The 71,635-nt window shown below is 41.1% G+C and overlaps 4 protein-coding genes and 2 pseudogenes across 6 annotated transcripts; all 6 read right to left on the bottom strand.

Annotated features, from left to right (window-relative positions):
- Positions 1-10,299: 10,299 nt before the first annotated feature.
- LOC109994505 (tripartite motif-containing protein 16-like) lies at positions 10,300-12,955 on the bottom strand. The gene has a single exon (XM_065962990.1). It carries the CDS (start codon positions 12,906-12,908, stop codon positions 11,238-11,240), a length of 1,671 nt encoding a protein of 556 aa, XP_065819062.1. The 5' UTR covers positions 12,909-12,955; the 3' UTR covers positions 10,300-11,237.
- Positions 12,956-22,916: 9,961 nt separating this feature from the next.
- LOC109994514 (tripartite motif-containing protein 16-like) lies at positions 22,917-25,202 on the bottom strand (annotated as a pseudogene).
- Positions 25,203-28,703: 3,501 nt separating this feature from the next.
- Positions 28,704-33,173, bottom strand: LOC114919472 (tripartite motif-containing protein 16-like). Of its 2 annotated transcripts, none has more exons than XM_065962983.1 (2): positions 29,291-33,173; positions 28,704-29,202 (listed from the first exon to the last, which is right to left on the bottom strand). In XM_065962983.1, the coding sequence occupies exon 1, from the start codon at positions 33,111-33,113 to the stop codon at positions 31,446-31,448; it is 1,668 nt and encodes a 555-aa protein (XP_065819055.1). In that variant the 5' UTR covers positions 33,114-33,173; the 3' UTR covers positions 28,704-29,202; positions 29,291-31,445. The 2 variants fall into 2 exon arrangements, with proteins under 2 accessions (XP_065819055.1, XP_065819051.1); XM_065962979.1 differs by having other exon boundaries at positions 29,296-33,173.
- Positions 33,174-40,041: 6,868 nt separating this feature from the next.
- Positions 40,042-42,219, bottom strand: LOC110006027 (tripartite motif-containing protein 16-like; annotated as a pseudogene).
- A 2,715-nt stretch (positions 42,220-44,934) lies between these two features.
- LOC109995213 (leukocyte surface antigen CD53) lies at positions 44,935-55,210 on the bottom strand. The gene is made up of 8 exons (XM_020648865.3): positions 55,054-55,210; positions 53,684-53,774; positions 52,241-52,429; positions 50,447-50,521; positions 49,168-49,278; positions 48,977-49,084; positions 47,673-47,756; positions 44,935-46,957 (listed from the first exon to the last, which is right to left on the bottom strand). Exons 2-8 carry the CDS (start codon positions 53,744-53,746, stop codon positions 46,889-46,891), a joined length of 699 nt encoding a protein of 232 aa, XP_020504521.1. The 5' UTR covers positions 53,747-53,774; positions 55,054-55,210; the 3' UTR covers positions 44,935-46,888.
- Positions 55,211-56,319: 1,109 nt separating this feature from the next.
- lman2lb (lectin, mannose-binding 2-like b) lies at positions 56,320-67,152 on the bottom strand. 2 transcript variants are annotated; one of them, XM_065962965.1, is made up of 9 exons: positions 66,924-67,152; positions 65,448-65,566; positions 65,164-65,281; positions 62,068-62,150; positions 61,331-61,351; positions 60,743-60,904; positions 60,457-60,571; positions 59,560-59,676; positions 56,320-58,823 (listed from the first exon to the last, which is right to left on the bottom strand). In XM_065962965.1, the coding sequence occupies exons 1-9, from the start codon at positions 67,126-67,128 to the stop codon at positions 58,681-58,683; spliced, it is 1,083 nt and encodes a 360-aa protein (XP_065819037.1). In that variant the 5' UTR covers positions 67,129-67,152; the 3' UTR covers positions 56,320-58,680. The 2 variants fall into 2 exon arrangements, with proteins under 2 accessions (XP_065819037.1, XP_065819038.1); XM_065962966.1 differs by lacking the exon at positions 61,331-61,351.
- Positions 67,153-71,635: the final 4,483 nt, after the last annotated feature.

Below are 71,635 nucleotides of genomic sequence, written 5' to 3'. Positions count from 1 at the left end.
TGTTTTGTAGTTATTAAAAGAATAATCAACTACAATGCTAAAATTGAATCAAAATCAGGGCAACAACTAGTTTGGAGCTTGTACCAGCGTTAAAGATTCACCCCGCCACCCATCACACTGCGGGTCCTGCCCGCTCACCTCATAGACTGTAAATATTACGTTCGCCTGCCTGGGAGCTGGAGTCTGACGTCACTTTCCTGCGCCGTCCACTTTGCCATTTCGTTTTCGAGTTGGTTTGAATTATGATCACTTTTTAGCACGGCAAGTCTGAAAACGAAAAGCCAAAGACCTTCTAGTTTTCATTTGAATGATGTCATACAATATGCATACATAGAGAGTAAAAGTATAATGCAAACTGGATGACTGAATATTCATTTTAAATATAGGTCAAATAATGCACAGGTATATTCTGAAAATTAAAACGTGTTTCTGTTACAAGTATTTTCATTTTAAAATTAGCTTTTTCATACAGATTTTTTGAAAATGATAAAGCAAATGTAATTTTCTTCCTCATTTTAGTTTAGTCAAAGAATGTGCATTTTTGAAGTTGAAAACTAAAATTCAAATTAGATAAATTATCATCATTTTATTTTTGAGTCAAATAATACACTCATTCTGAAAATTAAAAAGCATTTCTGTTAATGCATTTGAATTTTCAAATTAGCTTTACCATTTGAATTCTGATCACTAATTGCTTCCATAATGTTCTGTATAAATCGAGATAGGACTTTAATCATCCCAAAGGAAAATCCTGCAGCATCCTGCGCCAACATTACGGTACAAATTGAGTAAAATAAGGGTAACACAAGAGTAACTTAAGCTAGGATTCAGACACAGAAATATATTACTATTTGCCCATAAGTGACAAATGAAAGTTATTCGTCATGTGTGAGTATGTCTGAGTTAAGATGGATTTTTAGCCTTTGACCTTTTAGGTATATACACCCTTGAGTGAATGATTGCACCCATCACCAGTGTGACCCCAGGCTTCTTCTTCTTCAGCTTTACAAAAAAAATCGATGACACTGGAACACCGCTGACGTTGTTTAGTATTTATAAGGCGTTCAGTCTTATTGCCCTTCACTGATTTAAAAGGGAAGTTCCAACCTTGGATCCTCTTCTCCTAATGAATGTATATATATCATCTGTGATGTAATTCTTGGTGTATGTCCAGAATGACTGCAATTAAGAGGTGAAATTTATGCTTTTGATGGTTATCCTTGAGCTTCCTTCTAAATATCTTCGTTTTTACAGTGACACGAGTTTTACAGTTTTACAGGCTTAAAAACAACCTTCAAAGAATGGTGTGAAGTTGTTCTTTTAAGCAGTTAGGTCCCTGCATTAGTGTGAGCTAATAAATTTCAAGGTCTGGTCGGGCGTTCGATTCAGTCGAACAGGGTGAGCTGACATGCCACCCGACTTTTATACAATCGGGGAAAAATTGCATAGTGTGAGCCAGCCTCAAGAATCAAAGCTTTCATCCATATTCATGGATTGATGGATCACAGTTAAACAAGTTAAATGGCAAAGATACATCCTAATGTTAGTCCAGCTACTACAGGTCATATATTTTGGTATTGTTAATCTTTGAGAAGTTACTGGAAACACCTTCTCCATACATTTCCAAGTGAAGCCAATAGCTTTGCTTCATTAATGGCCCGAAGACTTTTTATTCTCCAGTGGCAATCAGATAAACCTCCCTCTTCTCGTGCCAAGATGGCACCGAGATGGTTGCCACGGTACTGCGCACTCTAGTACTCTCTAGAACTACTTAGCATCGGACTGTCCTCTGCCGAACTTTTTTTCGCCGGTTTTCACTGAACCAGTAAGTTTTGCGGAGATTCTTGCCGGAGGAGGTGCAGCTCTCTATGGACTTTGCCGGAGACGCCGCCGACGCCGCCGACAGGGTAAGCGAGCAGAAGCGCTCGTTAATCTGAGGCAGCGGGGATTATGCACTGCACTGCCGTCCATTCGCCTGGCGAATGTCCGCTCTCTTGATAACAAGATAGACAAACTGCTGCTCCTAAACACAAGAAACTCTGACTTTTGCAGATCCGCCGCCCTGTGTTTCACTGAAACCTGGCTCAGTGAACACATCCTGGATGGCTCCCTTCACCTGCCGGACTTCCAGCTCTTCAGAGCAGACCGCGTAAAGGAACTTTCTGGGAAGTTGCGGGGATGCGGAATATGCTTCTACATAAACGACGGTAGTTGTACAGATGTCACAGTGTTGAAGAAGTTGCGCAGCCCTAATCTGGAGACTCTCTTCATAAACTGTAAACCTTTTCATTCTCCTCCTTTGTTCTGGTCAGTGTCTATGTCCCACCTCAGGCCTGTGTAACAGAGGCGTTACAGCACCTGGCTGACCAGATTACAGAAGTGGAGAAAAAACATCCTGACTCCCTGCTCATCATTCTGGGGATTTTAAAAGAGCAAATCTGACCCACAAACTTCCGAAATACAGACAACATATTAAGTGTCCCACCAGAGGCGTTAACACACTGGACCACTGCTACACAGTAATAAAGGACTCATATCGCTCTGTTCCCTGTGCAGCTTTGGGACTCTCTGGTCACTGCCTAATTCACCTCATCCCGACCTACAGGCAGAAGTTAAAAACTGCTAAGCCTGTAGTGAGGACTGTAAAGAAATGGACAGAGGAGTCAAAACAGGAGTTACAGGCTTGTTTTGATTGCACTGATTGGAGTGTTTTAGTAGCTGCATCAGCAAACCTTGACGAACTCACTGACACTGTGACATCATACATCAGCTTCTGTGAGGCCATGTGTGCAGACCAGGACCTTCTGCACCTACAACAACAACAACAAGTGGTTTACATCTAATCTCAGGAAGCTGTGTCAGGTCAAGGAGGAGGCCTACAGAAATGGGGACTGGGACCTGTACAAGCAGGCCAGGAACAAGCTGATGTGGGAGATCAGGGTAGCTAAGAAGAGCTACACTGAGAGGTTAAAAGAAAGTTTCTCAGCTCATGAACACTCAGCAGTTTGGAAATGAAAAACTGTCCTGTTTGAATGTCACCAATGCCCAGGGGATCTTCTGTGTTTATTGGTTAAACATAAACCGCACATTACTGCCACTCCAGGTATGTTGGTTTGTCAGTGTAGCCGGTAAGCATCAAATGAATTCCAGTCAAGAATTATTTTTCTGTGTGCTTCGTCGTTTACCGTTCAATTAGCATTAGCTAGCTTTATGTTCAGCTCAAAGGTGAATTCACCCCTCCACTCCAGATATGCCTGAAAGTAAATGTCATCATTTCTTGGTGCATTTTATCATCCGGATCAGGTTTTTGGTAAGTCTCAGGGACACTGTAAATATTAAGTTACACACAGGCCTCACTTTGGCTTTTTCCAGTGGTATAAACCAATAAAAAACAGATTTTCTTGTGATTTACTTGCTATTAAAAGGTCTTCAGTTTGCTGCAAAACCATCATGATGCAGATTTGTAAAAGTAAAAATGCTAGCTTTGCCAAGCCTTGTCCTTGAGAGGAGAAGAATACAACTTTACAATACACGTTTGGTAAATGGATCGGCTTTCGGGACAGTGTCGAGCAGTTTGCTGAAATTGTTCAATCGAGTTGAACAGATCGTTAGCTTCACTTACATCCTGATCTGTTTATAGACATAAATAAGTGATCGTCAGCTTACTGCAGCTGGGAGCCGGCGTTGCCATTATCGCATTTTGTGTTCAGCCTGATTTTGCTCTCTAAAAAGTTTTTCCAGCATACACAAGTCTGACGATTTAACAGAAGTCTGCGGATACAGAGTGGCTCAGTAAATAAAAACGGAATCATTTCACATTCTGAAATTCCACCTTGAGTACCAGATGTATATTTCTATTATGTATTGTATTTGTAAAATGAGAACAAGTTTAACTGAAGGGAAATCAATCGTCATAGAATAACCCAAGGACGCTTTACATCAGCACACAAACAAAACAACTCACTTAACTAAGTCCATAAGCTGAGGTGAACACGTGGGCTAGGTAAAGTTTTTTGAACATGTCAAAGGATGTAGCATTGTGGATAACTTCTGGGAGAGACTTTCAGAAGGTGGGGGCTGCCACACTGAAGGCCCTTACCCCTGAAGGCTCTGCAGGTTGGTGTGGCTGAGTGGAGAGCAAAACCAGTGTCAGAGGATGAGAGGTTCAGGGTCAGAGTGTAGGGGTGGAGGAGGTCAGAAAGGTACTGAGGGGGGGAGAGGCTGCGCTGAGATGTGTAGGTGAGGAGGAGGATTTTGGATGTGATGCAGGACTTGACCGGGAGCTAGTGAAGGTGGATGAGGGTGTAGGTGATGTGCTGCCAGGGCTTAGTGCGGGTGAGAACCCTGGCATCTGAGTTCTGCATACTGGAGCCCGTGTTACCCCTGGCACGGACTCCATTGCAATTATTCAGACGAGAAGTGATGAAGGCAAGTTGAGAGATTCTGCCACACGGTCTGTGAGTGATGGCCCAAGTCTGGAGATGTTTTTTGAGATGGTAGATTCATCGTTGTCCTCTTGATGTTTGTCTACAGTGTAAAGTCATAATTCATCTACGTTTTTTTAAAGACCTCGTCCCTGGTTCTGCACTTTGTTTATTAGCTACAGTGTTTGCTTATTTGTCTTCTCTGTGAAGGACAGGACCTGGAAATCTGTTGTCCCAGATAAATAAATACATATTTAAATTAGAATTCCATTCAAACCGGGATTGGTGATTGAGTATTTACATTATTTGAATCATTACTGTCACATTGTGCCATGGACTAATTATGGGTAGTTGTTGGTGTTTTGGTGTGAACACAACTCTTCATTGAGATTCTTCATGGATTCCTGTCACACCATTGACTTTGCATGTAAACTCAATCCAGCTCTGACACTGGTAAGTGAGAACTTCTTGCTAACATTGCTAAAGCCTGGCTCAGACTGCAGGATAATCTTGCAGTGTGAGCGGTTTAAAGATCCAAACTTAACGTCACCGATCATCGGGGAAGCCCTGATTTATTTCACACATGTTTGATATTTCAAATTTCAAATGAAACGGTCTGGCAGAAGACACGTGTGACTACAATCCCCGAGAGAGACGAGGGGGGACAGTAATAAGTGACCTCCAGTTCTCACTGACAAATATACAACCCATGTTGTCCATGTCTCCCCAGACATTTATTCACTCAAAACCTTTTTAAAAAATGTTTTCTATGTGTTTTCCTCCCTGCACAAATCATTATAATCTCAAATTTAACCGCCTGCTCCATTGTTTATGTGAGGTCACGTGAGGTGGTGCAATCCTCCATTGGGCACGATAATCTTAGTAAAATACTGTAGTCTGTGATTTTTTTTTATCTTGTAGTGTGAACATGTTTGAGATTATGGAGAAGCATAACTGTTAAGACCCTTCTAAAGTGTGTGATACTGCCTACATTTCATTTTCTATTTAAGGGGCAGGTATTATAAGTTTTCTTCTTCCTGCTCCGGTTTATTTATTGACAGTGTTATCATGAGAAAATATTTCATGTTGTGTTATATTTTGTGGGAACCAAACACTGAAATGAGCAAATAAATCAAACATGAAATGAAATTAATTAAAAATTGGGAAGGATTTTAAAGCTCCCACAGTGTGAGCGAGGCCTCACATGGTGGTATTAAGCAAATATTTGTCATATTCTTGTAGCTGCTCTACAGAAGGTTGTGTTACGAGTTAAACAGCATTTCTCTTCATGGTTTCCTGTGATGCTCTCTTTCTTTGGTAATCAATCACGTCATCTTGACTTTAATGGTTTCTTAACCCTCTGAATGCATGATGTATTTATTTTATAGCATTTTTAAATTTATCATTCCACCATGAAACATTTTCTTTTTCCCATTAACTGTGCTCTTAGGAGTACATGTTGATGCAGCACTAATAATCAAGGAGGTCACAGCTGCTGCTGCACAGCGATCTATGTCACCCTCCGCTGATATTCCTTCTACAGACTCAATCCAACATGTGCTACGTTTCCCCAGTCCGCTTTAGCAAAACACCATTTATCTATTGTGTAACCTTCCTGAACATGCGTATCAGAATTAATAGAAAACCAAACCCGAACATGTTTACCTCTTGAGAGTAAGATTTAAACATGAAGCTGTATTTCTTATAATGTCACCCTTGTGCCTCTTACATCATTGAGACAGACACTGAGAAGCGCTCTGTTCTTAATTAATTCTTCCTCTGCTCTCCATTAGAATCTGCATGATCCCTTCCCCATTATTGTGAGCATTAAAGGTCCAATCAATGAGATGTGTAGTGACTGAAACGATAAAGTGAACTTACTATATGATCAGACATTAAGGAAACATGCTATGTTGAAGTGCTGGCTTCTCTGACAACAATGCAGCAGCCAGTATGTCCTCTTTCTAACTTTAGATTCTGCTCCTGAATGCTCTGGATTTGTTTGGACCAGAGAAGGTAGACAGTTTTAAGGCACCCCCACACGGCCGTTTTGGACGCCCCTCAGTTTACCAGATATGAGAGCAGTTATCAGGTCAAACCAACAGGTGTTGCAGCGATGGAAGCAGACAAGAGAAGTGGTTCAGATAGAAGTGATTGTACCCGACCTAAAAAGCCTCTGCATGTTTCTAATAAGCTCCACGAGCAGAAACGTGCTCAAACTAGGCTCAATATTGGAGATGTTTTTGAAAAATGGAGCGAGGTTAGAACACAGAAAGGTTTACAGACCCATGCAGAGCTGGATAAACACTGAAGCTTCAGTGTCCACCACATGGTGACCTAGAGCATCCACTCTAGAGAGGAGGAGGCGGGGGGGAGACAGCTTTCTACAATGTTTTGAATTTGGACTGCAATACCCATTTTAAACACTAGGTGTCAGAGTTATATTGCTCATTTAAAGCTGCCACACCAATTTCTCTTCTGCTTACACTTCCTGAGATCTCTCTATCTGCATTGTTAAGTTTTTACAAGGGTATTACAAATTGACGACTGTAATACCTCCTCTCAGACGACATAATTCTGTCACTATACATTCATACTCAGCTGATACATTGATTCTTCTACACACTAGATTATCCTTAATACATGTCACACACTCTCAATTTGTATTCTAATTCAATCATATCGAACAGAACAAAAGGCAGCCATGATGTCACAGGTGCTTTAAATAAGAATTAGCTGATTAGGGGGCTGAACTAGCTAAGGGGGACTTGACCTACTTTTAAGGGGCTGCATTCAAAGCCAACAATGAAAAATACACTGAACTTGACGTCTGCTCCCATTACACATGTAAAGTATTTATGAGATTATTTCTGTTTTATTCTCTTACTCATGAAATAAGATTGACTGACCGATAAAATGTGAATTGCTTCATGGAGCCTTGGCCAATTCATGAAACACCAGGCCTCTCATCCTGAGAGACGGGAGCTGTGATGCTCTTTGTGTCACAGAAACTTCACTGTATCCTGGACCAAAATAAAACATTGATCGGGTCATTCAATGATTTACTGACGTACTTTGTTGCACTGTCCAACAAATGCCTGAACCTGGAGCAAATTAGAATCAGCGGTCATCTTTAATCAAAAGAAGATTCAGCTGCCTGCAGTCGTTCATCAGTCCGTCTGTCCTCCTCAGGCACTAATTATAAAGACTCTATCTATCTGGCCAAATAGATGAACATGTGAGTGGAGGTGTTCCATTATAATCAGCTGGACTGCTGCACCACTCCATATGGTAGACTCGGTGTAATAACCGGGTGTCACGCGGGGTCTTTTTTTATGCTCCTGCTGCTGTTTTTAGATATCTGACAAGTTGGTGACGCACATCAGGAGCCCCCACCCCCAGACGCACACATGCACACCAACCCCCTCCTCTACCCTTCAAACTCCTCAACTCACCCTGCAAGCATCACGGCACAAAAATAGACAGAGAGGGATGTGTGTGGATGCTGCGATGTCTACTAATTATCCAGATTTAGTTCCGATCTTTTCCCCTCTCAGCATTAGCATAAAAAAGACCAGGCCTACCTTGTAGCTGCCAAGGCCAGGAATCCAGTCTCTCTATTTCCTGAACAATATTCATGTTTAAAGAAAGAATATACAGCTAAACTAAAGCAAAAAAGTGACTGGGTCTTGTGACTACAACACTACTGAAGACTAAAGCAGGCAAACACAAAAAGGTATCCAAGGCACTCAGTTCTGTTAGAAAAGTTAAAAAGCCTTCATTAATTCATGGCTACAGGTAAAGTTAGAAATGTGGGGCACACTGACCCGACCTTCATCAGGGGGCAAAGGTCATGTAAGTACGTCATTATAAAACATTTCATCGTTTCCTTCCTCCCTCCCCAAAGAGCACCTGTTTGAGGACCCACGCAGAGCTCCTAACCTTTGATGTACTGTTCAAATAAATGATGCATTTTTGCCTTTGCACTGCTTATTTTTTACCCGTTGTGTCAATTCTACCTCGAACCACAGATGCTCCAACTTCTCCAACTTTTTAATGAGTGTTCATTTACCAATTTTCTGTCTTAAGTTTTCTCATTTGTGTTATTTCTTTGATATGAACCTTTACAGATATGTCATAATTAAACTCAAGATGGGCTTTAGCTGTTTGCTATTCAAAGTCAAAACCATGAGGAAATAAAACAAATTAAAACATAATGTTAATTTTGTTGGATATAATTGTTTTATATGTGTATATTTTATTTAACAGACTTCATTGATCCAGAGGGGACATTCTGGTTTTACACTCTGAGACATGCTTCTCACACACATAGCCCTGAAATATACACATGTACAAACAGGACCTGTGGACATGCATGGTGAGTGGAGCTGCGACCAGACCAACTTTCCCACTTTGGTCCGCACCTGGGCTTGATCTGGTGACCCTCCAATTCCCAACCCAAGCCCCTACAGACTGAGCTACTGTGTGTGCATTTTGATAAGTAAACTAAATGCATACATGTATTAAACTATATTTACCTTAACCTAAAAGGTCATTTTTTTAGGTGCTGTTTGTCTGTTCCACAACATTTGGTGTTGTAAACAATGATACGTATCAAGATGAGACTTAGAACTTGTAAAATGGACCCAACACTTTTCTGGAAGTGATAACTGTGGGATGTATCTTCAAACTGGGTCATCGAAAAACTTCAGAAAGAATGCAAATCTGGTGTCCCGGCTGATTTACTCTCATTTGATTATAATTTCAAAGAATGATCGAATACAGTTCCACGACGCAGACCACCATGAGCTACTGAGAAGACTGAAGCAAAAAGCTCAGTGAAAAAACATTACAAACAATCTATCTTTCTGTCAATCAGAGATCTCTTGGCTAAACTGTCCCCGGGTCTAGAGAGTGAGTCGGTCTGTTTCTATGTAAATGTTGGAACATTTCCATACAGCCTGATCAGTTCTGTCCATCTGAAAGCTGCAACAATATGAAGCCCTCAGACCTCACTCTGTTTTTTTTTTTAGCTTCATGGCACTCAGGGCCTGATACCCCAAGAATGAACTGTGACCGCTAATAGCTCTAAAAAAAAAGGCAGATCATTTGCTCCCACTATCTGCACTAGGGCTGGGAAATTAATCAAAAAATGAATCAAAACCGACATTCAGAACCTCTAGCCAACGTAATCTTGCTCCTTGTCGATTACTTTGACTATTGTCAGGCTACACTTCCAATCTGCGACATGGAAGCATTGTCCGTTGTTTGGACACATTCTGTCTTTAGGGAAGGCGACACCAAACAAAAAAAATCAAATGTAAACACAGCAGAAAAACTGTTTTTAAAAAATGCAAGTTATTTATTTTCTACTGTTTTAGAGAAGTTCATTTCTACTTTAAAACTAAAATGTGTCGTTTTCAATTCAAGCGATGCTTTGATTTCAGTTCCAAATATTCAATAAATAACCACAAAATAGTTCATCAGATATGAACTTGTTCATTAGAAACAAGATCCCAGCTTTAATAGTTGAGCATATTTACAGTAGAGACCATGACAGTGAACTATGAGGGCCAAAAACAAAATGAAAATAAACATTCATTAATCGTAATAGAGGTAAAATGTTCAATTAATTGTGAAGTCGATTTGAGGTCAAATCGCCCAGCCCTAATCTGCACTGTTTTAAAGTCTTCTTCACAAAGTAGTAGTGTTAATGATCAGGTGTAAACAAACCCATGAAGTTGTCCTGCTGCGACAGTTTGCTTTTATTTTGTAAGGAAAAGCTGTCTGCACCTTTACTCTGCACGGAGCTGTGCTCTCATGCTGACAGAACTCAACTATGTCCACATAAAGATAATGAGACAGGAGCGGAGGGAACTTTTTCAAGTTTATTTTTATTATTAATATCAGTTTCACTGTTTAAAACAAAAAAACTCCTCCAAAAGAAATCTCTGAAATGCTCCCCAGGTCGGGGCTGGCTTAAAATGGACTGAGGTGAAGAGAACTGTACTGGGTCTAATGAGTGAAAATTTGGGCTGAACCCGCACATGCACAGAGAGAACATGCAAACTCCACACAGAGAGACTCTGTCTGACGGGGATCTGAACCAGGGACCTTCTCACTGCGAGACAAAAGCATTAACCCCTGAACCACTGTGTAGCCCAGTCTGTGAAATGTCTGTTTGAAGACTGCTTGATCAGAATCTCAGCTATGAAAAAGAAAAGAATAATGATCTCATTGATTTCATACTTCAGAGTCCATTTTTAATCAATTTAAGTTTAAACAACAAAATTCATTCTGCAGAAAGAAATCATTCTATACATTTAATTTGAGATGTTTCTAAAAAACAATGAACAAAGTTGTGAAAACATAATATCTACATGAAAGAAAAGGCCTGGTGCTTTCTCTCTTAAGACCTTTTAATTAGAACAAAAACAATCAGTACTCATTGTAAACACATTTAAAGTGAAGAAAAGTTGAAATGTTCATGCAGAGAAAACGTCAGTTCAGCTGAACAAAAATCCTCATGTGCAGTAAAGCCTCTGTGACTAAACAGAAACAGCTAAAGAGAGTTATTTAAAGAGACTCAAACATTTACAGAACAAGTGAGAATTCAATGTTTTTGAATTGCCCCCCGGGGACAAATAAAGTTTTTTGAATTGAATTGAATTGACTTGAAAGTCAAAGTACCGCCCATAAAGTTTGATTGACAGGTGAACAATTTAACCACAATCAGCTCTCAGCAACAAACATAAATAATGATCAAGTTGAAGGATTAAAGTTTAACCCACTGTTCCTTTAAATGACTTCTGTCTATTTCAGTTTACACAACTCAGCACTAGATCCAGGATGAATAAAAAGTTCAGCATGTAGAGGCTGAGTGAATGTGGTCTGGACTCTGTGGAGGAGAGTCATGGTTTCAGAGATGCTGTAGAAGGACAGAATACCTGCTCTGTGATCCAGGTACACTCCTACTCTGGAGGACTGAGGACCTGAGACGGGAGTGAGGACATTGTTGTACCAAAAGTTATAACTGTTGTTGTTACATTGTAACATCCAAGATTTGTCATTGAATCCAAATACACATTCAATCCCATCTCCTGTTCTTCTGCTGATATTCTTGTATGCGACTGCTACATAAACTCCTCCTCCTCTCTCCAGTTCCCAGTAACAACGTCCAGTCAGACTCTCTGGACTCAGGACCTGACACTGATCAGTGAATCTGTCTGGGTGACTAGAATAAGACTGTTGTTGACCCGTGTTTGTTACTTTTCTGTTTCCATCAGATAATAACAGCTCTGTGTGTGCTGTGTTTGGATCCAGTGTGATGTCACATGAATAGTGTAAGAAGTCAGCTCTGGTCTTGGGCTGTGGCTCTGACAGTAAAACATCCACTTCAGTCACTCTCTGTGAGATGTTTGTCCATTTCTCTCTCAGGACGTCCTCTAGTTTATCTCTGACTTCGGACACAGCTGCTGTCACATCCTCAAAGTACCTCAGAGGACGGATATTGATGCTGGATGAGTGTGTAGATTCACAGAGTGGTGACAGTGAGGGGTAGTCGTGTAGAAACTGGTTGTGGTCCTGTGTGTGTGAGAGCTTCTCCAGTTCAGCGTCTCTCCTCTTCAGCTCAGTGATCTCCTGCTCCAGCTTCTCCTGAAGCTCTCTGACTCGACTCACTTCAGTTTGCTGCTGGGATCTGACCTGCTGCTTCACATCAGAGCGTATTTTCTCCATGAGACGGATCATCTCTGTGAAGATCTTCTCACTGCCCTCCACTGCTTTATCAGCGGAGACATTGATATCCTCCACCTCCTGTTGAAGCAGCTTCACATCTTTCTCTCTGTCCTGGATTCTCTGCTGGATGTTTTGTCGACTCACCTCCAGCTCTCTCTGCTTCTCGGTCCTCTCTGCTGCAGCTGAGACTGTGTCGTGGCCTTTATGTTCATCCACAGAGCAGAGATAACAGACAGACTGCTGATCAGTACGACAGAACATCTTCATCACCTCATCATGACGAGAGCAGACGTTCTCCTGGAGCTTCTTGGAGGGCTCCACCAGCTTGTGTTTTTCAAAGGCAGGTGAATCATAATGAGGCTGAAGGTGTTTTTTGCAATAAGAAATCAGACAGTGTAGACAGGACTTTTGAGCTTTCAGTTTCCTCTCGGTGCAGACATCACAGGCCACATCTTCAGGTCCAGCATAGCAGTGATCAGCAGGAGCAGCTTGGAGTCCAGTCTTCTTTAGCTCCTCCACTAAAACTGCTAACATGGTGTTTTTCAACAGGACAGGCCTCACTGGGAAGGTCTGCCTACACTGAGGGCAGCTGTAGATTTTCTTCTCCTCCTCTTTATCCCAGTGGCTTTTAATACAGTTCATACAGTAGCTGTGTCCACAGGGAACAGACACCGGATCCTTCAGTAGATCCAGACAGATCGAACAAGAGAAGGTTTCCCGGTCCAGCTGAACTCCTTTCTGCACCATTTCTCCTCTCAGTGACAACAACTGTCTGAGTTTCACTTCCTACTACATTCACCTTTGATCTACAAAACATGAGTTTGTGCTGTGAATGTCAGCTCGTGTTGGTTACACCCATCTGCAAACTGTAGATCTAAAGGGGAGGGAACCAGGAAATACTTGGTCAGAGTGGAGCTGGCTGTGTTTGAGAGCAGGCAGGAAGCTCAAGCTCTTTGAACCAGGAAGAGGAGCAGCACTGTGAATCTTTAACTTTGTTTCCTCATTCCTATGAAGCCTCGGTTAAATCCTGCTCCACATCTGAAGCATTTGAAGCGTTAAGTTGTTAAATACTTCTTGACTCTTCAGGTCTTTAGTGATGACTTCATATTTAGAAGAAACAACTGAGTGTGCACACATCCAAGCAAAATGCATACAGGTGGAGGACAAAAAAATGATGACCTGTAGAAAACAGAGAGAGAGGTCTGCACATTGTTCAGCTCCCAATGAGTAACTTTATTAAGGGCAGCGTTTGGATCCTTGCCCTTAATACTGTTAACTCATTGGCAGCTGAACAGTGAGTGGACCTGTCTCTTTTATTTATGATGACTTTATATTTCTCAAATTATTTCTAAATTCTGCTCAAATTTATTCTAATGCTTTAAAACAGTTGACTGAGAATAAAGTTATCAAAGTTAAGTCTCAAAAAATGTACTTCATTTAACTATTTCTTTAAGTGTTTTTCAGTCAGGTAATCTAAATAGATCAAACTAAATACTTAATATTTTCATCAAACCATTGAAATATTTGTTGAGAAACTTGTTGATGCTGAAGGTTCACCTGAAAATAAAATCTCTAACCAGAGAGAGTCGCTTCAACAGAAGTTCAAAGTTCACTCATTTTGTGCCATGTGCGTCCAAGAATCACCATCCTCAGTGACGAATGGCGGGCCACCGAGGTGTATGGACCAATCATGGATACAGATACTTTTCTGTTAACCATCTTGGTGGTTTATTGACCCAGTAACAGGCAGCCACACACAGAGTCTGGAGAGAGCAGTGGTCTTATAGAAGGAGATGGGATGGTGACTGAGAGGGACTTGAACAGAGGCCCTGTTAAAAGATCATATCTCACTATTTGAGTGGACCTACTGGCTAGCGAACTGTCACAAAGATGGTCCTTTGGGAATATTAATTAAGGACACAAGGCAATCATAATAAATACTAAATCATTATTTTTCAGTTGTCATGTTCACCCACATCGCTGTTGACATCAGTAAATATAAGACACAGACATTCCTCTTTTTGTCAGAACAGTAACATGAACTGTATGCTTTGTAATATTGATTTCTTCTGGATGTCTCATTTATTTACAGTCTATGGATAAAACTTTGCTAATGTATTGCTCTGCTAACAACGACAAAGTCTAACTGCTCTGACAAATAACTAATAACCATAATTGTATATTTAACAAAGTGTAGTTTTAAGACTTTAATTAAATATTTGTGTTGAATATAATTCGTTTTAACTGTGTTGTAGAAAAGATAAATGTTAACTTACTGTTTATAGAGTTTTCTCAGGACGAGCAGAAGTAGGGGATGATAGCAGCCTAGCCGTTAGCTATGCTGTCAAGTGGACTGCTAACGTCGAGCTGAATGGGCGGAGCTAAGTCCCGCCGGGTCCCGCCTTACTGCTGTTGCTAGGTTGATCTGAAGTTAGGTTGAGACTGCAAATCCAATATGGATGCGGCCATCGATTGGACTCATTTACTGCCTATGTAACAGACGGGTCAGGGTTCGTCCAGTAATATTTACAGTCTAGGGGCTATATGTAACTTTCAAAAATACTGCGTTTGTAGCGATTCCGCATGGCCGTTAGGTGAACTGCACAAGTAACCTGTTGCTCGCTCTCCCTCGCGTGCTTGTAATACGTGGTCGTACGTACACAAACAAGCATCATCATCGGCTGCAAAACACTGGATATTTACCGGCATAATGTTTACAGAGGAGGTAAGCGGTCATACACATGTGAAAGTCTGTGAAGGAGTCTGTGTGTCTGTGTTCATTCTCCATCCTACAAACAACAGTCTCAGCATGCACTGGCTGAGAGCAGGAGTGTGTGATGAGTTTGTCCACCTTTGCGAGCTCTTAGGGCAGATAGAAGTGTGTGGAAGACGGCCTCTGGCTGTGGAGGTGAAGACTGGGAATGTGTGATGATTTTGTACTGTTGATCTCTGTAAGCGGACAGAGTGAGGAGGACGTTGAGAACGTGCATAAAATGCTTTTGCAGAAAATACGACCCGGGGAAAAAATGTATACAGGCAACACAGATAGACAGTGAATATCTACTTTTTCACATCAGTTAACCGTTTGCTTGATAATGGGCGATACAAAATTGATATATACATATAAAAAGTTACATATATGTGACAGGTCAATTAAGAACCTTGATGTTTGTTGTTTGGTTATCGGGGACCCCACAGACAAATTTTTGTTGTACTTGTCATTTTGAAATTCTTTAGTTCATAATGTTTTGAATTCATCTTCAAAGTTGCGAATGTTAATGTATTTTTATGAAATGCAACATTATTCAAGCAGTTCATGTTGACATGCTATTAATTAAATGTGCTGCATAATCTACACCACTAGGTGGAGTCTGTGAGTGAAAAACAGTGACATGCAGGGGTTTGAAGAAGAAGAGTTGTTGTTGTTGTGATGCTCCAGAGTTAGCGGGAAAGTTTTAGTTATGATTCAGCAGCAGAAGAGACTCATAGGCAGAGTGAATGAAGGTACTGAGTCTTTGTTAAAACTTCAATAAAGTGAAGACAAGTGAAACGACCTTTCAGCGTCTGCCTGAGTTTCTGGCTGCAACATATTTTGGCGAGCCAGCCAGGAGCCAAGAGAAAAGTTCGTCAGACTAGGGTCCGCCTCTACACAAATGGTAGAAGAAAATAACTTCTCTCTTGTGACGAATCGAAGAAAAATGGATTTGGAGACTCTTCTGGACCGGACCAGCACCATGCTGTGTCAGCTTAGCTGGGACCGAGTTTTGGAGGTCTGTAAACATCTGAAATGTATCAAAGAAGACGACGAGACTGTTGCTAACAAAAGTAGAAGAGCCCTGATAAAAATTGTGGAAAATGAACTGGATGATATTAAACGAAAAGCAGAGCCAGATGAAGCGATGCGGGTTATTAAAGAACTGTTGACATTTATGGAAGGCAAGATGGCGAAACGCAGTGAGGGAGGAGAGCAGGAATCGCGCCACATGACAGAGATGAAAGAAAAATACCGCGAGCTGCAGCAGTCCCGTAAAGCCTTGGATGAGGAAATACAAAGTATTGGAGAAAAGTTGAACATACCAAACATCCCCACAATCGTCCCTGTCCAGGACCCTTCACCTAAGTTGCCAGAAGTAACTATTCGCCGTGAGTTTAGGCTCTGTGGCCAAATCGGCGAAGGGGGACAGCGTGACAAGCTATCCTTCACTAACCTCATGCACCAGATAGACAGCGGGGCTGACTCCTCAAGGGGCATGGTGAGTCAGAAGTCGTTGAAGCAGTGATAAGGGCCATCAGCCCAGGTTTAAAGCTACGCGACATGCTTGAAATAAAGACTGATTTGACCATGTCTCAGCTTAAAACAATATTAAAGGGGCTTTACAAAGAGGACGACACGACAGATCTGTACCAAAAACTGATCAGCAAAAGAGTCAGCACAAGATTTTCTGTTCAGAGCTATTGAACTAAAAGACAGACTGCTTTTTGCATCCAAGGGGAGAGGATCTGAGGAACACTATAGTGCAGACCTAGTCAAAAAGATGTTCCTAAGATCTGTGGGGACAGGACTGCTTAATGACAATATCAAATACAAGATCAAGCCTCTACTAGACAACCCGGATGTGACAGATGAAACTCTGATTGAAAAAATAACTGAGGCAGCTAACCTTGAAACTGAGAGGCTCAATAAGTTGAAGAGGAACAGCACAAAGGCACCCAAAGTGAATGAGCTGCAGACTACCAGCAACTGGGACAGCTCACAGGGCTCCTCCTCAATTCCTAACGCAAAGCCGGAGAGGAGCACAAAAGAACTCTCCAAGGAAAAGATCAAGGTGGCTCAAACCCCTCCTGAGCCAGAAGTGCACACCCTGGTAAGAGAGCTTCAAACGGAGGTAGCAGAAATGAAACGGCTGGTTCTAGCTTCCATGACCACTACAAAGCCACAGCACTCCAAGCAAACAACAGAGAACAGAGACATTCGCAAGAGAGGCTGCAGAACCTGTCAGTACAACGGAGGAGAGAGCTGCAGTTATTGCTTCAAGTGTGGTCAGCCGGGCCACGTTTCCAGAGGATGCAGAGCTCCAAGGCAGATGCAGGGAAACTTCAAAGGGTTGCTGCCGAGGGACCAGCAGTGACCCAGCAACAACTATCAAAGTCCCGCCGCTGTCATTGCTGCCTACAGGAGGAGGGCACAGGCAGAAAGTTTAAAACACGTGCAGGTTGTTCAACCACAGTATACTGCTCCAGAGCATGTCAGAAGAGTCAATGGCAGGAACATAAATCACTGTGTAGAGCAGTTAAGCTAGTTGAGCAACACTTAGCTGAGGAAGAGACACAAAAATACAAGCTCCCAGACACATGCAAAGTTGATTACCTTTCAGCAAAACTAATAGGTAAGCAGAAAATTGTAAAATGTACCTTCGATAATGTACCAGTAACAGCACTGTGGGATACAGGCTCTCAAGCGACTGTTATAAATGACAAATGGCGAGCAGAGCACCTACCTAATAGCTCCATAAGGCCAATAGAAGAACTCTTAGGGCCAGAACCACTGAACGGACTTGCTGCTAATCAGACTGAAATTCCATTTATGGGGTGGATACCAGTAGAGTTTAAACTTAGTGGGTCAGAGGTTGCTAGCGCCAACCTGCTAGTTCCAGTTCTAGTTTTCAGTGATCTTAATGTGGCAGTAGACCCTATTATTGGCTTTAATGTAATCGAGGAAGTGATCAATGAACAACTTAAACAAGGGGGTGTTGCAGCAGATGACTGTACCACAGAAGTTGTTAGCAGTGCCTTTGACATTGACTCTTGTGCTGCCAAAACTTTCGTCCAGCTAATGCACACTCACCAAGCTACTGGTGAAGAGACGATAGTAAAAACAGGCAAGAATAGAGTAGTGTTACATCCAGGTGAAGCCACCACAGTTAAATGTTGTGCGTGCACACAGACGAAGAAAGACACTGTAATGCTGTTCTGCCCTAATATGAACACAAATTTACCTGAGGGTTTACACATTTAGGAAGTACTGTTTACCATGAAAAAAGGTAACTCGGCTACTGTCCCCATTTCTGTGATCAACACCTCAGGACACAGCATTACATTGGGCCCACGTGTTATTCTTAGAGAGTGTTAAAGCAGTGTACCCAGCAGCTGTAGAACCTGTGACACAAGGACAGACACAAATTGCACAAGAACAGACACGAACTGCACAAGGAGAGACAGACTGTTCAGGCAAAACATGCCCCACCACAGAATGTAGTGAGGTTTGGGACCCTCCTGTAGTCTTAGATCACTTAACTAGTGACCAACAGACCCTAGTTAGACAGATGCTCAGGGAGGAGTGCACAGCCTTTGCTCGAGATGAGAATGATGTAGGCTGCATCCTTCACTCCGCTTGCACATCACTTTGAAAGACCAGACACCAGTCCAAAAGACTTACATCAGGAGGTAAAAGAATACTTGCAAGATTTGATTAACCAGGGCTGGATTACCAAATCATAGTCGTCTTACTCATCACCCATCGTCTGTGTGAGAAAAAAATCTGGTGAACTGAGACTATGTGTAGACTATCGCGAGCTAAATCGGAAGTCAGTGCCAGATAGACATCCCATCCCTAGAATTCAAGATATGTTGGACAGTCTTACTGGAAGCTCATGGTTTTCGGTGTTAGACCAAGGTAAGGCATACCACCAGGGTTTTGTCGATGAAGATAGTCAGCCTCTCACTGCCTTCATCACTCCATGGGGCCTTTATCAGTGGGTGAGGATCCCTTTTGGCCTTAGTTCAGCACCTGCTGAATTCCAAAGGAGCATGGAGGAGTGTTTGTGGGGTTTACGCGACGACATTTGCCTGCCTTACCTTGATGATAACTTAGTTCACAGTCGGTCCTTTAAAGACTATGTGGAGCACGTAAGAACAGTTTTGAAAAGATATCAACAACATGGAGTAAAACTCACAGCAAAGAAATGTGAACTGTTTAGGTCCAAAGTGAGGTTTTTGGGGAGGTGTCTAAAGAGGGTCATAGCATGGATCCAGCAGAGGTGGCTCCTGTACAAGCACTGAAGGAAAGACACCCTAGCACAGTGGGAGAAGTCAGACAGATTTTAGGCTTCCTTACCTACTACAGATCATATATTCAAGACTTTTCTAGTATAGCGAAGTCCTTGTATGAACTGTTAGCAGGCCCACCTACTGCTACATCTCTTTCAAAAAACAAATCCAACGTGTCAAGAAAGGGGAAAAACAAGAATGGGAAACAAGGACAGCTATCTTCAGCAACACCAGTTTCATGGACTGAAAGTCATCAGCAGATCCTGAGTCACCTAGTGGACAAACTCTCCAACCCCCCAATCCTAGGATACCCAGACCTGAATGAGCCATTCATCCTACATATGGATGCGACGCAGGCAGGACTTGGAGCAGTGCTGTATCAGCGGCAACAGGGCAAGCTAAGTGTGATATCCTATGGATCCAGAACATGAACTCCTCCGGAGAAAAATTATCATCTTCACTCTGGTAAGCTAGAGTTTCTGGCACTTAAGTGGGCCATCTGTGAGCGCTTCAGGCACTACCTGTTTCATGCACCCTCCTTTGTCGTTTACACAGACAATAATCCGCTCACGTATGTACTGACAACAGCTAAATTAAGTGCAGTGGGACAGAGATGGGTTGCAGAGCTAGCAGATTTTAACTTCACAGTAAAATACAGGCCAGGCAAAACAAACGCAGATGCAGACGGTTTATCAAGACTGCCACTTGATTTCGATAGTTACAGTCAGTGCACCCAGTCAGTCTGTCAGGAAGCAGTCAGGTCGACAGAACAGGGCATCCTGGCGCAACAAGAAGAACACAGTCCACTCCTAAGTTCTGTTTCATTTAATGCTGTTCAGGAACAGGTAGAGACTGAGAATCTGCTAAACACTGTGAAGCCATTATCCAGGGAAGAAATAAAAACAGCTCAACAACTGGACTCTGTAATAGGCAAAATCTATGACCTAAAAATGAAAAATAAAAGACCAGCTGCACGAGAACTAAAGGAGGAGAGTCCTGAGGTCAAATCTCTAGCTAGAGAGTGGGACAAGCTGGAGATCAGGACAGATGGGACAATGTATAGGAAGACTCAAGTGAAAAGTCAGCTGGTACTCCCAGAAGTATACCACCCTCTCATCTTCAATCTTCAATGAGCTGCACAAAGAAATGGGCCATTTAGGTACAGAAAGGACACTAAATCTGATAAGAGACCATTTCTTTTGGCCAAAAATGCAGAGGGACATAGAACACAATGTGACAAATGTATGTGAGTGTCTCAAGAAAAGAAAGCCAAACAGACAGACACGTGCACCCATGATGAGTATTGAAACCACTCACCCATTTCAGCTGGTCTCAGTTGATTTCCTGCATTTGGAGGAATGTAAAGGTGGTTACGAATACATTCTGGTGGTGGTGATACGAACAAATCAGCTAAAACAGTAGCAGATAAATTGTTCAATGATTTCTGTCTCAAGTTTGGTTTCCCAGAAAAACTGCACCATGACCTTGGAAGAGAGTTTGAGAACAAACTGCTGGGTCATCTGAAAGCGCTCTCTGGTGTCCGGGGCTCTCATACTACTCCATTTCACCCCCAGGGAAACGGCCAAACAGAGAGATTTAATCGTACGCTTCTCTCAATGTTAAGAACTCTCACTGAAGAAAAGTGACTGGAAAAATCACCTCTCCAAAGTCATACACGCCTATAGCTGCACAGCTAATGAAGCCACAGGCTACTCTCCATTCTTCCTTCTTTTTGGCAGGCCCCCCAGACTACCAGTTGACCTTCTGTTTGGTATTGAAACGGGATGGGTCAGGCTCCCATCAGGACTATGTGGAGAAGTGGAGATTGAAAGGGGAGGACCAGGGAAACTCTGCTCCTACTGGGAAGATGGTATTTATGTTATCAAAAGTCAAAAGGGTGTGGACAGTCCAGTGTTTAAGGTGGAACCAGAGAGTGGCAGAGGTAGGATCAGAATCCTCCACAGAAACATGTTGTTACCATGTGACTTCCTCCCAGTTACTGCTCCTGATAGTGACACTCCCACAACAATTCAACCAAAGAAAAGAGACAAAAGCCGGAAAACAGTTGTGAGTAAACACATACCACAAACAGATGTTGAGGATGACACAGATGAGGATTTTCCTGCACTCACCCTCACATGGCCTCCAGCAGAACACTCGAGTTCATCTGCGCTCAATCCCACAGCTCAGGAGTTCTATCTTCAGGAACAACATACAGTCCCAGAACTGAGTGAGTTTGGTGAACGTATTGAGGAGGAACAAGGGGACCAGGTCCACACAGTGGTTTCGGAGGCGAGTGACAGAGACGTAGCCACAACAGAAACGGACGGCTCAGAAAATGAAATGGAGGAGGCAGAGCAGAGGGCTCGGCATCCATTAAGACGGAAGAGACAACCCCAGACTTTGACTTATAGCACACTTGGCCAGCCAAGTTTCACAGAAAGGACAGTTTCTACTCGAGAGATAACTGTCGGAGGTTACTGGCGGCCCTGGTAAAGGAAAAAAACAATAATAATTCTTGCACACGACTGACTGTTATACCTACATGTAAGTGCCTGGTGTTGATGAGGTAATAGGGAACACAGATTGTTGGCCGACTTGGTGTGTTCTGTGTGGATGGAGTCTCAGAATTGTAATGTGAAAAAATGACATGACTCGTCCTGGTGTATGACTTCATGGGTTTTGTGATGTGTATTCTTGCACGAGTGATTGGGCGCAAAGACTGATAAAATCAGGAGTATACTTGGCTACAGTGCACGGTAGTTTTAGATTCTCATATGCTAAGTTAATATGTTAACATGCCCAATCCATTCCACAAATGTCCGTGTGTTTATGTTTTAGGCCACGAGGTATAATGAAAATGTCGGGACGCCATTTTTAAAGTGGGGGAGAGTGTGATAGGTCAATTAAGAACCTTGATGTTTGTTGTTTGGTTATCCGGGACCCCACAGACTAATTTTTGTTGTACTTGTCATTTTGAAATTCTTTAGTTCATAATGTTTTGAATTCATCTTCAAAGTTGCGAATGTTAATGTATTTTTCTGAACTGCAACATTATTCAAGCAGTTCATGTTGACATGTTATTAATTAAATGTGCTGCATAATCTACACCACTAGGTGGAGTCTGTGAGTGAAAAACAGTGACATTGTGTGTGTGTGGGTGTGTCCAAACATGCACACTCTGATAGTCATCACAAACACTTTTCTCCTGGAGTGTATCTCGTTCTGTATTTCATCATGTAAATGATTTCAACAAGTCTGATTTCATACCAGAAGTACGTCAAGGGTTGTTCTAACTGTTGTAGATCTAATTTCCTGTCTGCAGGTGAAGTTAATGTAGTCTCAGTCTCTCTCACTCTTTTTAGATGACTAATGTTATTTTTTAAATTCTGCTGCTAAACTACAACTCTGAGCTGTAATGTGTGCGGTCAGGAATATCAGCCCATCACAATGTCCACCCATAAAGGCTTTAAAGTGAAATAAAGTCATCAAGAAGTAATGATGAATATATAGTTGAGATAATGTTCAATAATATGACTATAAAGCGATGGTTAATGCTGCTGCTTCTCTAACAGAAGGCCCCTGGTTGGCGTCCCATTTCCTCCATTAATCAAAAAAGAAAAAGTTGTTTTGTTTTGAATGAACACAAATAAGTCAATTAATCCTCTTAAATGACCCTGACTCAAATGTTAATAACGATCTCATTGATTTCATAGTTCAGAGTACATTTTTAATCAATTTAAGTTCAAAAAACAAAATTCATTCTGCAAAAAGAAATCATTCTATACATTTAATTTGAGATGTTTCTAAATACAACGTACAAAGTGGTGAAAACATAATATCTACATGAAAGAAATGGCCTGGTGCTTTCTCTCTTAAGACCCTTTAATTAGAACAAAAACAATCAGTACTCATTGTAAACACATTTAAAGTAAAGAAAAGTTGAAATGTTCATGCAGAGAAAATGTCAGTTCAGCTGAACAAAAATCCTCATGAGCAGTAAAGCCTCTGTGACTAAACAGAAACAGCTAAAGAGAGTTATTTAAAGAGACTCAAACATTTACAGAACAAGTGAGAAGATGTCAAAGTACCGCCCATAAAGTTTGATGGACAGGTGAACAATGTAACCACAATCAGCTCTCAGCAACAAACATGAATAATGATCAAGTTGAAGGATTAAAGTTTAACCCACTGTTCCTTTAAATGACTTCTGTCTATTTCAGTTTACACAACTCAGCACTACATCCAGAATCAGTCCAAAGTCCAGCATGTAGAGGCTGAGTGAATGTGGTCTGGACTCTGTGGAGGAGAGTCATGGTTTCAGAGATGCTGTAGAAGGACAGAATACCTGCTCTGTGATCCAGGTACACTCCTACTCTGGAGGACTGAGGACCTGAGACAGGAGTGAGGACATTGTTGTTATAAAAGTTATAACTGTTGTTGTCACAATCTAAGGCCCAAGATTTCTCATTGTATCCAAATCCACTTTCATTCCCAATTCCTGCTCTGCTGATATTCTTGTATGCAACTGCTACACAAACGCTTACTCTCCACTCCACCTCCCAGTAACAACGTCCAGTCAGACTCTCTGGACTCAGGATTTGACACCGATGAGTGAATCTGTGTGGGTGACTAGAATAAGACTGTTGTTGACCCGTGTTTGTTACTTTTCTGTTCCCATCAGATAATAACAGCTCTGTGTTTGCTGTGTTTGGATCCAGTGTGATGTCACATGAATATTGTAAGAAGTCAGCTCTGGTCTTGGGCTCTGGTTGTGACAGTAAAACATCCACTTCAGTCACTCTCTGTGAGATGTTTGTCCATTTCTCTCTCAAGACGTCCTCTAGTTTATCTCTGACTTCTGACACAGCTGCTGTCACATCCTCAAAGTACCTCAGAGGACGGATATTGATGCTGGATGAGTGTGTAAATTCACAGAGTGGTGACAGTGAGGGGTAGTCGTGTAGAAACTGGTTGTGGTCCTGTGTGTGTGAGAGCTTCTCCAGTTCAGCGTCTCTCCTCTTCAGCTCAGTGATCTCCTGCTCCAGCTTCTCCTGAAGCTCTCTGACTCGACTCACTTCAGTTTGCTGCTGGGATCTGACCTGCTGCTTCACATCAGAGCGTCTTTTCTCCATGAGACGGATCATCTCTGTGAAGATCTTCTCACTGCCCTCCACTGCTTTATCAGCGGAGACATTGATATCCTCCACCTCCTGTTGAAGCAGCTTCACATCTTTCTCTCTGTCCTGGATTCTCTGCTGGATGTTTTGTCAACTCACCTCCAGCTCTCTCTGCTTCTCGATCCTCGCTGCTACAGCTGGGACTGTGTCATGGCCTTTATGTTCATCCACAGAGCAGAGATAACAGACAGACTGCTGATCAGTACGACAGAACATCTTCATCACATCATCATGATGAGAGCAAACGTTCTCCTGGAACTTCTTGGAGGGCTCCACCAGCTTGTGTTTTTCAAATGTAGGTGATTTGTAATGAGGCTGCAGGTGTTTCTCACAGAAATAAGCCAGACATTGCAGACAGGACTTTTGAGCTTTCAGTTTTCTCTCGGTGCAGACATCACAGGCCACATCTTCAGGTCCAGCATAGCAGTGATCAGCAGGAGCAGCTTGGAGTCCAATCTTCTTCAGCTTCTCCACTAAATCTGCCAACTTGGTGTTTTTCACCAGGACAGGCCTCACTGGGAAGGTCTGCCTACACTGAGGGCAGCTGTAGATTTTCTTCTCCTCCTCTTTATCCCAGTGGCTTTTAATACAGTTCATACAGTAGCTGTGTCCACAGGGAATAGTCATCGGATCCTTCAGTAGATCCAGACAGATCGAACAAGAGAAGGTTTCCCGGTCCAGCTGAACTCCTTTCTGCGCCATTTCTCCTCTCAGTGACAACAACTGTCTGAGTTTCACTTCCTACTACATTCACCTTTGATCTACAAATAATGTGTTAGTGCATGTCAGCTCGTGTTGGTCACACAGGAAATACTTGGTCAGAGTGGAGCTGGCTGTGTTTGAGAGCAGGCAGGAGAGGGAGTGGTTATCAAGCTCTGGTTTATTCCAGGAAGAGGAGCAGCACTGTTAATTTTTAACTTTGTTTCCTCATTCCTATATGAAGCCTCGGTTAAATCCTGCTCCACATCTGAAGCATTTGAAGTGTTAAGTTGTTAAATACTTCTTGACTCTTCAGGTCTTTAGTGATGACTTCATATTTAGAAGAAACAACTGAGTGTGCACACATCCAAGCAAAATGCATACAGGTGCAGGAAAAAAGAATGATGACCTGTAGAAAAAGAGAGAGGTCTGCTCACTGTTCAGCTCCCAATGAGCAACTTTATTAAGGGCAGCGTTTGGATCCTTGCCCTTAATACTGTTGCTCATTGGCAGCTGAACAGTGAGTGGACCTGTCTCTTTTATTTATGATGACTTTATATTTCTCAAATTATTTCTAAATTCAAAGTTATCAAAGTTAAGTCTCAAAAAATGTACTTCATTTAACTATTTCTTTAAGTGTTTTTCAGTCAGGTAATCTAAATAGATCAAACTAAATACTTAATATTTTCATCAAACCATTGAAATATTTGTTGAGAAACTTGTTGATGCTGAAGGTTCACCTGAAAATAAAATCTCTAACCAGAGAGAGTCGCTTCAACAGAAGTTCAAAGTTCACTCATTTTGTGCCATGTGCGTCCAAGAATCACCATCCTCAGTGACGAACGGCGGGCCACCGAGGTGTATGGACCAATCATGGATACAGATACTTTTCTGTTAACCATCTTGGTGGTTTATTGACCCAGTAACAGGCAGCCACACACAGAGTCTGGAGAGAGCAGTGGTCTTATAGAAGGAGATGGTATGGTGACTGAGAGGGACTTGGACAGAGGCCCTGCTAAAAGATCATATCTCACTATTTGAGTGGACCTACTGGCTAGCAAACTGTCACAAAGATGGTCCTTTGGGAATATTAATTAAGGACACAATGCATAGATACTGCTTGTAGGAACCCCACCTCACCCTCTCTTAAACCCACCTTGTGCAGGTATTCTGTTTTGGTGTTCATGTTGAAATGAATAAGTACTTAATCTTAGAGATCATTCAAAAACATGTTTTATATGGTTAACTCCTCTTGGAGACTCTTTATTTTAAGTTTATACTTTTGTTTTCAAAATAACATGCAAGGGTCACGACTGTGAGAAACACAGTGAAATCTTTAAATCTCCTTTTTGCTATTCCTTTCAAAGAACACTAAAATTCTTAAATTTTCTAAATAGAGAAAGTTGTGTATGAAGCAAAAAGTCACTATCTTTTTAAAATTTTGAATAAGTGTGGAAAACAGATGGTTGTCATGATGAGTGATTTCGATTCATTAAAGGGGCTATATGTAACTTTCAAAAATACTGCGATTGTAGCGATACCGCATGGCCGTTACGTGAACTGCACAAGTAACCTGTTGCTCGCTCTCCCTCGCGTGCTCGTAATACGTGGTCGTACGTATACAAACAAGCATCATCATCGGCTGCGAAACACTGGATATTTACCGGCATAATGTTTACAGAGGAGGTAAGCGGTCATACACATGTGAAAGTCTGTGAAGGAGTCTGTGTGTCTGTATTCATTCTCCATCCTACAAACAACAGTCTCAGCATGCACTGGCTGAGAGCAGGAGTGTGTGATGAGTTTGTCCACCTTTGCGAGCTCTTAGGGCAGATAGAAGTGTGTGGAAGACGGCCTCTGGCTGTGGAGGTGAAGACCGGGGCTGTGTGATGAGTTTGTACTGTTGATCTCTGTAAGCGGACAGAGTGAGGAGGACGTTGAGAACGTGCATAAAATGCTTTTGCAGAAAATACGACCCGGGGAAAAAATGTATACAGGCAACACAGATAGACAGTGAATATCTACTTTTTCACATCAGTTAACCGTTTGCTTAATAATGGGCGATAAAAAATGATATATACATGTAAAATTCATGAGAGCAACCCATCCGGGTACTTTGCCCAAACGAGGCCGGCCCCGCCCCTTTCTGGTTGAAATCATTCCATCTGAATGAATGGCGGTTAATGGAAAAGTCGGGGTCTTTACCGATTTAAAAGCTTAAAATGTGAAAAACGTACTTTAAAACGACAAGTATGAGCCTAAACCTGATGACCAGTGATGTTAACGTTTAAAATATGACATTTGTGAACAGAGATCAGCGTCATAACATTATAAAATACACACAATTAAAGGTGTACATGAGTGTCTGTTCAGTCTCTCTCCGTCAAACTGGTCAAACAAGCACATCCTGTGATCAGAGGAAACTGACATTAAACACCTGATGAGTAATTATTAATCGTGTTACCCGAGAGGGAGCTTCACTTTTAAACAATATTTATTTGTAATAGTTTCTAACAGTGTTCATAGCTGCAATAGAGAGGTTATAGACGTTTATTTTAGAGAAAATAGGACATAAACTCTGAGTTATCAGCTGATTTAGAAAAGAATAACACATGTAAAGTCACCTGGATGAAATTAAAACCTTTTGTATTCATACGTGAGTGTAAATAAGGATGAGTGGGGTGAGACGAGGAGGTTAGTGAACTTTTTATTTTGACATTAGATTTGGTGGTGTTCCTTAGTTATGAGACATTTTCACCAACATATTTGTTATACAGTTGAAACATTGTTAATACGTTAGTGAATGTGTGAAGAACCTGTTAACAGACTTCTCTTCTGTCATGGAGCGATCGCTGCCTTAAAGGAACACAACAGCTGCCCCACGATTTACCACTTTAATCCTCTCTAGTTTCAGTCCAAACACACAGAGCTCTTCTTTTACCCTCCTTTGTCCTTTGTAGATGAAAACCTGATACTAAATTGTGTTTTTAAAATAGTTTGAAGTACAAAAAGCTACACAATGGTGTTTAATCGCCCAGCGACCAGTGTTTTCTAATCTACCGCCGATACATTCTCAGAGCTCGTTTTCACCCAAACGGGGGCGTGGTTGCTCTTATGAATAGATGTTGAAAGCTTTGTCAGCTTAAAAACCTCACCTGTACAAGAGGAAAAACGTTGTCTGGTGTTTGTGCTGACAAATGTTTTACAGCCTATTAATTTAAGTTTTTGGTTAATTTTGGGAGCTACATTGTTGCCATCTACTGGGGTGTTTAGTACGTAACCGTCACAGCTCATGAGGTTATTTTGCAGAGAAATGTAGATTAAAAAAAAACATGAATTAGCATGTTTTCTATTTGTGCATATAAAGATTGGAAGACAGACATGATAGATATTGTACTTTTCATTATTATTATTAGAGGTATTTTGTTTTTTAATCTTTTTTTCCCCCCCATTGTGTTTAATAAAGACTATAATAATAAACATTAAAGTTATAGTATTATTTTATATAAATTATAGTAATTATTAATACTACATTGTTATTAGCAGTAAAAGTAGTAGCATTAAATCCATTTCACTCTTTTTGAAGATAGTATTTTCATAATTTCCTTTAGTGAAGTCTGCTTTAAGATGGTTTTATTTCAGATTTCTTCTCATAACAGGGTCAATGCTAAAATGTGTGGAGGAGATGCAGATGAGTCATCAGCAGGCCCAGAGGCAGCAACCAGCAGGTCTAGTATAGACACATCACACAGCAGTTGTACAGACGCAGCATCCTGCACATTACCACCATTGTCAAAGTTACAATTTGTTCTTACAAATAAAGGTTGTTAAGTTAAAAAGACATTTTGTAATGGACTTGTTATTTAGGTGCTCCAATAACTGTGTGTTGGCCCGTGGGGGGCCTCCTTAACACATTTTGCTTAGGGCCTCACCCTGACCAGGGGCAGTCCTGGGAGGGCTAGTGCAGTGTCCCAGGATCCAACGTGGCAGGTGAGTAGACGAGTGACTGTGGCAGTGTTCTGTGAATCCCAGTTTGTCGTCCAAAAGGTGCACAGGAGAGCAAATGGCAGGCAAGCAGTGAAGAGAGCACAGGAGCACAATGCAAGTAAGGCCATCTGAGGCAAGGCAGAGAAGACAAAAGGGGGTTAGCTAAACAAGCTATAACAACGAGGAACAATAATCACAGAGGAGCCAAGATCGTACGATACCACACGAGCTGATGAAACAATCTGGTGTCTAGCAGAGTGCAGAGAGAAGTCTTTATGGAGTGAGTCCTGATCATGAAATGAGATTCACCTGGAGCTGCCTGTGAAGAGAAAGCCACGCCCACCACACTCACACAGGACAACAGACAGGGGAGAGAAACATGAGGATCAGACAGACAGGGAATGACAAACTACACACAAATGGAGAAGGGAGGGCTGCCATGATGTGAACCATTCACTACTTACTCTGAGACAGCAGGTGGCGTTATGCATGGGTAAAAATATAACATGAAAATGAATACGGTATGTTTTTATTTGACCTAAGTTAAAAACAAGTTTTGTTATTTAAGAGGATGTTATTTCATGTTTTTATGAGGAGGCATTATAATGAATAGAATTAAGAGTTCATTCTCCCTCAGGAGACATTTGATGGCCTTTGTAATAAAGCAAACAATAAAAGTGCACACAATATATCCAAATCAATGTGAACAAATAGGCTGGAAAATGTCTGCATGTCAGATATCATCAAGAAGCTGCTTCTAACTTTCAACATTTTTGTTGATTGTGAAAGGTTTTGTATGTGCAGTTTGTACTTTACCTGAAAGAAAGACCTCTACAAACACATAACTAACGCTTGATGTTTGTTTTCATAGACGGTGCTGAACTAAGGATTCTGGACTCAGTTCATGTTCTTCACTCGTAGGAGCGATACCTTTAAGTTTTGGTTTCCAGCCTGCTTCCTCTCAAACTGTAGACAACAGGTAAGTGTCTAAACCCTCGAGCTGAGTCATACAGAGGAATCACTGTCTATGATATCTGTTACTGTAGAGCAACAGGGTCTACATCAGTCCATCTGACCCTCATCAACAAGCAGTCAGAGAGAAACATTTTCATGTATTCTTCAGGCCATACCTGCAGAGGTCAAAGGTCATAAAGCTGCCTGCAGATCACCCAGACTTCAACCTCTGAATCAAAGCAGCTAGGTCAGCAGAAGAACTTCATCCATACAATCCTATGATTCAGTGGTGATCTTATTTTTCTTACTGATTCTCCATTTAAACCCTAAAAGCAGGATTAAATCAATCCTGAAATGTGTTTATCTGTATACAAAACTTAAAATGCAGACATTTATGGAAATTGCTTTTCCATCATTTTCATAACAAATAACAGAGTAAGCATATGTTGTAGTTGAATATTTTGAAATGTGAGCTGAGATCAGATTCTGGTTCCTGTTTTGTAACATGTTGTGTTTTGTCTCTGTTGAGCAGCAGGTGGCAGTGTAGAGTCACTGAGGCTCATTTCAACATATCAATAGTTGAACAGGGTGATATCTTCTTTTCACTCATTAGACCTCTTGTAATCTTATCATATGTGATAGAAAATAGTTTTATTCTAACAGTGAATTATTTTCAGTCACTTCAGAAGTCATTAATATCAGAGGCTTGGTAGAATAAGAGATGTCTCTGATTGGTTCATTGTAACTCTGTAAAAATAAAGATTTGTTTTTATTGTCACTTTAAACTGAAGGTTTGTTTAAATGTTGTGAGAACTTTATCATTTGTGTTGATGTCATCTCAACACATGTGAAGTAATGATGAATATATAGTTGAGATAATGTTCAATAATATGACTATAAAGCGATGGTTAATGCTGCTGCTTCTCTAACAGAAGGCCCCTGGTTGGCGTCCCATTTCCTCCATTAATCAAAAAAGAAAAAGTTGTTTTGTTTTGAATGAACATAACTAAGTCAATTAATCCTCTTAAATGACCCTGACTCAAATTTTAATAATGATCTCATTGATTTCATACTTCAGAGTACATTTTTAATCAATTTAAGTTCAAAAAACAAAATTCATTCTGCAAAAAGAAATCATTCTATACATTTAATTTTCATGCAGAGAAAATGTCAGTTCAGCTGAACAAAAATCCTCATGAGCAGTAAAGCCTCTGTGACTAAACAGAAACAGCTAAAGAGAGTTATTTAAAGAGACTCAAACATTTACAGAACAAGTGAGAAGATGTCAAAGTACCGCCCATAAAGTTTGATTGACAGGTGAACAATGTAACCACAATCAGCTCTCAGCAACAAACATGAATAATGATCAAGTTGAAGGATTAAAGTTTAACCCACTGTTCCTTTAAATGACTTCTGTCTATTTCAGTTTACACAACTCAGCAGTACATCCAGAATCAGTCCAAAGTCCAGCATGTAGAGGCTGAGTGAATGTGGTCTGGACTCTGTGGAGGAGAGTCATGGTTTCAGAGATGCTGTAGAAGGACAGAATACCTGCTCTGTGATCCAGGTACACTCCTACTCTGGAGGACTGAGGACCTGAGACAGGAGTGAGGACATTGTTGTTATAAAAGTTATAACTGTTGTTGTCACAATCTAAGGCCCAAGATTTCTCATTGTATCCAAATCCACTTTCATTCCCAATTCCTGCTCTGCTGATATTCTTGTATGCAACTGCTACACAAACGCTTACTCTCCACTCCACCTCCCAGTAACAACGTCCAGTCAGACTCTCTGGACTCAGGATTTGACACCGATGAGTGAATCTGTGTGGGTGACTAGAATAAGACTGTTGTTGACCCGTGTTTGTTACTTTTCTGTTCCCATCAGATAATAACAGCTCTGTGTTTGCTGTGTTTGGATCCAGTGTGATGTCACATGAATATTGTAAGAAGTCAGCTCTGGTCTTGGGCTGTGGCTCTGACAGTAAAACATCCACTTCAGTCACTCTCTGTGAGATGTTTGTCCATTTCTCTCTCAGGATGTCCTCTAGTTTATCTCTGACTTCTGACACAGCTGCTGTCACATCCTCAAAGTACCTCAGAGGACGGATATTGATGCTGGATGAGTGTGTAAATTCACAGAGTGGTGACAGTGAGGGGTAGTCGTGTAGAAACTGGTTGTGGTCCTGTGTGTGTGAGAGCTTCTCCAGTTCAGCGTCTCTCCTCTTCAGCTCCGTGATCTCCTGCTCCAGCTTCTCCTGAAGCTCTCTGACTCGACTCACTTCAGTTTGCTGCTGGGATCTGACCTGCTGCTTCACATCAGAGCGTCTTTTCTCCATGAGACGGATCATCTCTGTGAAGATCTTCTCACTGCCCTCCACTGCTTTACCAGCGGAGCCATTGATATCCTCCACCTCCTGTTGAAGCAGCTTCACATCTTTCTCTCTGTCCTGGATTCTCTGCTGGATGTTTTGTCGACTCACCTCCAGCTCTCTCTGCTTCTCGATCCTCGCTGCTACAGCTGGGACTGTGTCGTGGCCTTTATGTTCATCCACAGAGCAGAGATAACAGATAGACTGCTGATCAGTACGACAGAAACTCTTCATCACCTCATCATGACGAGAGCAAAAGTTCTCCTGGAACTTCTTGGAGGGCTCCAGCAGCTTGTGTTTTTCAAATGTAGGTGATTTGTAATGAGGCTGCAGGTGTTTCTCACAGAAATAAGCCAGACATTGCAGACAGAACTTTTGAGCTTTCAGTTTTCTCTCGGTGCAGACATCACAGGCCACATCTTCAGGTCCAGCATAGCAGTGATCAGCAGGAGCAGCTTGGAGTCCAGTCTTCTTCAGCTTCTCCACTAAAACTGCTAACATGGTGTTTTTCACCAGGACAGGCCTCACTGGGAAGGTCTGCCTACACTGAGGGCAGCTGTAGATTTTCTTCTCCTCCTCTTTATCCCAGTGGGTTTTAATACAGTTCATACAGCAGCTATGTCCACAGGGAATAGTCATCGGATCCTTCAGTAGATCCAGACAGATCGAACAAGAGAAGGTTTCCCGGTCCAGCTGAACTCCTTTCTGCGCCATTTCTCCTCTCAGTGACAACAACTGTCTGAGTTTCACTTCCTACTACATTCACCACTGATCTACATATAATGTGTTAGTGCATGTCAGCTCGTGTTGGTTACACCCATCTGCAAACTGTAGATCTAAAGGGGAGGGAACCAGGAAATACTGAGTCAGAGTGGAGCTGGCTGTGAGAGCAGGCAGGAGAGGGAGGGGTTATCAAGCTCTTTGAACCAGGAAGAGGAGCAGCACTGTGAATCTTTAACTTTGTTTCCTCATTCCTATGAAGCCTCGGTTAAATCCTGCTCCACATCTGAAGCATTTGAAGCGTTAAGTTGTTAAATACTTCTTGACTCTTCAGGTCTTTAGTGATGACTTCATATTTAGAAGAAACAACTGAGTGTGCACACATCCAAGCAAAATGCATACAGGTGCAGGACAAAAAAATGATGACCTGTAGAAAACAGAGAGAGAGGTCTGCACATTGTTCAGCTCCCAATGAGTAACTTTATTAAGGGCAGCGTTTGGATCCTTGCCCTTAATACTGTTGCTCATTGGCAGCTGAACAGTGAGTGGACCTGTCTCTTTTATTTATGATGACTTTATATTTCTCAAATTATTTCTAAATTCTGCTCAAATTTATTCTAATGCTTTAAAACAGTTGACTGAGAATAAAGTTATCAAAGTTAAGTCTCAAAAAATGTACTTCATTTAACTATTTCTTTAAGTGTTTTTCAGTCAGGTAATCTAAATAGATCAAACTAAATACTTAATATTTTCATCAAACCATTGAAATATTTGTTGAGAAACTTGTTGATGCTGAAGGTTCACCTGAAAATAAAATCTCTAACCAGAGAGAGTCGCTTCAACAGAAGTTCAAAGTTCACTCATTTTGTGCCATGTGCGTCCAAGAATCACCATCCTCAGTGACGAACGGCGGGCCACCGAGGTGTATGGACCAATCATGGATACAGATACTTTTCTGTTAACCATCTTGGTGGTTTATTGACCCAGTAACAGGCAGCCACACACAGAGTCTGGAGAGAGCAGTGGTCTTATAGAAGGAGATGGTATGGTGACTGAGAGGGACTTGGACAGAGGCCCTGCTAAAAGATCATATCTCACTATTTGAGTGGACCTACTGGCTAGCAAACTGTCACAAAGATGGTCCTTTGGGAATATTAATTAAGGACACAAGGCAATCATAATAAATACTAAATCATTATTTTTCAGTTGTCATGTTCACCCACATCGCTGTTGACATCAGTAAATATAAGACACAGACATTCCTCTTTTTGTCAGAACAGTAACATGAACTGTATGCTTTGTAATATTGATTTCTTCTGGATGTCTCATTTATTTACAGTCTATGGATAAAACTTTGCTAATGTATTGCTCTGCTAACAACGACAAAGTCTAACTGCTCTGACAAATAACTAATAACCATAATTGTATATTTAACAAAGTGTAGTTTTAAGACTTTAATTAAATTTTTGTGTTGAATATAATTCGTTTTAACTGTGTTGTAGAAAAGATAAATGTTAACTTACTGTTTATAGAGTTTTCTCAGGACGAGCAGAAGTAGGGGATGATAGCAGCCTAGCCGTTAGCTATGCTGTCAAGTGGACTGCTAACGTCGAGCTGAATGGGCGGAGCTAAGTCCCGCCGGGTCCCGCCTTACTGCTGTTGCTAGGTTGATCTGAAGTTAGGTTGAGACTGCAAATCCAATATGGATGCGGCCATCGATTGGACTCATTTACTGCCTATGTAACAGACGGGTCAGGGTTCGTCCAGTAATATTTACAGTCTAGGGGCTATATGTAACTTTCAAAAATACTGCGTTTGTAGCGATACCGCATGGCCGTTAGGTGAACTGCACAAGTAACCTGTTGCTCGCTCTCCCTCGCGTGCTCGTAATACGTGGTCGTACGTATACAAACAAGCATCATCAAAATGTATACAAGCAACACAGATAGACAGTGAATATCTACTTTTTCACATCAGTTAACCGTTTGCTTAATAATGGGCGATAAAAAATGATATATACATGTAAAAAGTTACATATAGAACCTTTAATGTTTCACTAAAGTTTAATAGCTCTGTGATTGTTTCACATTTACAAGGGTCACAAAGAGCAATCATAAATGGTTGAATATGGTTAAGTAATGCTTATTTAGAGCATCAATAAATGGTTAATTATGTTTAAGTAATGCTTATTCAGAGCATTAATAAATGGTTAATTATGGTTAAGAAATGCTTATTTAGAGCTTAATCATGGTTAAGTAATGTGTATTTGGAGCATTAATAAATGGTTAATTATGGTTAAGATATAAGCTGGGTGCGAAGGCTCTGTGTACGGATTTCACGCCTTCAATTTATTAAATATAGTTATTCATTATTAATAATATTAGTAAGTAAATAACTAATTTGAGACTGATTTGAGTGATATTTTGGTTATATTTACCTGATTACAGGTTGGTGCCCCAAAACGAGATTAAACATAGTTTAATGATATTTTATTTATATTATTAATAATTAAGTATAATTATTAAAGAATATAACCAAAGTTGACTTGATACAACCCCAACATGTGATTCGGTGAGATACGATTATCTGCCCTTCTGAGCTGCTGAAGCAGAATTAGACTAAACATTTGTGTGAAGGCTTGAACAATATTTGCATTGAAACCCTGTGAGCTTTGTGTTTTTAAAGGAGGTCATCAAAGACATAAGAGTCCAATCCTCTCTCAGATATGAAACTCTATTTTTTTAAAGTGTTCACATCTGATGATCATCACTCGGTCAGCTGGTCTGACTCGTCTTCAGTGTGTGTGTGTGTGTGGGGGTGTGTCCAAACATGCACACCCTGATAGTCATCACAAACACTTTTCTCCTGGAGTGTTTTCAACTCTTCCTGTAGAGTCTGGGTGTTGGTCTTGTTCTGTATTTCATCACGTAAATGATTTCAACAAGCCTGATTTCATACCAGAAGTATGTCAAGGGTTGTTCTAACTGTTTTAGATCTAATTTCCTGTCTGCAGGTGAAGTTAATGTAGTCTCAGTCTCTCTCTCTCTTTTTAGATGACTAATGTTATTTTTTAAATTGTGCTGCTAAACTACAACTCTGAGCTGTAATGTGTGCGTTCAGGAACACTTCTTATATCAGCCCATCACAATGTCCACCCATAAAGGCTTTAAAGTGAAATAAAGTCATCAGCCCTAAACAAACATTCCTGCAGATATGAACCCACTTATAAGAGCAGGTTTTTATTTTTACACACGTGTTAAGGATAGTTCTAAATCTGGACCCGAACGCACGACTCAGACAAGTAGGCAGAGTTAAACAGGTATTTAATGAACAATGTGACTCAAATGTGCAAAGGGGACAGGACGCCTCTCCCCATACGATGAATACGTGCTTGCGTAGGGCCTCTTAATTAATGAGGGGCCTCTATTGGGAGAATTGCACTTCTTTTTTTCCCTTATTTTACGCGCAGACAGCTCAGCAGCACATGTCAGTAATATGTCAGCTGGAGGAAAGAGAGGAGACCTATGCTGTCCGTCCTGTCATTTGACACTGCAAGCACGCATCACTTACATGACCAGTCAACTTCTGACCAATCAGAGATGAGAAGTGAATTCATGAGAGCAACCCATCCGGGTACTTTGCCCAAACGAGGCCGGCCCCGCCCCTTTCTGGTTGAAATCATTCCATCTGAATGAATGGCGGTTAATGGAAAAGTCGGGGTCTTTACCGATTTAAAAGCTTAAAATGTGAAAACGTACTTTAAAACGACAAGTATGAGCCTAAACCTGATGACCAGTGATGTTAACGTTTAAAATATGACATTTGTGAACAGAGATCAGCGTCATAACATTATAAAATAAACACAATTAAAGGTGTACATGAGTGTCTGTTCAGTCTCTCTCCGTCAAACTGGTCAAACAAGCACATCCTGTGATCAGAGGAAACTGACATTAAACACCTGATGAGTAATTATTAACCGTGTTACCCGAGAGGGATCTTCACTTTTAAACAATATTTATTTGTAATAGTTTCTAACAGTGTTCATAGCTGCAATAGAGAGGTTATAGACGTTTATTTTAGAGAAAATAGGACATAAACTCTGAGTTATCAGCTGATTTAGAAAAGAATAACACATGTAAAGTCACCTGGATGAAATTAAAACCTTTTGTATTCATACGTGAGTGTAAATAAGGATGAGTGGGGTGAGACGAGGAGGCTAGTGAACTTTTTATTTTGACATTAGATTTGGTGGTGTTCCTTAGTTATGAGACATTTTCACCAACATATTTGTTATACAGTTGAAACATTGTTAATACGTTAGTGAATGTGTGAAGAACCTGTTAACAGACTTCTCTTCTGTCATGGAGCGATCGCTGCCTTAAAGGAACACAACAGCTGCCCCACGATTTACCACTTTAATCCTCTCTAGTTTCAGTCCAAACACACAGAGCTCTTCTTTTACCCTCCTTTGTCCTTTGTAGATGAAAACCTGATACTAAATTGTGTTTTTAAAATAGTTTGAAGTACAAAAAGCTACACAATGGTGTTTAATCGCACAGCGACCAGTGTTTTCTAATCTACCGCCGATACATTCTCAGAGCTCGTTTTCACCCAAACGGGGGCGTGGTTGCTCTTATGAATAGATGTTGAAAGCTTTGTCAGCTTAAAAACCTCACCTGTACAAGAGGAAAAACGTTGTCTGGTGTTTGTGCTGACAAATGTTTTACAGCCTATTAATTTAAGTTTTTGGTTAATTTTGGGAGCTACATTGTTGCCATCTACTGGGGTGTTTAGTACGTAACCATCACAGCTCATGAGGTTATTTTGCAGAGAAATGTAGATAAAAAAAAAAAAAAACATGAATTAGCATGTTTTCTATTTGTGCATATAAAGATAGGAAGACAGACATGATAGATAGATATTGTAGTTTTCATTATTATTAGGTGTTTTGTTTTTATTCTTCCCCCCCAATTGTGTTTAATAAAGACCAGAATAATAAACATTAAAGTTATAGTATTATTTTATATAAATTATAGTAATTATTATTACTACATTGTTATTAGTAGTAAAAGTAGTACAATTTGTTCTTACAAATAAAGGTTGTTAAGTTAAAAAGACATGTTGTAATGGACTTGTTATTTAGGTGCTCCAATAACTGTGTGTTAGCAGAGTGCAGAGAGAAGTCTTTATGGAGTGAGTCCTGATCATGAAATGAGATTCACCTGGAGCTGCCTGTGAAGGGAAAGCCACGCCCACCACACTCACACAGAACAACAGACAGGGGAGAGAAACATGAGGATCAGACAGACAGGGAATGACAAACTACACACAAATGGAGAAGGGAGGGCTGCCATGATGTGAATCATGACACATGGCTCCAGCTGGTGACCATTCACTACTCACTCTGAGACAGCAGGTGGCGTTATGCATGGGTAAAAATATAACATGAAAATGAATACGGTATGTTTTTATTTGACCTAAGTTAAAAACAAGTTGTGTTATTTAAGAGGATGTTATTTCATGTTTTTATGAGGAGGCATTATAATGAATAGAATTAAGAGTTCATTCTCCCTCAGGAGACATTTGATGGCCTTTGTAATAAAGCAAAAAATAAAAGTGCACACAATATATCCAAATCAATGTGAACAAATAGGCTGGAAAATGTCTGCATGTCAGATATCATCAAGAAGCTGCTTCTAACTTTCAACATTTTTGTTGATTGTGAAAGGTTTTGTATGTGCAGTTTGTACTTTACCTGAAAGAAAGACCTCTACAAACACATAACTAACGCTTGATGTTTGTTTTCATAGACGGTGCTGAACTAAGGATTCTGGACTCAGTTCATGTTCTTCACTCGTAGGAGCGATACCTTTAAGTTTTGGTTTCCAGCCTGCTTCCTCTCAAACTGTAGACAACAGGTAAGTGTCTAAACCCTCGAGCTGAGTCATACAGAGGAATCACTGTCTATGATATCTGTTACTGTAGAGCAACAGGGTCTACATCAGTCCATCTGACCCTCATCAACAAGCAGTCAGAGAGAAACATTTTCATGTATTCTTCAGGCCATACCTGCAGAGGTCAAAGGTCATAAAGCTGCCTGCAGATCACCCAGACTTCAACCTCTGAATCAAAGCAGCTAGGTCAGCAGAAGAACTTCATCCATACAATCCTATGATTCAGTGGTGATCTTATTTTTCTTACTGATTCTCCATTTAAACCCTAAAAGCAGGATTAAATCAATCCTGAAATGTGTTTATCTGTATACAAAACTTAAAATGCAGACATTTATGGAAATTGCTTTTCCATCATTTTCATAACAAATAACAGAGTAAGCATATGTTGTAGTTGAATATTTTGAAATGTGAGCTGAGATCAGATTCTGGTTCCTGTTTTGTAACATGTTGTGTTTTGTCTCTGTTGAGCAGCAGGTGGCAGTGTAGAGTCACTGAGGCTCATTTCAACATATCAATAGTTGAACAGGGTGATATCTTCTTTTCACTCATTAGACCTCTTGTAATCTTATCATATGTGATAGAAAATAGTTTTATTCTAACAGTGAATTATTTTCAGTCACTTCAGAAGTCATTAATATCAGAGGCTTGGTAGAATAAGAGATGTCTCTGATTGGTTCATTGTAACTCTGTAAAAATAAAGATTTGTTTTTATTGTCACTTTAAACTGAAGGTTTGTTTAAATGTTGTGAGAACTTTATCATTTGTGTTGATGTCATCTCAACACATGTGAAGTAATGATGAATATATAGTTGAGATAATGTTCAATAATATGACTATAAAGCGATGGTTAATGCTGCTGCTTCTCTAACAGAAGGCCCCTGGTTGGCGTCCCATTTCCTCCATTAATCAAAAAAGAAAAAGTTGTTTTGTTTTGAATGAACACAAATAAGTCAATTAATCCTCTTAAATGACCCTGACTCAAATGTTAATAACGATCTCATTGATTTCATACTTCAGAGTACATTTTTAATCAATTTAAGTTCAAAAAACAAAATTCATTCTGCAAAAAGAAATCATTCTATACATTTAATTTGAGATGTTTCTAAATACAACGTACAAAGTGGTGAAAACATAATATCTACATAAAAGAAATGGCCTGGTGCTTTCTCTCTTAAGACCCTTTAATTAGAACAAAAACAATCAGTACTCATTGTAAACACATTTAAAGTAAAGAAAAGTTGAAATGTTCATGCAGAGAAAATGTCAGTTCAGCTGAACAAAAATCCTCATGAGCAGTAAAGCCTCTGTGACTAAACAGAAACAGCTAAAGAGAGTTATTTAAAGAGACTCAAACATTTACAGAACAAGTGAGAAGATGTCAAAGTACCGCCCATAAAGTTTGATGGACAGGTGAACAATGTAACCACAATCAGCTCTCAGCAACAAACATGAATAATGATCAAGTTGAAGGATTAAAGTTTAACCCACTGTTCCTTTAAATGACTTCTGTCTATTTCAGTTTACACAACTCAGCACTACATCCAGAATCAGTCCAAAGTCCAGCATGTAGAGGCTGAGTGAATGTGGTCTGGACTCTGTGGAGGAGAGTCATGGTTTCAGAGATGCTGTAGAAGGACAGAATACCTGCTCTGTGATCCAGGTACACTCCTACTCTGGAGGACTGAGGACCTGAGACAGGAGTGAGGACATTGTTGTTATAAAAGTTATAACTGTTGTTGTCACAATCTAAGGCCCAAGATTTCTCATTGTATCCAAATCCACTTTCATTCCCAATTCCTGCTCTGCTGATATTCTTGTATGCAACTGCTACACAAACGCTTACTCTCCACTCCACCTCCCAGTAACAACGTCCAGTCAGACTCTCTGGACTCAGGATTTGACACCATTTAGTGAATCTGTCTGGGTGACTAGAATAAGACTGTTGTTGACCCGTGTTTGTTACTTTTCTGTTCCCATCAGATAATAACAGCTGTGTGTTTGCTGTGTTTGGATCCAGTGTGATGTCACATGAATAGTGTAAGAAGTCAGCTCTGGTCTTGGGCTCTGGTTGTGACAGTAAAACATCCACTTCAGTCACTCTCTGTGAGATGTTTGTCCATTTCTCTCTCAAGACGTCCTCTAGTTTATCTCTGACTTCGGACACAGCTGCTGTCACATCCTCAAAGTACCTCAGAGGACGGATATTGATGCTGGATGAGTGTGTAGATTCACAGAGTGGTGACAGTGAGGGGTAGTCGTGTAGAAACTGGTTGTGGTCCTGTGTGTGTGAGAGCTTCTCCAGTTCAGCGTCTCTCCTCTTCAGCTCAGTGATCTCCTGCTCCAGCTTCTCCTGAAGCTCTCTGACTCGACTCACTTTAGTTTGCTGCTGGGATCTGACCTGCTGCTTCACATCAGAACGTCTTTTCTCCATGAGACGGATCATCTCTGTGAAGATCTTCTCACTGCCCTCCACTGCTTTATCAGCGGAGCCATTGATATCCTCCACCTCCTGTTGAAGCAGCTTCACATCTTTCTCTCTGTCCTGGATTCTCTGCTGGATGTTTTGTCGACTCACCTCCAGCTCTCTCTGCTTCTCGGTCCTCTCTGCTGCAGCTGGGACTGTGTCGTGGCCTTTATGTTCATCCACAGAGCAGAGATAACAGATAGACTGCTGATCAGTACGACAGAAAATCTTCATCACCTCATCATGATGAGAGCAGACGTTCTCCTGGAGCTTCTTGGAGGGCTCCACCAGCTTGTGTTTTTCAAAGGCAGGTGAATCATAATGAGGCTGAAGGTGTTTTTTGCAATAAGAAATCAGACATTGTAGACAGGACTTACAGGCTTTCAGTTTCAGGTCCAGCATAGCAGTGATCAGCAGGAGCAGCTCGGAGTCCAGTCTTCTTCAGCTCCTCCACTAAAACTGCTAACATGGTGTTTTTCACCAGGACAGGCCTCACTGGGAAGGTCTGCCTACACTGAGGGCAGCTGTAGATTTTCTTCTCCTCCTCTTTATCCCAGTGGGTTTTAATACAGTTCATACAGTAGCTATGTCCACAGGGAATAGTCACCGGATCCTTCAGTAGATCCAGACAGATCGAACAAGAGAAGGTTTCCCGGTCCAGCTGAACTCCTTTCTGCGCCATTTCTCCTCTCAGTGATGACTGCCTGAGAAACTATTTTCACCTGAATGTGAGCTCGTGTTGGTTACACGCATCTGTAAACTGTAGATCTAAAGGGGAGGGAACCAGGAAATACTGGGTCAGAGTGGAGCTGGCTGTGTTTGAGAGCAGGCAGGAGAGGGGGGGTTATCAAGCTCTGGTTTATTCCAGGAAGAGGAGCAGCACTGTTAATTTTTAAATTTCAAGACGGGTACCCGGCTGCCACAAAATTGGTCCTTTTTCTGATCCTGTTTGGACTCTCATTCCTGCAGTCTTCCCTGACCCCGGCTGGCGCCCGTTAGCTTGTGGCTTTCAGCCTGCAACTAGCCGCTGCTCTTCCTGCTGTGGACATGGTACTCCTAACATACTCCGCTCTGCAACTCCAGAATGTCATCTGCCACTTCTCTCCGGACGACCTTAAATCCTTCGGACTCCTGCGCCGTCCTCGCTACGTGCATAGGGCTGCCCGATGCAAATTTGTTTACACCGACTATGCTATCCCCACTGTAGTGTCTGACCGGCTGCACTACGACGTCATCACAACAAATCACACGTGCACACCAGAAACCTGATACCTGTTGTTGTGTGTGTTGACAGAACCACTCCTCTCTCACCCTCTGCTTCAGAATCCACCACCGCCTCATTTATGCTGCAGAATTACGCTGTTATAATCCCTGCGTCAGGGTGGGAGCTTTCATATTTATGAATAATATCCACCAGCTCGTTAAGTGCGGTCAAGGCGTCAGCCCGAGGATGAATGTAAAACAACCAGTCTAAAAAAAGGGGCGACATTTAATGACCAGGCATTTGAGGTTTGTACAGGTTTTCGTCATAATAGCAGAGTCTGTACACCAACTTTCATTGATGAGGAGACACACACCTCCGCCTTTACTTTTGCCGGTGAGATTTCTCTGGCAGTCCAATCGGAAAGAGGACTCGGCTTTCCTACCGCGGGGTGTCGCTGTTGAGTCACGTCTCCGTGAGGCAGCAGACAGAGCAGTCTCGGGCCTCTCTCTGGGACTGGACCCGGCCCAGTAGGTCGTCGGTTTTGTACGGCAGGGATTGCACATTTGCCAGGTAGATAGATGGCAGCAGGATACTGAAACGGCGATGTCGTAGTTTAACGGTTAAAAGAGGAAACCATGATCAGTTCACCAGTTGCTTGGCCCCTCCACTGATTTACAATGATTTTCCAATCATGGCTTAGAAATATAAATTGTATTAAACATGTAGTCTATGTGATGTCACCCACTGGTTTCTAAGTAAAGGTTTGATGCCCATTGATGGCAGTCACCATTTGGAAATGCTGTCTATAGTAGCTGTCGCGCTACTATCCAATGCAGTATGCTGCATGTACTGCTTACTGGGATCAACAATAGTATGTAGGACTGCCACTCATTGGTTATTTTGCAGTATGCCAGAAAAGTTTCTGGTCTTTGAAGGAGCATGTAAAGGACTTCTGACAAAGCAAACACTGTTACAGTGTAGCAATTGGAGGTATCTTTGTGTGGTTTGGTCTGATTGAGATTATTTCCCATGTTACAATGGCCGTTGCTGTCCATCATTTCGATCTCTGACCTGGTGCTTTGCATTGTGGGAAACAGTATAAGAGGGAGACTGGTCTGATGCATACTGTGGTTTCTTCCAAATCATTAAATGGTAAATGGACTTGAGATTATATAGCACTTTTCTAGTCTTCAAACTACTTGAAGTGCTTTTACACTGCATGTCACAACTACCCATTCACACACTGATGGTAGTGGTTGCTATGTAGTATCATCCATCAGAAGTAACTAATCCCATTCATACACTGCCACTGAAGCAGCGGGAGCAACTCAGGGTTAGTTGTCTTGCCCAAGGACACATTGGACATGTTGCCCAGCTGGGGATTGAACCCTTGAACCTTCTGGTAGAGAGGCGACGACTCTACCAACTGAGCCACAGCTGCCCCCAGTACAGACCTGGATGTATTTGGATGTATTTGGATGTATTTGGCATATTGTTGATATTTTTGTATACTGCATTCTGGTCAAATTATCATGGCCTCGAGTCTATTGACATTTCAAAAAGTTCACCTTAACATTTACTTCAGATAATAATTAACAGAACTAACTTCTATCAAAGTTAACGTCTTTGATGGATTAATGGATAAGGAAGTTCATTTTTTGTATTAACTGTGCCCACCTCTGAACATGAGTGGGTGTATTGGACTTCCTGGGCTTTTGGAGCCTCAACTCAAGAAACAAGTTCCCATCATCGCTTGAAGTTTCCACACCAGGGGTTGCTGTAGGAAGGGCAAATATGTATTTTTCTAAAAAGAGATGGAAGGAAAGGAGGACGTGAACTTTATCAGCTTGAGAAGACGTCATGTCAGTTGTTAAAAAGAAGACACTCAAGACTTTTATGCAACTTATAAATGATTGCATTTGTTCGTTGACAGTAGAATTAAGTCAACGTCAGTCCTTCCTAACATTACAAACAGCTTTGATAAATACTGGACCCCTTTATTAGTTTTCAAATCATTTCAGATTTTTATTAAAATTACATCATTTTGACATAATTGATAGGACACTCCTGATTTTATTAATTATGGTACATTTCCCTTAACTACTGCGCCAAATGTTGGAAGTGCCAAGAAACCATTAACGCCATTCAAGAGTTTGAACATCCTGTCAGAAAAGGTCTACCTGAACAGGAACAAGTGGTTTAACTTTTAATTAAAATTAATTATATACAACTCATTATACAACACAACACTATGGTTATAAAACAGTCCCAGCTGCTCGCTGTAGCTTTAGAAGTTAATGCAGCTCATCTCCCTCTGCTGGCAGTGTTAATGGAACTGATGAAGAACAGATATTTTGTTCCTTGTTAACAGGAAGTATCATTACAAAAATCTACATATTAATAAAACATGATGATAATTGCAAAAGAAAAAGAATGATACAGCATTAGCGGTCCAATAAGAGCCATAGCAGGAGATGTTAGTTAGCCTACCTTATAACCAAATCCTCATGAATAAGCTGATTGATAACTTAGACTGGTAATGAAGATGAGAAGCAGCCAAACTGAATTCAATAATTTCAAAATGAAGTATAAGGGCTATATTTCAGTTTGATTTGGAAATGTTTTGTGTGTGCTTTTCTAGAGACAACCCTTGGCATAAAAATAAAACAAACGAAGCTGGTACTTTACCTGCTGAAAAAGCCTTCTCAAAATAAAGTATAATGTCTTACATCGAGGGAATCTTAAAGATAACAGTGATCTGTGGCTCGGACTTGAATCCATCGCAGAACACCAGAAAAAAACATCATACAAATAGAAGCAGATCAAAAGTATAGTGGGGCAGACCAGTATGTGCATTTGTGTTTCTTAAAGGTCACATAGTATCCTCCTCTTCAACCAGTTTAATTAAGTCTCAGAGCACCCACAGCTGTGTGAAGTTTCTTGTTCTAAATCCACTCTGATCCTGTATTTGGTGATGGTCATACCCCTCAATAGCCGTTTTCATATATGCTCTCTGGATAATATCTAGATAATTTCAGGAGGACTGCTCCGGAAATTCTCCTGACCTAGCTGTTCACATATGCTCCTCACAGCGGGGGACTTTCCCTGTCAGAGGGGAGGGGCCGCAGGGGATTTCCTGACTTAAGACATGACGTAAATAAACAACGCGGAAGTAGCGGGCGGAGCAACAGAGTCCACTACACGACGCTATAATGAGAATATTTGTCTTGTCTTTGTAGTCCAATGAAATGACAACATCCACAAAAGAGTGGAGAACAACTTACTGATGAACAGAAAACATAATGAAGCCGTTTAATTACGTTCATGGAGATCATAGTGAGGTGAGTCCTCCGGAGTATATGCTGCCGCGTTCAGACATCAACTCACTTGGACTTTCTGTGGAAAAAATACTAGATGTCTGGCCGGAGAAACTCCGGGTAAAGTCTGCGCGAAAAATTCAGCTGTTTGCGGTCACATATAACCTAAAGCCCATCCAGGTAGCCTAATCTCCAGAGTTTTTCAGGAGAGTATGTGTGAAAAGGCTTTATTTCAGCCCTGCGTAGAACAGGCTGTTTCTGTGTCTGAACATTTAAATATGTAAATGAGCTGTGTCTGACCACGTCCCCTCTCTGGAAGGGCTCGGATGGCTCGGGCTTTCTCGCTCCATGTCCTATTGTTCACGGTGAGAAGGCAGACTCAGAGGGCAGAACAAACACCTAGCTGTGGGAGTGTCACCCACCTGTTTGAGCACACATTTTCCGGAAAGGTGGAGCAGGTAAAAGATGAGGAGGATGGATTTTTCTCATAATTGGGGGGTTTGTAGACAGACTAGGGGACATGGTAGTGTTAGAAAAACATAGTGAAGTGTATTGTGTATAATATGTGACCTTTACGTTAAACAGCACAGAGGAGTTTAATAGTACTTCGAGGTTGCTCTAATCAAGCACAGTCAAAAAAGAAAATTGATGATTGAAGATGGTTTACACTGACTGTACAAGTACAGAAAAAGAGCTCAAGGGCTTTTTCTTCAGATGACTTCCTTTTGGAAAATATATGGCATCCTAATATCAACACTTTGGCAGATTCCAGTCTGATGAATAAAAATGTGATACAGCTTGAAACGGCTCCTTTTTGATTTGGCTCCTTCTCATTGGTAACCCAGCCCATGTCTCTTGAAGTGGCAGAACAGGGGGATGGAGATGGACAGACAAATAAACTGAAAAAAAAGAAAATAAATGATATTTACTATAGCCTTACTATATGATCAGACATTAAGGAAACATCCTATGTTAAAGTGCTGGCTTCTCTGACAACAATGCAGCAGCCAGTATGTGCTCCTTCTAACTTTAGATTCTGCTCCCTGAATGCTCTGGATTTGTTTGGATCAGAGAAGGTAGGCAGTTTTAAGGCACCACCACATGGTCGTTTTGGATGCCCCTCAGTTTGCCAGGCAAACAACAAACCAAAAGGTGTTGCAGCGATGGAAGCGGGCAAGAGAAGTGGTTCAGATAGAAGTAATTGTACCCAACCTAAAAAGCCTCTGCATGTTTCTAATAAGCTCCACGAGCAGAAACGTGCTCAAACTAGGATCAATATTGGAGATGCTTTCGAAAAATGGAGAGAGGTTAGAACACAGAAAGGTTTACAGACCGATGCAGAGCTGGATAAACACTGAAGCTACAGTGTCTGCAACATGGCAACCTGCGTGAACGTCGACTCTACAGAGGAGGGGGCGGGGGGAGACAGCTCTCTCAAATGTTTAAAATTTGGACTGCATTTTAAGCGCTTGTCAGTTACATATTGCTCCTTTAACTAATTGAAAACAATTATTTTATTTAAGACACAAAATATAAAAACAGTACATGAATGTTTGAGATTGAATTATCCTCGAAGTCTAAAAGTAATTTAAAACAGACCTGAATGCACCGTACCTGTATGATAAACATTGTGACAACACCTGCGCCTGTGCTGAGGTAGTTACTGGCAAACCAGTTCTTCAGTTTATCGACACACCCCTGCAAGACAAAATGAGGTCACCTGAAAAACCTGTCAACAGTAACGCTGCATTTAAGAGTCATTCTTTTTTAGCAGGTATAAAGTTTCTGACACATTTTCTGAGTGTCTTTCACAATAAGGTTCTTTGTTTCAGGGCACAGAAAGCTGGAACTGCTCAACTTGAGATAGTTTTAGTACCACAGTGGCAACAATGACATCTGAATCTATGGGACACACTTTGATGAAAAGATCTGTTCAGACTTTTACATTATTTAAATAAATTAAACTAAACTGGGCTTGTCTGAGCTGTCGTCAAATTAAGCCACATCTCATAATTTCTGCTGTTATTGCAGTTGTTTCAGCTTTGTGCAGTATGTCTTTCTATTTGCAGCCTGTTTCCAAAGGTGCATTTGGACTTTTGTATGTGTTTTTAGTGTTTACATCTTTTCTGAAACTGCTGCACATTTGTCCAGATGTAAATCATCTGATCCTTTGTGCCAAAGAGAGCAGTAAAGGCCTGAATGATTGAATCCTAAAGGGCAGGGATCTTTGGCTGGGTCTGGCTCCACCCCCACAGGAGGGCCCAGACCCCAGGTTGGGAACCAAAGCCTTACCCGCAAGTCACACATACTCCGTGCGCGCCGCGGTCCGCCAGCACCACGGTTTTGCTCCGTCGGACGGCTCGCGCCCATTCACACTGGATCCGTTTCTGCGACATCAGCGCAGCAAAGCGCACCCACGACACATCACAGGAGAACTACAAGATCCCGCGGGAATAAAGAGAAAAACATGCAAACAACATGTTGCTTTGTCTTTCTGAAGATGCATTGTTGTTCATTTGGTAGCTGTTTTGACATAATGTTGATAATGTGATGAAAAATACAATCGCGAGTCCGTATATTGTGTTTTATTTTGAAATTGACCGGATGCTCTGTGCGTTTCCTTGTCTGACTTCCTGTCCGGGCTGTGATATTCTGTCCAGCTTGACGCAAACTTGCAGCGTACTCCGGCGAAAATAGACTCGCTGCGTATTTGAAACAGAGCAGAGCGCAGTGCCGTAGGTGGCACGCGCCGGAGACGGACCGCAGCGCACCCTGTGTGAACACAATGATTGACTAGAGTGGAGGCTAAGTACAATGTAGTGCGCAGCGCTGATGGACCGCGGTGCGCATAGAGTTTGTGTGAATTGGGCTTTATGAAACAGGTTTGCACAGTCGAGTGATGGGACAGTATTAATAACCTCTTGCCAGTTGGTGTTGAAGGGGATGTTACAGGGGTCCTTGGTACAACAGGAGATTGGGATGTTTCCCTTCCAGTCTGCCTGCCCATGAACTCCACAGCACCTGAACTGTACAAAACGAACGACTTCAGTGGAATGATAAACGATTTCAGAGGGAAGCAACGTATCTTCAAAGTGTCTGTGAAACATACCAGGTGCTGGACAGCATCAAAGTCATCTTTTATGGTCTTGTTGCCTTCTGGACTGGACTGCCTGTAGATCTCCAAACTTCGCATCAGGTCTTTCTCAAAGAACGAGTCAATCTGTCCAACAGACAAGCAAGATATATCATCAATCCTTCATATATACAGTTACAAACAACCTTTGAGAAATGTGGTAATTATCAGACTGAATATTCATAAATGTGGTGAAGTAGGTAAGATATAGAAGCTCTGTGTGTGGGCATGGTGGGCGGTGAGAGCTATAATTGAGGGGAGTGGCTCTGGGATGCCGGAGTTACGGCCCTGACACACCAAGCAGACGGAAAGAACTAGTTGCGAAGGAGGCTCACTGTGGCGTCGCTTCACAACACTTTTGTCTTGGCCAAAAAGTTGCACTTGAACACACCTCAAAGACTACAGTCGACGGCCAACCACCACGTACGTTCTGCGCATGTGTGAGAGGAAATAACTCTCCATGCCATCAGGCGGCGGTAGACCATTTTCACACCGCTGACAGTCACCGCTCGTATTAGAGGTAGTCTACTAATGGAGAATAATGTCTGATAAAAAGTTGAAAGTAGCGCTGGCGTTGTCAGCCCTTGGTCTTTTAGTGGAAAAAGAAAAGAAGAGACGGAGGAGACAAATAAGGAGAAACCGCACTAATGGGTGAAAGCATGGAGACTACAGCGGCAGGCTCAAGTTAAATGAAATCTCTGGCCAGCCAATCAGAATGATTCCTCTCACCAAGCGCGCCGACGCCTACCAACGCCTACCGACGCCGATTTAACCTGTCAAATCGGCCGAAAAAAAGGCAAATGGGGGCTGACGGTTAGGGACGGGGATCGACACACCGCAAACACTAGGGCGATGATCTTCTTAGTATCTCAAGGCCTTTAACTGTCCGGCCTTCCCGAGGTGTTCTGGGACTAATTGGGCGATTCACCGTTGAAGGGAGGTTCCCCCTGGACAACCCTAGTTATGTACTGGCTCTTGCTGCCCATCTGTCTACACGGTTAAGTTGTGGCGGCCTGTAGGGGTAGGTAGTATCAGAGTTGTCACTACCTGGAGTTTGCATGTACAGATCCTGGGGTCTGTTAAAGGTGGCAATGCTGTTTTGGTCGCAGTGGCAACTAATGGCCCTAGGGTAGGTTATGTAACTTCTCAGTAGGATAAAGGGGCTTGACTGGAGCAAGGGGTGTCTTCACTGAGCACTTATCTTTTTCATTAGGGCACAAGTATCTTGTGTTTCTTTTCAAACTCATTCTCTTACCTCTCTGCTGTAGATCAGGAACACGAGTGCCATGGCTAGCTCCACCAGCATCAGGATGACCAACAGAATGAAGAACTGAATGAAATACAAGCACAGGTGAGTTAGTATGATCTACACCTTAGCTTGATATTTGAACTTGAAGCAGACAAACCACTTAACAAGGAGTTCATGATTGCAGCAGCTAACAGCTCCATGAATGCACATCATTCATTCAACCGACTGCCTTGTGCAGTTTGCTCTAGTTTAGTGTCTGATTGTGGAGCGTATGTATCTACTCTCTGTCATACTGACCTCGCTCAATCTTGTCCACATCACGAGTGAGCTGGAAAGGGAGGGGATACTTTATCCAGTATATTGTGAAGTCCTCAACAGATGTGACGCAGGTTTCATTGTGTATAACAAAGCTTCCTTCCAGGAGCGAGTGAGCGTGAGCAGGTCATTTAGGCAAAATAAAAAACACGTATCCCCATCCTGCATAGCGCCCCCTACGCTCCATAAATGTAAACATGTGCCTGTTTGTGTAGGGGTTAAGCCTCAGAAAGCCCTGAAGAGATTCGACCCATGAATAATATAATAACCGTTTCTTTGAAATATTTTTAAGCTTTTTTAAATGCAATTGTTGTCAAAGTTTGTGCGTGACATCGCTAATAAATTATGTGGTGCAGTTCTCACCAGCTGCCCCGGAGACGGTCATTTTTTACCTCTAACTGCACATCTATTAGCACTGTTGTAGAATTAGATGTTTGTTTGCAGTAAAGCCCATTTTCGTTTAATTGGGCCAATTTTGCCACAAACGAATGCATAATGGTTGTTTAAATACGCACAATCAGCACATGCGCACGGAGATGCACATGCACTTTGTGAATTAGTCCATAAGTCCATGAGACCATTCCTAGACGACAACGGAAAGGAACAAACTCCGGCTGGGAATATACTCCATTAAATCTATTGCATGCAAGTATGTTGACATAGATCCTTCAAAAGTGATTGTGGCTTATTAGTTGGACCGTCGGTGAGCGATCATCGGCGTAGTTTTTGCGGTATGTCCAGCTCTGTTGCTACCCGTTGGCCCCTGCCTGCCTTTTTCAGCCGATTTGACGGGGACGAAGAGAAGAATGCGGATAAATAAACCGTTGTTATGATACGAGAAGACCATTTTCTCACCGCTGTCACTCACCACTCGTGATATAGGAACTTCTAATTGAGAATAATGTCTGATGAAAAGACACTGAAAATGGCGCTGGTGTTGTCAGCTCTTGGTCTTTTAGTGGAACAAGCATAGAAGAGGCGGAGGCGACAAATAAGGAGAAACCGCACTCAATTGTGTGTTATTCCTCTCACCAACCGCGCTGACGCCGATTCGAGATGTTGAATCCGACGGGGCGAATGGTAGCGACGGAGTCGGACACAAAAACTAGGGCGACGACCGCTCACTGACGGTCCTTGGCCGACAATTTCCTTGGTGTGTCAGGGCCTTAACATGTTGAATCGACGTTGGTTTCAAGTAATCACTTTGATTGGCTGTTCTGCTGAGCGAATTAGTGCACGAGAGGAAAAACTGAAGTGATAAAAGCAACTTCAACTTTTCATCAGACATTATTCTTGATTGGAAGTTCCTATATTAATGAACGTGAACGACAGCGGTGTGAAAATGGTCTTCTCGTATCATAACAAGGGCAACTTTTTGGCCAAGACAAAAGGCGTTATGGCGCGACCTGAGCCGACACCACAGTGGTGTGTCAGGGCCTTTAACCTGTAAATCACCTTACAACAAACATCATGCCTCGTACTCACAGTGATGAGCATGCAGCGGCTCTCCCTCATGCCTCCCAACACTCCCATGTAGCACACACACATGACGATGGTGCCGGTGACCACCAGAGTGTTGGCGGGGTAGATGGGCCAGAAGGTTGTGACGAGGGAGGCGTACTTGGAGTGTATCATCTGGAACTCCCCAAAACCCACCACAAAACCACCGCACAGCTTCAATGGAGACAGGAGACAAAAGACAAAAGACACCTGATGTTATTCTGTCTTTGTGGTTACATATGTGTTCAGCATGAAATAAGACTTTTAGACAACAATAAATCTCACACCTTGGGTTAGATGGTTTTTATTTTAACACAGCGTACCTTTTTTCCCCCTCACAAAAAGTATTTTTTGTCATTTCTAATGTATGAACATTCAGGTTATCTGACCCTCGGCACATTCATTGCCTCCTCTTGTACATGTTATTACTTGATACTTGACTTGCTGATTCCAGTACCAATGTTTGTTTCATTTCTTCTTTTGGTGTGACTCCCACAAGGTCGACATTTTCTCTCGTGTTTGACAATAATAACAGACCAGAGTTCAACAGGTCACATCTTCTTCCCAATAAAAAACCTTTTCTCTGAATCAGCAGTTAGGTGTACTAGATTCCAGCATTAAGTTGATTTGAACAACAAATAAACATCGGCTACTGACATTGATTTGTGCTACATTATTTGTATATGTACCGACGTCTGTCAGCAGGGCAATTATTGGCCAATATGGATGTTAAACCGATGCATCTGTGTATCCCTAATATAAATATAAGTATATAAATATGAAATTGTCATATTCCTGCATTTGTCTGACAGATTTAATGGCTCTTTACTTTTTGAGATAGCAACTTTGCCTACTCTTTTTGTCCACTAACAACCTCAAATGTTTTGATGGTGAATGCATTTTATTTATAGAAACGTATGGATTAAATATAAGGAGTAGTAAATAAGGAAAAGTGTTTAGAACATTCAGCTACCACTCAAATCAAATTAACTAGTTAAATCCCCCTCTATGTAAACTACAGAAGGTTAACACGATGTATCCACATAAGGAGGTCTACGAGGACGACAATGTTCCATTTGTCCTATATGGACTTGAGCTTGTATAATGCTTTTTTAGTCTTCTGACTGCTCAAAGCACTTTTTCACCACAGGTCACACCCACACATTCACACACTGACGGTAGAGGCTGCTATGAAAAGTGACCATCAGAAGTAATTAATCCATTTATAAAAATTCACACCAATCAGCGGGAGCCACTTGGGACAGGCGGCTGCAGAAGCCGGGGATCAAACCCCTGACCATCTGGTTAAAAAACGACAGACTCTACCACTGAGCCACAGCTTGTAACAGGTAACACGCATTCTTAAGACAGCTAAGTGTTTGGTTGAACGGTGTGAGCCAGCTGCAGTGAAAGACGGTCTTTACTTACCCAGCACAGAAAGTTGAGACTGACCACCATTGTTTTCAAGCAGCTGACACACGAGCGATTCATCCTTCCTAATAATCCTCTTCTGTTTTACCTGGAATAAAAAGACAGCCTGGTAAATACAAACACTCGCTATTATTATAGGAAGAATACAGATTTTAAAACAAACTGCAGAGCTCCTTCTGTATATTGTGAGTGAAAATAAGTGAAGCTGCAGCTCCTCTCTGAGCGATCAGATGTTTACAGGACACCAGTGTTTGATATGGCAACACTGAGCTGTGAGGCACAATGGACACCTGTGACCTGTGACCGTCAGTTAATGATTATTACCTTCCCTAATCTCAAGATGAACCATTCATGGCACGTTTGTATCGCAATCCTCAGGGCATTATGTTTTGGTGAAGCAGCGAAGAATTCATAAAGTATTTAAAGGGGATATATTATGAAAAATCCACTTGTAGTGTTTTTGAACATATATTTGGGTAACCTGAGTGTCTACTGACGCACAAAATGTGAAATAAACCCATCCAGTCTTTTGTTTGTGGTCTGCATAAGTCTTACAACACAGAGAAAAATGCTCTGTTTCAAATGTGCTCTCCTTGTGATGTCACAGTGGGATTCCGGTAAAAAAAAAATCCCCTCCCCTGATATCACCCCATCACACCACCAATGGACTCCACCCCCAGCCTAGAACAAACCTCATGTGCAGGTCCGCCATTTTTATTGTCTATACAGAAGAATGTCTACTGGGAAAACTCAGGGGGGCTCATTGCATTTAAAGAGACACACACACCAAAACGGAGCGTTCTGAGAGAGCTGGTTTATACAGGGTCACAAACCTCCTCTGGTGCTTAATTCATGTTATATTTTGACCAAAGCACAGCACAGATGTTTCATTTACACCACAGGAGACTGTTTGAAAAGGTGAAGGGGGATAATATGTCCTCTTTAAATAACTATTTATCTCTGAATGTGTTGATCACTGATCAGCATTGATTGTTAAACCAGAAATGTGTAATTTTTAACCTTTTCTTAAGATTGCTTTTTGGGCCTTTTATGCCTTTATTTCAGAGATAGCATAGTGGGTAGATTTAAAAACGGGGGAGCGAGAGAGTCGGGAGTGACATGCGGGAAAGAAGGTGGGATTCAAACAGATGGGATTCAAACCCGGGCTGCCCGCTCTCGATGACTATAGCCTCTGTACACGGGGCGCACTCTAACCGTTAACCTACAGGTAAAAAAATATAATAATATGTAATAAAAATACGCTGTTTTTAAGCTTTTTTTCTTAAACTGAGTATGCTCTGAATGTGTCAACTCAAATTCTAACTATTGGGATCATCTCATGAATATAAATAAAATGTATCTCTTACCTTTTAAAAGAGCATGTCTAACTTCCCTGTGAGCAGCATTTCAGTGTTGTTCCCAGCATCGCTGTGTTAACTGACAACAGACAGGAATTTGTAAGGAAGCAAAACAGCCAGGAGCAGAAAAGAAAAAAATGTCAGGCCTCTGTTTATCAGCTGGCACTGACTGATGTTGAACACTGAAGAGGAGCCGTGTCCACACCACAGCATGTACAGTACAGAGGAGCCGAGAGAGAGAGAGAGAGAGTCTGGTTTGTGTACATGGGAGAGCAGCTTTGATAAAAACTGAGTGTCTGCAAACAAACACTGTTTGAATTCATCACTGATTTATCGGCCTTCTTTACTTCCTGAGGTCCAGCGTTTAGAGATGCTGTAACACTGGAACTGTTGGTACGTAAACAGAGCAGTTTTTTGGGAGATATAAACACAATAGGCTAGTGTTGTAGTACTCCAGAAGTATTTATACTCAGTCTGGTTTCGGTCTGCAACTGGGCGGACTCCGTATTTTAAGACCAGTCAAGACCACCACTGACAGGCTTCCTTCTCACGTCATTACTATGATTAGAAGGAAGACACTTCTTTCTAAAAGATCACAGAACTTCAATTCATTCATAATTTGAATTTTATCCCCTGGTTACGGCCGAAACCTACATAATGTTAAGGTTTTATAAGTGACAAGCCTGCTGCACTAGATGCAGTTGGATGAAGTTGGTCTTGTCTCAGTCTCGGAGCACTCTGGTCTCGGGTAGGTCTTGGTCTCAGTTAGTGTGGTCTTGACTACAAACACTACTAAACACGTATATACACAAAAGATGCCGAAACAAAATGAATCTTGCTTGTCTATTTATAAACTAGGATCAATATTGAAGATGCTTTTGAAAAATGGAGAGGCTAGAACACAGAAAGGTTTACAGACCCATGCAGAGCTGGATAAACACTGAAGCTTCAGTGTCTATGAAATGGCAACTTGCGTGAGTATCGACTCTAGAGAGGAGGGGGGGCAGACAGCTCTCTACAATGTTTTATATTTGGACTGCGGTACCCATTTTAAACACCAGGTGCCAGAGTTACTTATTGCTCCTTTAACCTTTAGTCATAAATTGTATTACTGAAGGCTTTGCCGCCCCAGTTGCACAAAGAATGCATTGTTAAAAGACAACTTCCCTCCCCATTTAGTTTGAATTACTCTGTTTCTCTACAAAAAAGAAATTAACCTCTGAAGTGATCAACTCTCTAGACTTGAGCAAAGATCTATTCAGCGCCAAAGAAGAGTACAGTAAATGTCATTTTAATGTCATTAAGTAACTCAAATGTTGGTTTTAGTGGCAAGTATGAGCAAAGTGTCTCTACACATGAAACAGAGGATATCATGGAGCAGAGAAATCAGTTGCCTTAAAAATACACTAAGCACAAGGGATGTAAAGACAATTAAAAATGGATACAAATATGGACAATTCAAATTGATTTGACAAACATATATTTGATGCAATACATAACAAATTGGAAGACACATCAAACAGGCACACACTGTCTGCCAGTTTGTGCAGGCATCATGTAAAAGACCCGGGGGTCAGGGAATCGGCTCGTGGCTCTGCTCTCACTGGATGAAAATGTGTGCAGTCGTATGACAAAAAAATATCAAACATGTGGCTGTGATTGGCCGTACATTTCATGATGTGGGATTTGGCTGAACTTCGGCGCGGTTCAAAATGAGTAGTTTGACTCAAAGTGAGGTGAATCAGTCAATAGAGCGAAGAAGAAAACAAGACATAGTATCCAGCAGCTGCATCAAAGCCCACATTTTCTGTCATCCATTGGACACCAGTAAGGTGTATAGGCACCAGCTCAGGGGCGTGTCCAGAGGGGTGGTATGGGCCCCCCCATTGAAATCTTTTTGGCCACCCCAAAATCCTTAACCATGATTGGCTATTTGCCTTAATCAGAGGTGGGACTGGTTAACATCCACCATTCAGGCTGTGCTGGTTCATAGTTTTCAGTGTTCAAATGTTTGTTTGCAAATTTTTAAAATACTTTAAATTGAGACTTTTGGGCGTTTTGAGTCCTTGAAGAATGAAGCTAAGAAGATGTTTATGTTGTTATTATCCTGTGTTACTTAAAGTTGATTAGTGCAAACAGAAGGGGTAAATAAATGCTCTTCATTCATGTTTGTGCACACAAACTTCAGGCCACCCCTGCCCAAGTCATCACCTCCAGTTGGGCCCCCCCCAACGTCCAAAAAGTCCAGACATGCCCCTGCACCAGCTCATGGGATTGCAGAAATTATAAAAGAGGTGAAACAAATCAGCAGTAAACATCATTCAGATTCACATCACTTCCATTTTAACACAAAATCACATAACTACGTGATCCTGCATACGTCTACCTACTTCACAGTTCATACTCGAGCAAAACGTCTAAAACAACATGATCACAAAATATTTGAATTAACGGGGGTCTGTTGGATTGAGCGCCACTAAAAACCTTCTTATTTTTAAAAAAGTTTAACAGATGCTACATTATATTTGGTGCTCCATGGTGACAAACAGGAAGAAGAAAATACATACAGTAAATCCACTTATAACAGGAAAATATTAACCATTTCAGAAAGTAAAGAGAGCCAAAATTAACTCATGATGACACGTTGAAAATAAAAAGTGCTCGTCTTTATTGGTCCAAATGTGCACTTTAAAACAGCCCGGCTAACTGCATGGAAATTCTGGTAATCTTTTTTAAATCTCGGCCCAATTTTTTATTATTATTTCTACCAAGGGTTTTTGAAATAATCACTTGAAGTGGAAAGTCTTTGATCTGTTTGATTTTTCCCTGAAAGATCATGTTGAAACTATTACAGCCCGTCTTAACCCGACCGCCACCCGGAGCAATCTACTGGAGCAGCACGTCAATTAGTGATTACTGAGCCCACATTATGTGAAAACAGGGCCCAGCGTTAGACGTACAGCACAGAGAGCCAGTTATCACCAATCATACATTGACAGACAAAAAAATCCAGTTGAGCGGACAGAAGTGCTTTGACTCACTGGGGCTCTCGATTTTCAAAAGAGCATTTTACAATTTGAATTTATCAGTGCAACAAAAAGAGAGCGATCCACAGGTTGACTGGTCTTCAAAGCAGCTTCTGATCGGGTTATAGCTGCCTGATGGCGGCACCAAGTGGCAGTAAGAGGTATCTGCATGTCAGTAAAGGTCATGGTAACATGATGTCAGTAATGTACATACAGCATCTGTGATTCATTCTGAAGTTTTTGTTTTTTTGAGTGTGTCCCTTCATAACGGACATCAGGAACTCCTATGGAGGATCGCTTTAAATCTACAGTGTCTCAGTTAGTGCAGGTTTTACCGACCCCGATGTGCCTTAGGTTGAGATGAACGTCTGTAAACAGCAGAAGGAGCAGCTTTTATCACCACAACACATAAAAAATAAAGAAGAATATTTCACAGCTGGTTGGCCTGTTGGTGATCTCTCCACTGTTGGTCTTGGTGGCGTTTGTTCTCTTGGCTCTCGAAACGTTTTTTTCATTGATCATTCGATTGTTTGGTTCAGGAAAGCTATGGTAGTCTTTGCGTTGTCTTTGTGTTGATTAAGGAACACACACATGATTAACCGTTCTCTGATCAATAGAATCGCTTGCGTCTGTTCTCCTTCCAGCGCCCGTAAACCATCAGCCCTACCACCGCCAGCACACCCAGGCCCATGATGGAGAAGAGGAGCGTGAAGAAGAACTGCAGCCCGCTCATCCCTTCCTCCTGGACATCCACTATGAAGCAAAAGGATGAGAGATTCAATGTGATGTTAACCCTTCAAAGGCCCCAGCGGTGCTCAGTTACTTCTATGATCCGCTTCGTTCAGGATTGAAACAGATTCTATTGAGCTTGACTGCTGAGAATATAAACTGTGATGTGTCAGAGAGTACATCACTGAACAAAGGGCATGGAGAGGACATTACATTTAGAAAGTGGAGCCACATCGATTGATCGGCCAGCTGATAATATCACCTGACATTAGCATATCAAGTGACTTTCTGTATCGGCTAACTTTTTCACAGATATGGACCGATACCACTGGTCTTATTCACCAGTCAAAAAGCATTTTATTTGAGTTTCATTGTATTACACTAGCAGTTCTCTGTCACCAGCAGAGGGCACTATATGGATTACAACAAGAAGCACCATCACTCTCAAGAGTGTCAAGCGGTGATGCACGTACATGCACAGTTACTTTTCCAGTCGAGTGACCATCTTGTCTACTACGTTAGACGTTGATAACTGCATTTAAGACATAAACACAATAAATGTCTAAACTTATCTCTACAGATTGAACATAGAACTATGAAAGACGTCAGCCGATATATCGTTATCAGTATCGCCCCCAAAAAGTCCAATATCTGTTGGGCTGTAGTCACTGCTGGTTATTGTCAAATAGAGCTCTCTACATATTCAAACATTTCATTTGTCATTCTTATATTACTTTTGATTTGAAAGAGTTTAATCTACCGTGAAACTGTTCCATGTTGTCAACACTGGGGATTGTGACCTCCTCCTCTTCTTCCTCCTCTGGAGCACGCTTGACTGTCAGCTGATACAACTTCATGGATATGATGTCATGGTTATCTAGAACAACATGGACGGAGCAGGAATTAAGTCTGGAGAGAATCTACACTAAAACTCTTCTTCGTTTCGACTTTGTCACTTTGTCCCGTAACCCGTCACTTGAACTTTAACCTCCCTCTCACTGCACAGCTTGTTTATAGTCTTTAATACATTGTATATTCATTTCTATCTATTCTTATTTGTACTTGCACTCATATGCATGTTCTTCTTCTGGTCTTTTTACTGCTGCAACACTTGAATTTCCCCACTGGGACTCAATAAAGGATTATCTTGTCTTATTTGAGGATCTGTGCAGGTTGGAAGGAAAGCTTATTTGGGATTTTAATCCGCTAACATCCTGGAATCACTCGAACTGCTTTGTTACCCAGCTTCCCTGAATATAAGTTTAAGTCGCACCGCTATAGAGGATGCAGTCGGTTTCTAGAGGTCTATGAGACACAGAAAAACGGTTTCAACTGTCTGTCTGACGATTTGTATTGCAATCAGATAGGGGTGACCCTATAAACATATCGAATCTCCCTTGGGATTTATTCCACAGAGCCTCGGCCCACTGCCAATCTCACAGTGGAGCACGGCTTATGCCACAAGGATCATTCCTTTCCAGCTATATGGAGGTGCTCAATGTCTAATCAGGTGTGAACATGTAAATCCTTAGTCGGGGTCACCCCCACAATCAGCAGCAAAGTCGACAACGTGTAGTTTCTGTCAGTTTATTTTCAGTAAATGTAAGTAACCAGACATTGCTTTGTGGTATTTTAGCATGCCTATGAGCATTCATACCTGACAGATCTCCAGTGGCTGAGGAGGCACCAAAGAAGTACCCCATAGGAAGCCGGAGTCCTGTGATATCCGCACAGTCCTTCCATTCCTGCCTACCGTCTACGTCCACCATGAGCTGCAAGGCAGAGAAATGGACCGTCAGTGTCATTGATGAAGGACAAACCACTGCAAAGAGTCTTCTCTGGACATGTGTTTCCGGAAATCTAACAGGAATTTCAGCAGGAACCTTTTTGGTGGTAACATGACATACAGCATTCAAGGGCACCTTAAAGTGACGGTTTCATACCGTGAGTCTGTTCTTAGAGTATCTGACGAGGAGAAACGTGTCATAGATCGCGTTGCGCGTCATAGCTGTACATCCTCCAAGTTCAGTGGGCCGTCCATCGAAGTCGTGGTCATAGGACAGAGTCCCGTTCCCCAGCATCACCGATATGAACGGGAAAGCCCTCTGTGAGGAGGACAGGTGAGTTCAACACACAACACTGGACCATATTCATTCTTTTCTCTCTGCACTGACAGACGCTTGAAGACAGAGCAGATTTTAAAACGTTAGAGTATAGTTTATAGAAATGTCTATCCCACATTTTAAAGACTTTATTCCTTTTTTCTGTAATATTAAAAAGTCTGAATCATTTAATGGAATCGTCTTCACAGCGTTGCTCACATGCAGACTGTTTTAGTCACGCAGCCCTTAACGACAAATTACTCCAAGAACAACTGATTACATATATGATCGTATGTCGCAGCCACACAGCAGACAGCACTGACGCTTCAAACAGACACGTGATGAGATGAGACGAGACAGTGAACTGGTGAAGGTGACGGATGGACATTTTCCGCTCATGAAAAAAAACAAAAAAACAGCTGCTGCTACCTGAGTTCCAGGTTGAGTCCTCTGATGTACAAGTTGAAGAAAGAGAAACACATGTCAAATTGGAAATCGGTTTAATACTGAAACTAACAATTTCCACATCTACATGCACGCTGCCATAATCAGCGCTGCGGTGTTGCTCTATGTGACTGCGTGCGCCCGCCTCACTGGGTCTGTTTCTTGAACATGAGCAGCTGTACTCACGGGTACACAAGATCACAAGAGGACTACAAGATCACGTGAGAATAAAGAGAAAAACATGCAAACAACATGTTGCTTCATCTTTCTGATGGATGATTGGTTGTTCATCCGGTGCCTGTTTTGAGGTAATATGAATATTGTGTTTTATTTTGAAATTGTGCTGATGCTCTGTGTGTTTCTCTGTCTGACTTCCTGTCTGGCTCCATCTATTCTGTTCAGCTTGATGCATGCTTGCAGCGGGCTCCTTCAAAAATAGACTCTGTGAGTATTTGAAAAGGAGCCGGGCGTAGTGATGCTGCTGACACGCTCCAGAGACGGACCGCGGCGCCGACAGACTGCGGAGAGGACGGACTATGTGAAAACTGTCAGTAAGAGGCTACGATAGACTGGCAGGCCAGACGATATGCAAGTGTTTTAAATTCTGTATTCTGAATTTAAAAAAAAAACATCACTTATGACAGGTTCCTGTAGTCTTCTTTTAAAGCCGTATTAAGACTACAAAAACCATGAGTTAGAACAGAAGCTACAAACTCACTCACATCATGGCCTTTATCAGCGTTTGGGTAAGTGTCCACAAATATTCCAAGTCCAACAAAGTGGTTCATGTTGCCAAACACAGGACCTGCAAACAAAGAGTCAGATACATCAGGGTGTTAATAATAGATTCATATTTCAAAGGATGAAGCAACATTTAAACTCATCTCCCACATTAAGCCAGTGACAAATACCTGAAGCGGTCAGTGTAGAGATATGTGATGTAAGATGTATTTATCAGAGGCATGCTAAGGGTGCACTCACACTAGGTAATCTGTCCTTTGCCTGGTAGACCCCTAAAGGGCCCTGGCACTGATGGAGGAGGTGTGCTTGGGCACAGTACAGTCGCTCATTCATGAGCACGCAATGTGGACATAAAGTATAATCGATCCCATTAACGAGAAATCCCCGAGTGTTATGGCTGTTTCTGACAAATGACTCAGAAGAAGCCACAAAGTCATTTTTTTCTAGTTTTTTACTTGAGTCAGTCTGTCTTGTAAACGAAGCACACTTCATGATCAAGTAAAGTCATTCATGGGTTGTATTGGGATGTTATGTGGCGGCTGTGGCTCAGTTGGTAGAGTCGTCGCCTCTCAACCAGAGAGCTACATGTCCGATGTGTCCTTGGACAAGACACTTAACCCTGAATTGCTCCCGCTGCTTCAGTGGTGGTGTATGAATGGGATTAGTTACTTCTGATGGATGATACTACATAGCGATCATCACTACCATCAGTGTGTGAATGGGTATGAATGGGTGGGTGTGACATGTGGTGTAAAAGCGCTTTGAGTAGTCGGAAGACTAGAAAAGCAATATATAAGCTCAAGTCCATTACCATTACCATTATGTACAAGAGGTACATAACAGGTAACTGTAACCTTTTCAATTTTTTTAATTAAGGTAGTAATTTAGTTTCAATCAGTGAGTTTCATAAAAGATTCCACATTGATTGTAAAAAAGGATTCATATCTACATTATTGTGTGTTTCTTGTTGGTTACAACAAACAGAATTAAAGCAGTAAAATCTGCTTCACTTCTAACGTGACACTAATGAGCTTGTGGGGAATCAAAATAAGATTTGAAAATGTGCTATGAGAAATATAACGTTTTCAATAGAAGACTAGAGAGGAAAGTTATCTGAAATGCAAAAAGACTCCTCCGGACCCCCCTTGGTGGGGGATTAAAATGTGCTCTGAGAAATGATTAGGAACACAAGTGTGGACATAAGTTCCATACTTGTGTCGAAGAAGACTTTGAAGCACAGAGGGCAGTCTGTTACAACATGTTTAAACTCTGAAAGGCTTTGACTGAGAGCCGGTAAGTTATGTAAGATAGAACCAGTTAAATGATTAGATTTGAAATTATGTTATTTTAGATCTCAAAAACAAGATGTTGAATGTTATTATATATTTGATCATTATGTACTTTGATATTCTCTGAAGGAAAGCTCTGTGGATAAAAGAATATTTCTGTAAAGATTTATTAAACCAGATAAGGTGTCATGACTCAGGGAATTATGTGCCTGTAGCTTTAACACTTTTGTAAATACTGATTAATAAAAACATATAAGTTCACATTTTAATGTGTGGAAATGTCATTAAGAGAGTTCTTCTTCTTGATTGAGTCGAGTGCTGCGACTCCACGCCTTGAGCGGAGAAGTGGAACATTACGAACCAAACAGTACTAATTCAGGAAGTCTTATCCGACCTTCGATTTCAAATATGATCACAAATGTTATAGTTAAAAATGTAAATAAAAATGCTTAATGCTTAATTAAAAGTGCTTAATGTGTAAACAGATGTAGATGTTATGGCAGTCAAAAGCTCTTGTGGGATTGTCGTCATATAAAGTGCACAGCTCTAACTCTAAGATAATCTTGTATTTTACCTGCATGGTGGACTCATGTACGAGTTCACATGAATACAAAGCCAGGTCATTTCTTAGTGTGGTGTCACCTTAACGATGTTGTCCCCCACCCCCTTTACGTTATCCAGCATGTGAGCTAGATTAAGTGGAGGCTCAGCTTGAAGCTGCAGAGCCTCTTCAAAAAGGGACAAGAGACACTTTATTTAAAGTAAAGTCAATCTGCTTATTTAAAGTCTTTACCGGTTTGTGTGAGGAGAAAAATATCTGTGTATAACTGAACGCTCTGTTAAATCTCTGTAGAAAGATGAACACTAAAGGAAACAATGAGCCGCCTTTCTGTTGATCTTGTATTGAAGAATAATTAAAGATGGTGAAATACTAAAGTACAGTAATATTACTGTAAAAATGAATGTCCCCTCAGGCTCGCCCAAACTGAGGATTTGAACTAGGTTTTCTTTTGCAATTAGTAGACTAACAGACTAATAGGGTTTTCACACTTGCAGAAAACTCCTGAAAGAAACTCAGGATATTTCCAGGAGGAGCTGCATGTGTGAACGCAGACAGCTACATTTTTCACTCATACTTCACCCGGAGTTTCTCCTGCACAGACCACTAGTATTGTTTTCTGCAGCAAGTCCGAGTGAGCTGATGTGAGAACGCAGAAGGATATTATCCAGAGAATTCACCTTGAGCCAATGGGAGGGGGAGTGAGGTGTGAGGTGCAGATGTGAACTGAAAGGTCAGGAGAATATTCAGAGTGCATATGTGAAAACGGCTTTAGAAATTTAGAATCATTGGAAATTTTGCATTTAAAAATATTGTTGTTGCAGGGTGTTAGATCATAATCATACATGATCAATTGCAATTTCCCAAAATGAAATGAATCAAGAACCGATGGAGCTTGGGAAATATATGCTGCACTACAATTCAAACACAGAAAGCTAAGTATTGAGGCTGTAGCTGCTGCCAGGGTTCAAAGTGCATAAATTCTACAGATCCAGGCCTCTAAAGTCCCTTCGTACAGAACAGGAACTCAATGATATAACAATCGCAGATCAAACAACATAAATAGATATGACAACGAAGTACATTTCCCCCAAATGGTGATTATTTTTTGGTCCTGAATGTCTGAGGTCAATCCTGTTTTTGTAAAATCACTTTAAATAATTGGAAACATGTAGCTGCTTTTCCATGAATAAGAAGAAAATCTCTCTATTCATTCAGTCTCTACCTACCATTTTGCATGCGATCTTTGGTTAGCCAGAAGGCCAGGCCATCCCCATTCAAATTCTTCTTCCCCTGACCGTGAATTTTAAATTGCACCTTGAGCTCCCAATCCCGCAAGGAGAAAGGCTAGAAAGCAACAAAAATAAGGTGAGGCAGGTTATTCAGGTGCTCTGATGTTTGAAGTATGTCAGCAGAGAAACATTTTTTGAAGCTCTAGTTGTCCACTGTTTTTTTTAGAATTACCTTTATTATATTTACAAAACACAATCATCTTAATCAATCTCATACTTACAATCCGACTCCATACTGCCCCCTGTCTGCTCTGCAGGTCTGGGGTAAGCCTCACATAGTCAGGTGTAACCATGGCAGTGCCCATCAGGTCCCATTGTGAAGAACTAGAGAAGCCCAGACCTGAAGAAAAAAAAAATTATAAAGGATTTCTTTTTTTTGTCGCATACAAAATGTTTGATTCTCAAACTGTCTGTTCGCAGGTCATTTATTTTCTACTGTTTTAAAGAAGTAAAATTCTACTTTTAAACTAAAATGTGTTTTCATTTCAAGCGATGCTTTGATTTCAGTTCAAAATATTCAATAAACAGCCACAATATAGTTCATCAGATATGAACTCTTTCATCAGAAACAATCTCCCAGCCTTAACAGTTGAGCATATTTACAGTAGAGATCATGTCAGTGAACTATCAGGGCAAAAAAAATTAAAAACAAATAATGGGTCATTAATCGTAATCGAGGTCAAATGTTCAATTAATCTTGATATTGATTTAAGGTCGTGTCCCCTCCAGCAGAGGATAAACGGCCAATGTTAGAAACAGTGTCAAGCAAGACCCCTTTTATATATTATGTTAGTGAGTACTTACAATTAGAGAGCGAGTATGGAGGTCATCCCTTCTCTATGCTAGGAAAAACATTTCATAATGTTACTAACTATAGTGAATCAGAGGGGATTTAGAAGTGGGTATACTCCATACACCTGCACTACACCATTAGCCAGGAAAAACCCTGCCGTATCAGCAAAGCTCAAAATGAGAAACTTTAACATGTATTGATTATTCATGAGTGATCCTCCACATATTAATCCACTCTTTCCTTCACATTTAACTGTGATTGATCGGTGTGACTTAACAGATGCTCCCCCAGAAAGAAGCACACTGTCAACGTAAGCTGGACCGAGTTTGAATTATTAGTTGCTAGTTAGACTTTACTGCTATTACTGATTCATTTATTAGCAAACTATCATTGTGCAATAATAGCAACCATTTCCCCCATTATGACATTAGCTAATGCTGCCTTCATGTTCTCCTTGGAAACATCGTACTTACCAGTTGTTCTCAGTTCTCATTCAAGAATATAGAACATACAGGTAAACGTTGTTATCAAATGTTAATATACTTAGCTGCTTGCTACACCTACAGCTTGCTCAAATGTACCACTAAAGTAAATGATAGCTACTATTAAAAATATATATAATGTATAACCGTCTTTTGTTGACACTCTCGTATTTCTTTTCTCGTATTGAAATTTCCCACTCGTAATTACGACTTTGTAGAGCTGATCATGAGTTCATAACGCGTTAATACGGCAGATGCCATAATTCCGAGACCATAATTCAGACTATTTCTAATATACATCGGCTTTATGTTACAGCATAGAGTAGGTTTTTCTTAGGCTACAATGGGAGAAATGTCTGTTAACGATAAGATTGTGTTTAAATGAGTGCTTCGTTAGCTCGGTTGCTAACACAGTCGCTCACCTCGGTAAGGCTTGGCCAAAGAAAACTCCCGCTTCAAAAAATCCTCAACAAACTCCTGCTCCTCCGCCAACGAGTGGCCCATCAAAACACAAAGGGCGACAAACAAACATGTTGATTCAAGTATGTTTTTGAAGTGAAACATTGAGCGTAGAAAACAAAAACTTCTCAATCGGACAGGATTTGACTTGGTTACGGTGGCGGCCATCTTTACACTCCCACTTTAACCTGGTCACGTGATCTCAGGAGCAGTAATGACTTCATTTCCGGTTTCATGATTTTCAAATTAAACCCTTCTGACGGACTTTATGTCATGCTTTTAGCTATTTATAGTTATTGAGAAAAATACCAGAATACTCTCATCGTAAACAATTCTGTTTTCTACGGGGCGGCTGTGGTCAGAATATGGACACCAGCATATTGCTAATTTGCAATATTTATCGTTGCCGTGGAAACATCGGCTGTTATGTCAAAGACTACATACGGAAGCGGGAACTGCCGTACTGTTGCTGTATGTGCGGATAAAATTCAATGCTCCTTGAATAAAGTACATGCTGAGTGATCATATTCTCTCCAGGTCTGATTCACCTGTTTGTTTTGACTACAGTCACTTCAGTGTTCATTCTCCTCAGGGGGGTTGGGGTGGAGCAGCAGAGGGAATCACTCCCATGATTCCCCAGCAGCCTCGACGTCATCTTCAGATATTGTTTTGATTGAGGGCCCCCTGGTGGCAGAATGAAACAAAATATTAATGAAACACTGAAAGCTTTAATTGCAGCTGTATTAAGATTGCCACAAAGAAACACTAAATAATCTACATCACACCCAGTGTATTAATAAACTTGCTGTAGTATTAAAAATGTAGATGAGGTATGTGTCAAGTGCAAGCCTCCTCTCGCCACTGGTTATATTCAGTCTACCTTGCAGTTGGTTGCTGAACGAATAATAAAGAGTCCATTGTAACTTAATGTCCGGTGTACAAATGGCTGTTCAGAATTTACACCAAACCCACAGTATTACATTTCAGTGTTTTAATCCCTGTGTTCCTGACCTTTGACCCCTCTTATATTATATGTGGGGATGTCAAAAGCTCCAGATGTTCTAAATTCTGGCTGAAACTGTTTTATTACATATATACCCGGAGGGTATGAACACATGCCACGGCACATGGAAGTGCCACGCAGCAATTATGGCATTTCAAAATTATGCACACTTCCATGTGCCGTGGCATGTTTCAGGTGCCGCTTTTTGATCTCGGCCTTGCAAATGTAAGAGGTGTTAATTTGTGTTTGTTACAATCCAAACGTGTAATCGCTTTGTGGAAGGACATTAAAGACTGAATTCAAGTCAATAAGGAAACGTCTTGAAATGATGGGGTTACTTACATAATAAGAGGAAAGGTTGAGTTTTTTATGAGCTGTGGACCCCTTTCTCAAATTTTATGAAAAAAAGCCTATAGCCAGGGACAGCAGGGGTTGGTATTTAGCCATGGCTAGAAACCTGCATGCATGGCATCTACTTTGTATTTAGTATATGAAGCAATGTTCACTGCATGTGTCCCTGTTAAATAAACAGATAATATAAAAAACAGAGTAGGTACCTGTGATCAGGCAGTGCAGACAAAATCACTTACAGTATTAGACAAATAAAAGGTTTAGAAAGTGTCAGTAGATTTAATAATGACCAGATTTAATACATGTGAAATCAGCTGGCTGATTGTGCATTTTATTTATTTGTTTGTTTGTTGTTTATACTACATATTTTTATAATAATAATAATATAGATTTATACAGCACTTTTCTAAATACTCAAAGACGTTTATCTGTTTGTGTATAAAAAATAATCAGTTTTATATTCTTTTGTTTTAATAAGTGTAAACTATTCACTGCTCTTGATTCAAATTATTTATTTATTTCAATATCAAATAAAGTTACTGTTTTATTTCCTCTGCTGATGTTGCTTTATTGGGAGGTAATGTCCTTTAATGGTTTATTAATGTTTGTTTTGTTTGTTTGTTAGAAATCCTAAAAAAAATCAATAAACATAAATTAGAAAAAGAAAAACAAGTTCATCATGTACTTATAGTTTGTGTTACTGAACAATGTTCTTTATTATCCCTGTGAGAAAGCAATTTGTTTTGCAGTCATCAGTAAAATACATACATACAGCAATCAGCAAACAAACATAAGAAGGACACTAAGAAGTAAAAAGTCTGATGGACAATAAATACATTCAAATAAAACAGATCTGAAAAAGCAACACAGTTGGTTGTTTAAAAAGGCAATGGCAGCAGGGACACGCTCAAAGTGTTGTGTTATGGTTTAAGATTGAAAGTGGGAGAACAATTTCCCCCAATGCAAATAAGGATATTAAGGATGTGTATTACATTCACTTGAGAAATTATTTATTTTTTCTCATTTGACCAGATAGTTGTGTTGGAATCACGAGAATATTTGAATTAATGAGAAAGTCCTGTATTCAGAAACAGAGCAGATTTTTATTTTCTTCATAACAAATTCTCTTAATTCAGACATGAGTATTTCATTAATTCACGTAAAGAAAAGATACTAATATTGTGTGTACAATATACTTTTGGCTTGAATTGATTTCTTTCTCCCAGAGTAATTATTGTGTCATGTTTTCCCAAAGGATGTTCAGAACTTAGTTTTTCTCTTGTAGACAGATTTGATGTTCTGGCTATTTTTAAACATAAAATATGGGAACGCTATGATGCAGTTTTCTTTGCTTAAAAAGGACATACAATGGAGCATTAAAATAACATTTTTTACATTTAATAAGAATACTCTGATGACAATCTAAAAATCCATTCTCAAGAAATAATAGGACTCTATTTCAAATAAACATATACTGTGTCCTCGATGTGTTTTTTCTACCTCCTTATATTTTTTATTAACTTATTTTTCTCTGTGCCATGTGTTTAGAGTTGATCCATTAAGTTCACAGAAGGCTTAAAAACTTCATGTCATACAAACATTATGACCCATGATAAGTTAGAATTACACAACAAAAACACAAAAGATGCATCAAAACACTTTATAAAGGGTTAATTGAGTTCTTTGGAAAGCAGAACATTTAAAGTCTTTGTGTGCCTTTATTGGAGGGACAGGACAGTTGATAGAGTCAGAAAATGGGGCCTGAACGGGGATTGACATGCAGGAAAGGAGCTGAAGGTCGAACTTCGACCCGGGCCGCCCACATTGAGGACTAAAGACTCTGTACTGTACATAGGGCATGCAAACTAACCACTCGGTTATCAGCGCTCCAAGTAGAACGTTTTAATAACAATAAATCCATGTTGTAGGATATTCTAATGACACACGTTGTCTGATTTATAAAAGCTCAGACACACGGGGCATCATGCAAGCAGATACACAACAACATAACATTATTAATATAACAGGCTGTGTTTCTCTCACCCAAAACTGCAGCTCCTCTTGGGGATTATTACACTGCTAAAATACTCAAATACCATCTATTCAGATTTTAGCAATATTATCAGAATTTACCTGCATATCATGCATCTATAGACAACAAGGTCAGAAGGTCAAAATTCATGAGGTAGCAGCTGTAAGTCAGCGTTTCCATCATTTGAGATTTGACAGGCAGGAGCTGTCTTTTATGACTACGACACAACCCTAAACCCTGCTCTTTTCCTGACTTATTATCCGGTGTCTTCATCAAACAGTGGATTACATTTGACTCAGCTCTTCAGCGTGTTTGTTTGTTCCCTCACCCAGCATTTGTTGTGTCTCATATAAGAGTGCTGCCCCGTTCGATTAATGGACGGAGCCGAGTATTGACATGTGACAGAGGGAGCCAGGTTTGTGTCGGGATCTTGGGAGACATTACAGTAATGCAACTTGAGGGTGATGCTATTGCTCCTCAGAGACAGACAAAGAGACAGAGTGGGAATAAGAGAGCAAACATAAAGGTGTTTATGATCCAGCGGTGACTTTGGGCCCTTACTATTTCCTGTATATGTCCCCAGGGAAGATATCATTCACTTACATCCAGAAAGCTGCAGAATTCCAGCTGAACCTTGTAACCCGAAACGCCAGCGTCTAGCACCTCTTTTGTCACCCACGTATCACCATTTGTGCATCCTGTAATCTGCAGCAGAGACCAACACATACAGCATTTGGCCGTCTGCAGGGCAATAAATTCTGCCTCAGCTTACTGAGTGGAGAGGATCGCATGGCATGCTGCATGCAGCCGCCTCCCACTGGGGCAGACTTGCACTGTAATCCCTGTTTGCAAGGTCAAAAGATATTTTAATATCCGTCGAGCACAGTCAGTTCAACGCTCATCTTTATTAAAGCTTTCCACACCTGTTCCAGTGCAAGCGTTGGGAGTGAAAAGTTTCCCAGAAGAAGAGGAGGCATCACCTTTGCACAACAACAACAACAACAACAATAGGCTCTATGATTTCCAGTCTGGAAATGAAGAAGTATTAGAGTTCATCGCTACATAAGAAATAACTGTCAATTATAAACAAACTTTAAAACAGTTTTGCAATTTGGTGAAATGTATGTTTTGATTAGTTACAGGATAGAGCAATCACTGGTCTCAGTGTTGTCTAGGTAACAGCTTTTACACTTGGTATTTCCCACATTTTGTTCATTAAAGTAGATCCAGTTGAGCTGCTTCAGGCGTCTGATTAGGAGGCTCCTTGGTGCTAACCTGTGGAGGTTTGG

Source organism: Labrus bergylta, chromosome 2, assembly GCF_963930695.1.
Source record: "Labrus bergylta chromosome 2, fLabBer1.1, whole genome shotgun sequence".
NCBI lineage: Eukaryota > Metazoa > Chordata > Actinopteri > Labriformes > Labridae > Labrus > Labrus bergylta.
The sequence above is the reverse complement of the archived record's forward strand: the minus strand, read 5'-3'. Positions and strand labels throughout refer to the sequence as shown.

Excerpts from the sequence above, each read along its gene's own strand:
- LOC114919472 (XM_065962983.1), bottom strand. The coding sequence starts at position 33,113 with ATGGCGCAGAAAGGAGTTCAGCTGGACCGGGAAACCTTCTCTTGTTCG.
- LOC109995213 (XM_020648865.3), bottom strand. The coding sequence starts at position 53,746 with ATGAATCGCTCGTGTGTCAGCTGCTTGAAAACAATGGTGGTCAGTCTC. Across the intron at positions 50,522-52,240 it reads GCCGCTGCATGCTCATCACT|TTCTTCATTCTGTTGGTCAT; the intron begins GTGAGTACGAGG and ends TATTTCATTCAG. Across the intron at positions 47,757-48,976 it reads TCAACACCAACTGGCAAGAG|GGGTGTGTCGATAAACTGAA; the intron begins GTTATTAATACT and ends TTTGTCTTGCAG.
- LOC109994505 (XM_065962990.1), bottom strand. The coding sequence starts at position 12,908 with ATGGTGCAGAAAGGAGTTCAGCTGGACCGGGAAACCTTCTCTTGTTCG.
- lman2lb (XM_065962965.1), bottom strand. The coding sequence starts at position 67,128 with ATGGCCGCCACCGTAACCAAGTCAAATCCTGTCCGATTGAGAAGTTTT. Across the intron at positions 65,567-66,923 it reads TTTGGCCAAGCCTTACCGAG|GTCTGGGCTTCTCTAGTTCT; the intron begins GTGAGCGACTGT and ends TTTTTTCTTCAG. Across the intron at positions 58,824-59,559 it reads CAACATGGAACAGTTTCACG|TGGATGTCCAGGAGGAAGGG; the intron begins GTAGATTAAACT and ends TTTGCTTCATAG.